Genomic DNA, 72,089 nt, shown 5'->3' on the forward strand with positions numbered 1-72,089 from the left:
CCAACATATTCAAAGCCAGAGATAATGGAAATTGATGCAGAAACATCTTGGATGGATCCTATTATACAGTATCTTAAAGATGGTATTCTTTCTGAGGATAGAAAAGGCCAAAACTGTGAAAAGAAGAGCTGCTAAGTTTATTCTAAAGAATGAACTGTTATATAAAAGAATAGTTTATGGGCCACTTTTGAAATGTTTGGGACCATCTGATGCACATTATGCTTTGGCAGAGGTCCATGAAGGAATCTGTGGAAGTCATCTAGGCGGTAAGGCTTTGGCTTATAAAATTCTAAGACAAGGATTTTATTGGCCATGCATGCAGTCTGAAGCAATTGAGTATGTAAGGAGATGTCATCAATGTCAAATTCATGCACCAATTCAGAACCAGCCGGCAGAACAACTGACATCAATACTCAATCCCCTTCTATTTGCTATGTGGGGAATGGATTTACTAGGTCCATTTCCTATTACAACCGGAGGGAAAAAAATTCATGGTAGCTGCAATTGATTATTTCACGAAATGGGTGGAAGCAGAAGCCTTAGCCACGACCACCACAAATCAAGTTGAGAAGTTCTTCAGAATCCATGTCATATTCAGATATGGTCTACCGAAGATTTTATTGACAGATCATGGAACTCAATTTGACAATGAAAGATTCAAAGAATTCTGCGCAGATTATCACATTGAATGCAAGCACTCATCTGTGGCATATCCTCAATGCAATGGTCAAATCGAGGTAACCAACAGAACACTTCTACAAGGAATAAAGAGGAGACTGGAAGAGGCAAATAGCCTATGGATCGATGAATTACCTCATGTACTGTGGGCGTATAGGACTACAGTCAGGACACCAACGAGAGAAACACCTTTTAGACTAGCATATGGGTCTGAGGCATTGGCTCCAGTGGAGGTTATGGTGGGATCAGACAGATCAGAAAGATTTGATCCAATGACTAATGAAGAAGGGTTGAGGGCAAATCTTGAATTTTTGGATGAAGTCAGAGAAAAAGCTTTATACTGCAATATAGAATATCAAAGGAGAACAGTGGCGTACTACAACGCTCGGGTCAGACCTAAATCTTTTAGAGTGGGAGATTTAGTCTTGAGAAAGAAATCAGCATCAGATCCAAGGAACTATGGAAAACTTTCTGCAAACTAGGAAGGATTGTATGTGGTGATGAAAACCTTTGAGCAGAAATACATATTGGCTAAAGGATGCTTATGGGAGCTGTTTGAAACGACCGTGGAATGTAATTCATCTCAAGAAATATTATCCATAGAAAGGAAACAGGATTCTGGTATTCTTGAAGAAATCATCTTATTAATCGTCGTCATCTAAGGATTCTTCTTCATTTAATTCAAAGGATATTTTTGGCAAACCAGTCTCCTGATCATGCCTTTCAATGCTGATCCAGGGTCATTCCTTCCGAGGGTGATCCCGACTTTCCGAAGTCAGGCTCAAGTAGCCAGCCTTTTGAGGTCTGATCATGCCTTTCAATGCTGATCCAGGGTCATTCCTTCCGAGGGTGATCCTGACTTTCCGAAGTCAGACTCAAGTAGCCAGCCTTCCAAGGCCTGATTATGCTAGCTGATCATGGAGCATTCCTTCCGAGGATGATCCCGACTTTTCGTAAGTCAGGCTCAAGTAGCCAGCCTTCCGAGGCCTGGTCATGCTTTCTGAAGCTGATCACGAATCATTCCTTCCGACGGTGGTCCCGACTTTTCGTAAGTCAGGCTCAAGTAGCCAGCCTTCCGAGGCCTGGTCATGCTTTCCGAAGCTGATCACGGATCATTCCTTCAGAGGGTGGTCCCGACTTTACGTAAGTCAAGCTCAGGTAGCCAGGTCATGCTAGCTAATCATGGATCATTCCTTCCGAGGATGGTCCTGACTTTCCAAAGTCAGGCTCAAGTAGCCATCTCTCTAAGGCAGCCTTTTGATCGAAAACAAAGGAGCTAATCAATAAAACAACTCACAAAGCAGATTATGTGGAGGATTTTGATCAAAAGTTTAAAGACTTTCTACAAGCCATTATCTAAGAATATCTGATCGATTATAAAAGCTTCATCAGTTGTATTCTCTTCAGGAATATTTTGTCAGAAGCTAATGAAGATGCAGGTTTGGTCAGAGGCGTATATCTATCAGATATGTAATAGCCTGAAGATGATAGCCAATATTATAAAGAATCTCTTCAAAAAATGCTATTCTGTCAAAGCCAAAAGGAGCAAAAGAAGAAAGAAGAAAATTCTATTGATGAAAAAGATGGACAAAATGTGAGTCATCATCATTATCATCTAGATCACTGGCAGAATGGTTATGGCCAGAGCTGGAAGACTCATTATCATCATTATCAGTATCATCTTCTGACGAACTATCAGAGTTCGGGTATTTCAAATTCCTGAGATCAAAAAATGTTCTAGATGGGAGAAATTCTGGAGGCAGCAATTTAAAATCTATGTTGGGTGAATCTTAAGGATTTCCGAGAAGATTTGGTCAGAACAATCCTTCACCATGCTTTTGCAAAATCCGAGGAAAGTTGGGTTATCTCCAACTTCCTTCATAGATGAGGTAACTGAATTGAGGACAATCTGATTTTCATTATGTATTCTTCTCTTTTCTGCCTCGAATTGTCTTCTTTCTGTCTCCATATCTTCATGCATTAAGGCTTTATATCTGAGAGTCTCATCTAAAAGAGCATGTAGACTCTCTTTTTCCTTTGAAATCAAGCCTAAGGAAACCTTAAGATTATCTGTTTCTACTGCAGCCTCGCAGAGTCTCAATCCCAAACTGTCATTCTGACTTTCTAAAGTAGACTCCAAATTTGACATGATATTCCTGAGCCAACTCCAAATTTGAATTCAGCTTTTCAATCTTTATGAACTTTTCCAAAAGTTAATTCTTCTCTTTCTCAATATCTTTTGACCAGACAAAAGCTCTGGTTAACTTTTCCTTGAAATCCTCTCTCTCAGCAGTGGCAAGCCTGGCCCTTTCAAGGGCATTATCCTTTAACATCTCGAGCTGGAGAAGCTCATCCTTATGATTCAAAACAGCCTCCCTTAACATAGAAACCTCTTCCTGCAAATTAGCACAATGATCAGAGCAGAGTTGATAATCAGTTTGCAAATCATCTAGATCATTCATCAAATCTATTTCTTTGAATTCAGCGGCTGTTAATTTTCTCTCTGAAGAGTTCAAATTCCTTCGAAGTTCTTGTACCTCATTAACCAGCTCAAAATTCCTCTTAATCAAGTGGTCATTTTCCTGAGATAAAGTTTTTTCCCTCTCCAATACTTCAGAAAATGCATTAAAAGCAGCTCCAAAACACCTGTGGATTAATCAATAAAAACCAAACATAATAAATATATATAAGTCAATAATAAATTAGTTTTAATAAAAAAGAGAATAAAGGTTTGTTTCTTACCCCCATCCGTGAGAGTAAAGCTCAGAGTAGGAGATTCGAGCTGTTTCTCTCTTGTCGTGAGGAATCCTGCCTTTGGTTCCCCATTCTCTGGCAACCTCCCAATTGTGGCTGGCAGTATGATTTTCTTTCAAAAGCCATTTGGGATTGAAAGGGTTTCCTGAGTCGACAACACTCAAGGTATCATCAGGTTGACCAGGAATTGGCTGGAGATCAGCAACTTCAATCACATTCTGAAGATCTACATTTATGGCAGCATCATTTGAATCGGCTTGCACAACAATATTTTCAACCATAATATTTTCCTGATCTCCAAGACCAATCTGGGGATCAACTGCCATAGGGGCCTCAAGAGGAGCAGCATTATTTTCTGGAGGGGTAACTTCGGGGATTTCTTCAAAGGGAGGAGTATTCTGGTTACTTTCTTCAGAATGAGGAGGATTCTGGTTATTTTCTTCAATAACAGGGGTATATTGATGTCTGGAATGACATCATCCAACACAGGGTTTGATAAAGGCAAAACAAAAGTAGAAGGCTCATTCACATTTTCTTCGGCAATAGTTTCCAGGGGAGGATTGGACACATCAACATTCACATCACATAACTGATCAGCAATTTCCTCAATAATATTACCTGCAGCATGAATTAGTATATCTTCAGCGATTTTCTTCAGATGATCAAGAGGATAGTCCAAAATTTCCTTACCTTGACCTTCATCCTCAACCATCTTTTCTGGGAAGATTGAAGCGTCATGGGACAACTTAGCTGATATGTCTGCAGCAGTGTGTGTTCTCTGTTTTCTTCAACATGAGTTTCAATAACAGCAGGGATTTATTCGGGAGGATTGTTTTCCTCATTGGGGGCTTCAACAGGAACATAATTGGATTCTTTTCTCTTCTTTTTCTTGGAGCCAGATAACCCTTGGCTAGAAGCTGGACCTGTACACCGAAGTCTACATCCTGGGGTATTGGAAGTTCTGAAGGTTCTCATCTTGGGACCAGGTGTTTTGCTGGCAACAGTCTTCACAATCTGAACATTAGGGTTTTCTTTGACAGAATCTTCTGGCGTCTGGTCAACTATCTCCTGACCAGGAGAAGTTTCCTTCTCAGTAGACTTTCTTTTTTAGGAACGAAGGGCAGTGTGCTTTCTTTTCTTTGAGGGCTTGACAACCTTCGAATCAGATTTTTCTTCTTCTAAGACAACTCTTCGGAGATCGGCGACACTAGGAATGGGATGAGCAACCGTTTCTGTAGATGCATAAAATGAAGACAAAATTTAAAGGAAAAATAGTGGTAAAGAGAGGAAAGGTATATCATTATTATTAACCTTACCTGGGAAGAGACCGTGTTTGATTAGGCATGCATCTGTTTTTAAGTAGGCCGCGTCGATCGGAGTTCTAGTAGGAATCAAACCCCAAGTTTCCCGGTCATATTCATTGAGTTCTGGATGCACTTTTAAAGGGGACAGGGAGTTCAAAGAGTGTAAACACCATCGGGAGCGGAAATTTGGATTTGGAATGGAGCAGGAAAAAAAAAACTTTTCTCGCCACTGTTTGTTATCATGGGGAATAGAAGAGTCAATGAAAATCTGGGATTCTTTACCCAGTTCGTTTGAAATGCAAGGTTCTTCGGCAAAGTGAAGGTATCCGCGTTCGAGGGATACTTTCAGAGTGTAATAGTTCCTGAAAAGATAGACAAAGGGGGTGTGTTTCATTCTGAGAATGAAGGCGAAAAAGCAGTAAATCATTCTCCAACTGTTTGGAGTGAGTTGAGAGGGACAGACATGATAGTAATCTAACAAAGACTGAACTATTGGGATCAAAGGAATTCTGAAACCTGAATCGAGATGGTCAAGGTAGATGGTGATGACTCCTGGATCAACTGAATAAGGATGGTCAGAAGGTTCGGGAACCCATATTCTGGCATCAAAAGGGAAATGGTAACTTTCCAAATAAGAAGCCAGATGAGACTTCTTTATCTTGGTGGGATACCACTCAGGGCCTGCATATTTTGGGTCCATCTTTTCCTTGGACATGTCTACAGGAGTATAAACAGCGATGGCTTCGTTGTGAGCATACGGAATGGGTTTCCAGTCTGAGGGATTCGATGAGAAGATGAGGCACCAGACATATCTTTCAGTCGTTCGATGCTTAAAGGAATAATGAACTGAGTGGAGGTATTGGGTGCTGAAGGGTTGGAAGCAGGATCCATGGCGGAAGCAAGAAAGGAAGAAGAAGAAAACTTGAAGAATGAGATTTGAAGAAAACTGATAGGAAGAAATGGCAGATAAGTGTATTTGATATTCTCGAAAGAGGAGGACAGAGTATGGAGGAGAGCAGGTGACAGATGACAGATAAGTATATAAAGAATGAAGAGGGGCGAAAGGAGATTTCTTGAAAAATGGGGGGAATTACACGATGTTTCAAGATTAATGGTCATTACTTTTCATAACCGACACGTGGATTCAATCGGTGAATTTAGGGAAATTGCGGTTGAGAATACGAGGATGATATATGAAAAGTAAGGGAGAACATGATGACTGTAAGTGGGGAAGAGACAAAATTCATGATCAAATGGCGATAACGTTAAGGAAGATGAAAAGTTATACCTAAAAATTTGTGAAAAGTCTGACAAAAAAGAAATTTCAGCTGGTTTGCAGGATGATTTGGGGGCTGAGTACAGAGATGTAATACTCACGCAAGATGGTTCGACGATTACAGAAGTTATGATTTTACACGTGGGAGAACTATAAGTCAATTTTCAAGTTAATGATAAAATGATGGCTTGGCGTCATAGTTTTTTGGGGAAACAAAAAGTACCTTGGGAAAAGACATAAGAGCTGAACAGGGTATGATGGATGATTTTGATGAAAAGGTTCAAACTTGCTGGTCAGAGTCTCATGTAAGTTCAACCTGATCAGCAGGCTTAGGGGCTTGTGTTGTGGCTAAAATATCCACTTCCGGTTTATACCGGTCTAATCAGGCTTAACCAGATTCGATTAGTGAGACGAAAGAATTTATGGGTTCGTCCGAGAGAATAAAGAAAGGATGATCTACACCATCCAATCAGGAGTGATGATCCGATGGACATGATTGAAAGTATTATAAGCGGGAAAGCTTATATAAAGGGAAAGGAGGATTCGTAAGAGGTAAGTCTCTGAAATCAACCAAAACACTGATTCACTCTGATTTGACTCCATTAGAACACCTTGGAAGTTCTTTGGAGCTTGGAAGCATTATCTGCACCATACTGACTAGGCTGTCGGAGACGCAACGCCGATCAAGACGATCGGCTCCGTTTCTCACTGGTGTTCTATTTTTCAGGAGTGGAAGGTTGATTGATGGAAGAGCAAACCAGATCGATATAGATCTGAGGAGTTCGGTGCGAAAGTGACGGTTCAAGACGATTGGTGATTTTAGCACCAACACCGTTGAAGGCATGGAGGAAGATGCCAATAAGGCACTAGATGGGATTTCGGAGGCACGGATGACAGCTAAAGGAACTACATCTTCCTTAGCAGACCGAACGGTCTCCATCATGGAAGAAGTTGCCAACGAGGCACTAGCTGGAGTTTCAGAAGCCCGAACGATAACAGAAGGAATCACATCTTCCTTGGTGGACCGAACGGTCTCCATCATGGAAGAAGATGCCAACGAGACATCAACAAAGGCTGTGGGAATCTGAACTTCAGGAGAATCACCAACAGCAGCCTCTTTGCGTTGAATAACCTTTTTCACCACTAGAGTAGTCTTCTTAGTAGATTTTGCTCTAACAACATCCAAGTTAACTCTTGGAGGCACTGCAAGGAAAGACAAACGTCGTCAGTTCAAGAGGTCAGCCAACAAAAAAAAAAAGAGAAACCCTAGATGTCTGAAGTTCAGATATCAGAAAAGGAGTTTCCAGCAAAGAGCTTCCAGAATGAATAACCCCCAAGTATACTACTTGGAAGTTATTCAGGTCGAAGAAGGCCAACGAACCAGACAGAAAAAGAATGAGAAAACTTTCTTGTTCAAGTTCTTTCAGGGTATCGTCCAGAGGATAGGAATGCAAAGGCAACAAAGGACGAAGACAAGCTTCGTTAATGAACGAAGGCAAAGAGAAAGTAATCAGATAAACAACTGCTCCTGCAAAGGATGAAAGCAAGTTTGAAGCACACCTGAGGGGTTTAAATAGCCAAGGGGGTGAGGCGACGGTTCAAGGCTCGTACGACTCAAGGGTCAAGAACGAGGGACGGTTCAAATTTCGAAAAACAAATCTAAGATCAATGGTCAGGAGATAAGGACGTTTCAAATTCAAAATTTAAGAGTTAAGTTCGTCCCAAGTCTCCACGTGGAGCAATATGCACCTGATACGAGAATGCGCAGCAAAAAACCAACCGTCGCACCAGTATTAAATGAAAAGAATATTTTTCAATTTCTTGGGAAGGACAACTTATACACAAATACAAGGAAACATTTGAGTTTCGTCATAAAGTGGGTGCAATTTGGAGAAAAACGCTTCAAGTAAGTCACAGGGGATTCGGATTGAACCGAATCAACCCAGAGGCATGGGTGTATCCTAAGGTTCCCGAACGTCAACCCCTCTGAGGTTCCCAAATGTCAACTTCAACCAAGGAATAAGGTTACTTCAGGAAAAAGTTTAGTTCCCGAACGTGATTCTGAAAGAAGAAAAAGATTCTCTAAGTATGAAGCAAGTTCTAACAGTTCGTCACAACAAATATTGCGAGAGTTCGAGAAAAAGAAAGTGAAAATTCATTTCATCGCCAAGGGCCATAGGGGGCCAACCCTTACCAAAAAAAAAATTAAAAAAAAAAAAAGAAGAGAAACAATTCTTTATTTTTCTTTGACGGATTTTGCAGAAGGATCCGCAACTGGAGCAGGCTGCTGAGGTTCCTTGAGAAGAGGTGGCGAATCATTGAGAAACTCCTCAATGTTCGGATCGGCAGAAACAGGATCCTCTTCTCCTTGAGTCCAATCGAGGAAAGGCAGCTCGAGCTTTTCAAAGACTTATTCTTTGAAAAGGAGTCATATCAAAAGTAGGGTTTGCCTCAAGGATAGCCTTCTAGACATCATTTTGTCCCACTTGGTAGGCTTGAAGGTTGTATGGAGTCATTAGTTCGCTAAAGGGGATGATGTTCAGGTACTTCCAAATGCAGTCTCTTTGAAGACCTTGGGAAAGTTGTTCGGGTTTGCAGGGAACGATCACCTTCTTAAGACAATCATTGTCAAGGCCCAAAATTTCAACCCATTCCATACATTCGGAGGCGTACATTGTCTGTTTCTTCACTTCACGCTCCAGAGCTCCTATGCGACTAATGGACAAGTCAAGATCCTTCTTCAAGGTGTTGACTTTGTCATTTTCCTCCTTCAGCACTACAGCTTCCTTCTTCAACAGATCCACTTTGGAATTCGCCTTCGCCAATTGCTCTTCGCAATTTTGAAGTAGGGAGCCACCACGACCAATCCAATTCAAAGCTTCGATATGCTGGTAGAAGCTCACCATAGCTGTCTTGAGGAAACAGGCAATTATCAAGAAATCCTAGAAAGGATTACAAAGCAAGCGACAAAAGATCAAGGAAATACAATACCTTGTTGAGAAACGAACGAGCGTATCGTCACTCAAAGATTCAAGAGCTTGACGATCGGCTGGCATCAAGCTAAGAGAGCTCCACTCAGCAGCTTTTTCATGATCTTGCGTGACCCGATCCGACACGCTCAGCGTCCACTGTGGAACGAAAATCTCCTCAGAATCTTGACTCTTTTGAGATTTCTTCGGGACAAAGGCTTCAGTTGGGTCATGCTTCCTCTTGGTTCGGGCTGGAAAGGGGACTTCTGCCTCATCTACAATTGGCTTCTTCCCTCTCCTAGAAGCTTCAACCACTGGTTTCAAATTCCTTATACCCTTGTAAGAAGGGTCTGGAGGAGGCATAGCATCTATCTCATCTGCCATCAGTGCCCGAGGAGATCGTTGTTTTGCAGCTACAACGGCCTTGGCCACCTTGACCCGAAGGTTCTCTGGGTTAACTCGGGGAGGCACTGGAAAGAAGGAAAAAGTCAAAAAATAAAATAAGGTTGCAATACATTTCAAAAGACAAATGCAACAGTTTGGAAGCTCACAACGAGCCAGCCCCCAATATTGAAGAATCGGGGTGTACTCCATCTCAAGACCATGTATCTCTTGGTACCATGGAATTGACTTGATCTTCTTGGCAGCTGCTTTTTCGGCCTTAGATAGGAGAATGACCTGGTTACCCTCGGAATATGAAGTAAGCAGCTTCCAGGTGATCGAGAAGTTAAGATCTGAGTGAGGTGCTTGGCAGAAAACATACCGTATGCGCCACCCCTTTTGATTGGAAGGACAGGTTCCTGTAGCAAGGATACTGCCCGACCACCCAAGCTCAACTTTGTTACACTTGGAAAGAAAAACCCAACCCGAAGGGTGGGAAAGAGACAAAGCATGAAAATGTACAAAAAGAGGAAGAGAAGGTTCAATGCCAAGTTCAAAACACAAACCCAAAAAGCCAACGATGAGATGCCAGCTATTGGGGAGAAGCATTCAGGGACAAATGTCCCAATGGTTCAAGACAGTAGAAAATAAAGAATGGAAGAATGGAAAATGGACTCCACTCTCCAGAGTATCTATATACAAAGAGAACTCTTCAGGCAGGTTTGAGTTGGCCCTTTCATCAGGATTGGGGGCTCTAAGAAGGTAGGAAGGAGGAAAGTCAAAAGATTCAATCGCTGAAGGGAGTTCAACTTCAGTGAATGAGGAAGGAACAAAGCTGGGTTCATCCTTGGGTCTGCTGGGTTGCTTAAATTGCCGAGAGGTCTCGGCAGTCGCCTTAAGAGTTCTGGAATACCCAGACTCAGGAGGCGAGGAAGAAACTTCAATACTTTTCCCTGTAACTCACTTCTTCGAACTCGCCCCAAATGGCAGCCAAAGTTTGCTTGTCACTATCTAATTTATCGACGGGGACAGAGGCAGAAGCCTCACAACCTGAATCGCCCTTACTGGCGCTATGTTCAAAAGGACCTTCATCAAAAGTCTTACCACTTTTCATTACTAGAAAAGTCTAGTTTTGGTTTTCAATGGAAGCGGAGGCGAAAACAAAAAGAAAGAGCAAGACAAATAAAGGATACAAAAGAGTCAGTGAACTTACTGATTCACCAAAGCAGAGAGCGTGAAAGCGAGAAGACTGTTAGGGTGCGAGGACGATGATGAAGTTTCAAACTCTAGACAAAAAGAATGAAACAAATGGAGACAATGAGCAACTTTTATGCACGCAGATATTCGAGGACGTGTATGATCAGGATAACGTCAGGATCGACGATCATGATCGGGAGACATTTCAAAAAAGTTTGAACAAATCGTATAAGAACAGACGTTTTGTAAACCGTCATTTCGATTTCGTGTGCAATGATGATTTCGGCTGCAGAGGACACGTGGCATCACCCCCATGAAAAATGAAGGCATTCGCGAAACTTGAGGGAAAAAGTGATGCAGCAGCATTAAATGCGATTCGACGTTTAATAAGTGAAGGATCATTCAAAACTATCATTTGATTAACGGGACCAGTTCAAACCAAGCCCTCAGAATCGCCCGAACGCTTGGTCTGGGGGCTCGTGGATACGGGAAAAATAATTATCGAACCGGGTCCGCCCTTGGTTCGACCCTCAACTTCAGTCGGGAAGAAATGGACCGATCATGGACCGACTCGCATCCGAGCGGGCCGGGTTTAAAGATAGCTTGCTGAGGAAGAAACCTGACTCAGTCAACAGGCATGCCTGATTCCTTAATAATCGAAGTGGACGAATCGTCAAGGGGACGGTTAACGGCACTTACGGGAGAAAACGATCGTGCTTACTCAGATAACTGCCATGCTATAATCGTGCAGTTATTCATTATCCCACCAACGAACGGATCTATTATCAACGGATCTAATCGTTAAGATTGGACGGCCACCCGAAGAAGGTTCAAGTGAATCCAACGAAGTATATTCGAAGGTAAACACTATATAAGACATGACCTACTTACAAGAGAGGTATCTGAATCGTGTTCCTTATAATCGTATTCATACTTTTGCTCTGTACTCAAGCAGAGCCTTTTATAATCAGTTCATCAACTGACTTAGCCTTCGAAGGTGGACTCCCGACCCCCGCGGTCGGGTCACATCTGACGATTGTTTTTGTAGGTCATTCAGCTGTGATCTAAGGGCTGAGCGAATTTTGGACGCATCACCATCCAACAATTTAATTTTGGGTTTTTCAATTAAATTATTGGATGTTTTAAAGAATGGCTCGACTACTTATTAGTGAATAAGTCACATTTCCATTTTAGAGTTTTAAATCCTTGTAGTTCTTCATTGAAAGTTATCGTATCCCCTTTGATTTATTTAATGTCTTAATTTTTACTTTAGATCAATATCAATAGAGGATATCTTTATTAATGTCGAAAAATAAGGGAATGTTGTCGTTTAGGCTTTATTTGTTCATGTGATAATTTATAAAATTTGCAGTTGTTTATTTACTTAATTCGTGTTTGAAACTGTTAGTTACACATTTTGAATGTAAATGCATCGTTTTACCATTCTATATCATTGGGAGTTGATCATATCGCATTTTAGGACTCCTTTTCTTGAGGTCTACCAATTTATTTTTTTTGTTTGATCTATCTATATAATTTTAATAGTTTCATTCTTATCAGTTTAGCATGATCTTTCATCTTCGCGTAATTTTCTAGTATGTTAATGTTTGGTTGGAAATTTATAGCATTTTACTAATTATTTGAAATATTGTGAAAAGCTTATGATCATGGGTTTATTCAGGTGAGTGCTCAGTAACACATATCTTTCATTCCCCATCCATTCACCACCACCTGGGCCTCACTCTCATCTCTGGCCACGCTCTCGATTTGAGAATTATGAGGTGTAGGACTATTTGGTGATGAAGGTTTCTCTAATGGGGTCATCAAAGGTGAATGTTGCTCGAGAATAATGGGGTCATCAAAGGTGAATGTCGCTAGAGAAGCAGTTTTGCCTAGAGCAAGGCATTAGCAAAGAAGTTCTTGTAAATTTCACTATAGAGGTTTACTTCTTCTCTTTAAATCTTCACTAATTCATTGTTTCTTATATATTGTCATCTTCCAGATTCTGAATGCTTACTTAAGTTTTCATTGTTTGGATTATTTTGCTTTCAATGGAACAGCTATGTTAAGGCTTCAAATTTGATACTAAGAAAGATGTGTCTCAACTAAGTTAGTATTGAGCAAAGTAAAAATGTGACCTTCTATATACAAACCCAAGTACCAATGTAAAGATGATAACACACAACTAAAAGTTGATTTTCAAGACATTTCTCTTCTTTCCCTATGTGTTTGGTCACGTGCATTTGCACGTGCAATTCTTACTAATATATGTATATATATATGCACACACCAAGCAGTGGCTCCTTTGTACTCAATGACTTCATCAGCAAAATGGCACAAAATTTTGCCATTAAAGATCTTACTCCTGTTTTTTTGGGGTCAATGTTATACAAATACAAAAATGGATTCTCTTAACTCAAAGCCAATATCTCATTGATTTACTTGCTCAGACCAACATGACCACTTGCAACTCTCTCACAATCTCACCACCCCATGGCAACCTCATCTAATTATAGTCGGTTCATTAGGAGTCCAATATCAGATCTTACTCTCTATTGTAGTATTGTGGTGCACTACAATACGCTACACTTACACGGTTTGACATCCAATTTGTAGTTGACAAAGGTGTGCCAATTCATGTACAACACTACCAATGGCAAGGTGTGCCAATTCAAGCCAGCGAGCGATTAAGCGCATTTCACATTATCTATAGGGTACTCGCAATCATGGTCTCCTAATAGAATGAACCTCAGAGTGCAACCCTCTGCCTTCTCCAATGTTGATTAGGCTGGCTGCCTTGATGATCAAAAGTCAATAGATGGTTTTACAATATTTCTTGGCTCAAAATAATATCTAGGAGCTCATGGAACAAGTGACAGTGGCTTGTTCGAGTACTAAGCCGAATGTTGAGCTCTTGTAAATGCTGCTACTGAGTAGGGGTGTAAATGGATAACCGAAATCTGCTTCTGAATTCGCATCCGCATCTGTTTAGGGGTATCCGAATCCGTTCGATTATTAATAGGATGCGGATATGGTATACCCCTTTTTTATCGATTATTATCCGTTCGATAAAATTATCCGATTAAGTTACTTATTTAAATTTATTATTCTTATTTTTATAAATTTTAACTATGATGTGACTATTTTTTTAGATTTTCTACTAAAATAGCTACCAAAGGTGCTAAATTCTCAAATTTCAAACCTATTCCTCACAAATTAAAAGGTAATGATGTAATTAGGTAGTCGAAAACTTGTATTCAATCTATATTCGTGCCCATTTAGAAGAATCTACTTAAGAAAATAATTATTCGGTTATCATCCGAATCCGACAGAATCCGTCCGAGAACCGATAGGATATTGTTCGAATCCGTTCGAATATAATAGGATGCGGATATGGCTATACCACTATCCAATTTGAATCCGATCCGTTTACACCCCTACCATCTAGTTTACATTGCTACAATTTGTACTCAAGGAGCTATGTGTTTTTCTTCCAGTAGCTCCCATTTTATTGTGTGATGACATTACTAAAACTTATCTCATAGCTAATTTGGTATTCCATAGACACCAAATATTTGAAATAGACTTCTATCAAAAGAAGAAAATAATGAAAATAGACTTTGTCCAAGATAAAGTTGCAAAGAGCAATTTGGATGTACGATTCAAGTCTACTAAGGATCAAGTTGCACAGATTTTACAAAAACATTACCTAATGCTCGGTTTGCTGCAACAGTGTCTGACCTCATGGTCATCGAAGTTCACGTAAGTTCACATGAGTTTGAGGGGACACACAAGAGCAGTTCATGTGTGAGAAAAGGAGAAGTTTTCTCCAATACGATATTCTCTATCATAAAATTTAGTACCAACCTTCCATTTTGAGTAATAGCCATAACTGGTAGTCTGGTACAATATATTTTTCTAATAGTTAGCATCAACTTTCTATCTTGAAGACAGCCGATTTGGTAGGACAACTAAAAATGTGCCCATAGTTTAAAAACTCAATCCAATCAAATCTAAATCTGTATGTATGACATCTTTATTAAAGGACGGTAATCAAATCGGTAAAAAAATCTCCATCACATTATGCTATAAGGTTTCCTCTTTGTCTGGTCTTCCTTCTACTTCTCTCCGTTCAATCGTCTACTATTTCTAACTTGTGAAGTCAAAACATTTTTACGGTTGGATCATTTATGACGACGTGTCGCGCATCTGGAAAAAATCCACCCGGTTTATAGTGGAGTACCACCGTCCGAGCCGAATCGGACGCTTTACATCCCTAGAGAAGCGTGAGTTGAGTGTTGAATTTGAACAGCCAGGGTTGGCGCTGGGCGGCGGCAACGGGGTGAATTTACTCAATCTTGCGCAGACTTCTTCCTAACCTCTCACCGATTCTCGCTCTGCATTCCCTTTCAGTCTGGCTATAAAGGCAATGCTTTTCAGCATTCTCTGAACTGAGGTTGTTAAGATCCAAGGTTGGTAGGTCTCTGTAACTTTGCTTCTTTGTCTTTATCTATCTCTGTCGTGATCAGCCAATACTTTGATGGGTGAGTTTGTGGTAATTGCATTGTGTTTGTCAGTTATCTGGGTACAAAATTGATTAACAAAAACGAAATTGTGACACAGTTCAGAAGCTTGCTCGTAACAACAGCTATATCAGATTCTGAGCTGCAATTGCGACCCCATAGGCAAGCCAAAAGATCTGGCCTTGTAACGAGACACTCCTTTATTTCTAACGAATCCTTTTTTTGAAATGGAAACTTTTTCTATTTCACCCAGTTGTGTTCCATCAGTTCATCGTCTAGCTCCACCTGTTTCTATTGTTAACCGAGCCGTTTGCTTCCGAAGTTCAACAGGATTGCTTAACTTCACTGGATCCCGCTTGCGCCTCTGTACATTGAGGTGCTCAGTTCTATCTACTCGATCATTAGGTTATTCTCTCTCTCTTCCCCATTTTTTCAAACAGGGCCTCTTTTTTTTTCCCGCTTTCTGGATCAAGTATTGGAGAACTCCAAAATTTTTAACATGATTTTCTCGTTTCTGTTCACAGTTGATGAAGGCGCAGTGAGGTTTGCAGAAGCTTCTAAAGATGGAAATTTAGTTCCCCTTTGCAGTGTCATATTCTCTGACCATATTACTCCGGTGATTGCTTACCGATGTTTGATTAAAGACGATGATCGAGATGCCGCAAGCTTTTTGTTCGAGTCCGTTGAGCAGGGTGGATCATCAAATGTTGTAAGGCGCATTCCTTTTCATAAAATTCCTCTTCTTTCTCTTCATTTTAATTTATTCAGTTGCCAATGTATGTTTTTAGGGACGTTATAGTGTGGTTGGAGCTCAACCAAAAATGGAAATAGTGGCGAAGGAGAATATTGTTACAATCTTGGATAATGAAAAAGGAAGTAAGACGGAAGAGTTTGTAGATGATCCAATGGTGATTCCCCGGAGAATCATGGAAAGTTGGAAACCACAGCTGATTGAAGAACTTCCAGATGCATTTTGCGGTATGTATGGTGAATGATCAAATGAATCCACAACATAGCTCTATTACTAGATAATTCTATTGCTTTAACAGTTCACACGCCAATTTGGATTCAGAAAGCCAACTTCTTTTCCAATCTACTATTAGGTATGCATGATTAAATCAATATATACTGGAAATAATTCTTCAAGAGTATGGTGCTGCACTGTTCTGAGGTGGACCATGTTTATTTAGGTACATCAATTCGATCAAACATCAATATAACTTGATCAAACATAAAGTCTTTCCATAGGGAAGAATGACTTACTAAAGCAAACATCGATTTCAATTCATGATTGAGGTGATCAATCCTCTTAGATAAGTCCTGTTATATAAACAATCTAAAGACAAAGATATTAAAAACATTGACTAACAACGAGTTAACACCTACCAACAAGAGTATTAACTCAAGTCTAACATTGACTCAACAACTACCCAACTCTTGACAAGGGAAGCTCCTTTGGGGCAATGGAGTTTCTTATTTTTCACACTACAGCCTCTTCTGTTGACTTTAAGGCATTTCTCAAGTTACCATTTGTTGTAAACCTGATTTTAGGGTTAAGGTTTTCTTAATGAATTCCCTAAAATTTAAGGTTTGCCCAGAATCTTCCAGCAACTAAATCAATAACAATATGAGATACCTAAGGGCTGCTCTGAAATGGATGGGAGTTGGATGGAAACACTACGGAATAATAATGGGTTCTTATGAGATGATGGGAAAACCTAATAATTAACAAATATAAATGGTTGGGATTATTTGGGAGAATGGAAAAATTAGGGTTTCAAAACAGAGCTGGGTTTGAGAAGGGATCTTTTGATGGATAGGAGTTGGATCTGTTCTATTTTGTCATTGATCTTCCTTTTTTTTTTCTTCTTTTTTTTTCTCTTCTGTTTTCTGGTTCTGCTGCAAGGAAGGAGAGGCAGAGTGAGATGGCTGAGAGGTGTGGAGGGGTTAAGGGGGGATTCATGGGGTTGGGGATTGTGGCTGCAAGGTCACGGTCTCAAGAAAGAGGGGCTGGGTGTCTTGCACAAACAGAGGGGCTTGCGATGGGAGGGGAAGGGGAGTGAGGGGCTGGGGTGAAGGGGAAGGGATAGGGGAAACGGGTGCGATGGGTGTAGGAAGGGAAGAAAGGGGATGGAGGTCTGTTGTACTTACTTGTGGGCTACTGTAGTTCTTGAAGGAGAGTGCTTAAATGCTTGTAGATACTGAAGATTGGAAGATGAATGCTAGATTGGAAGAATGGTGCTGATCTTTGAAGAAGAACTTAATTAAAATCCACCATGGCCCCATCAAACAAGAATCACGGTCCTCAACTCAATAGCTCTTATTCAAATAATCATAATATAGAAATACAAAGAAAGAATAGGCTATTTATAGCCGACTAAATGACACCACTGTGGGATTCCTTTGTAGATTAGGATCCCACCACATTAATCACAAACATCCAAATAAATGATAAAAGATCTAATGGGATCTCCTTGAAAATAGATTCCCCCTAAGACTTAAGCACTAGAAGAACTCTTCTTGTAAATAAACACTGTTGGGAATCTTATCTTTAAAGAAGAGTCCCAAGACTCAAGAACTCTTATTTAACTTAAATTGGACTTCCTAATTGATTGAAACTCTTCAAAAAATTCAAAATAAAATTCTGAAAAATAAACCAACAACTAAGTTAGGGCTAAAGTAGCCAATTACCCTCCTAGAGGGTTCAGCCACCCTAGGTGCACCCTTGGGAGTGGCCTTGGGGCCTTTGCCAAGGGGAGAATTTTGATTCACATTAGTTATCCCCCCTTGAAGACATTCATCCTCGATGAATGGTTGATCTTTGCTGGAACTCTGGGTGATGTTGTGACTATCTTCTCACTGGGCCATTTTGGACTTCCACTGGACTGGTTGGATTTGAGCAGGGTTCTTTTGGTTCGTGCGCATGGCCTACCTCTTCTTGGAATCTTCAGCAATGTTCAGGGGTAGGAGTATGATTTTGTGACCTTTATGCTCGAAGATGCATTTGTTTTCTTGGCAAGGGATAGTTACATATTTATCATAGATCTGTGACCTTGCTAGGATGATGCCAATCATCTTTATTGGGACTACAACACACCAAATATCATTTGAATAGGAGTGTAGAGCAACTGGGAGTAGGCATTGAGTGGATACATCTAAACTTGCATCGTTGAGCAAGGAGATCTGGTATGGATGGGGATGCTTTTCTAGCTTGAGTACTGCCCTGTGTATGAAAATCTTTGAAATTGCATTCACATTGCTACCACTGTCGATGATGGTTTGTCCAATGAGTCCTCCTATTTGAAGTCTTGTATGGAAGTTAGATTTCCGCCTCCAGTCTTCCTCTTCAATAGTAACATCTAGGATTTTAGAGATCAGATTAAGTTGGGCCTTTGGATCTATCTGGTCTTTACTGTACTCCTCAAACTCTAGTGGTGGGCATTTGTTTCTCTCTTCAGAATCTGGGTTTGACTAGGATACCTCTAAGGCTGTGAGTCCTGTCTTTTTGGGACACACTTTGGCTAAGTGACTCTTTCATGATAGTAGAAACACTCACTAGGGTTATTGCTGAAGATGGGCCCATGATTCTTTTCTTTATAGGATTCGTTACTTAGGTGCTGTAGCTGTAGTGCGAGTGTAGGGTTTGGTGTTGGGTCGGTCTCTCCTGTAATCTTGATTGCCCTGCTTCTTCTGTGCTTAAAGGACTTTACACGTAGGGCCTTGTCGAATAGGTTCCTCAGATCTACCATGTCTATGACTCCCAAGGTTAACTATATGTTTAGTTTCAGACCAGGCTTGAATTGGGTCATACTCTGGAGTTTGCTTTCTCTGGTGCTTGTTTTGGATGCCAGGGTGTCAAATTGTTGGATGTTGTTTGCTACAATCATTGTACCTTGCTTCAATGTGTGGAACTGTTCTTGTAGCCTGGCTTTGTAATGCTTTGGAAGGTACCTCTTAGTAAGGTCTCTGCGCATCTGGTTCATGTGGTGGGTTCTCTACCTTCATGTTACAATTCCATAGTGCTCCACCAATCTCTGGCGGCTCCAACCAGTATAGTTTTAGCTAGCCACATTTTCTTGTCCTCAAAAAGATCATACTAGTCGAAGTAATCATCTAGGGCTGCCCTTCATTCATAGAAAACTTGCGGATCAAGGGATCCATTGAATTCCTTCAGTTCTAGCTTTACCTTGTGGTGGTCTACAACTCTCTTTGTTCTTGGCCCGCACTGAAATAGGACCTTAGGTACTCTCCAAGCGATGGTTTTGCTGCTTGTGGCCTCCTTTTCTCCCTCATCTCTGTATCATAACACTCATATATTGGATTTTTGTACGAATTCCTTTGTATGGCCGTTTCTATCTTTGGAATACTTGTGGTGATAGGGCTTTAGATCATCCTCTCTATTTCTCCTTGCTCCAATGGCTCCTTCTCCGTGAGGGACATAGACTTGTGAATTTAGTCTAGGTGCTTGGTGGTGTCTACATGGGATGTCCAGTCCTGGCCTGGCCTGCTCTAGATTAATCACTCTTGTAGTCATATTTGTTAACTGTGTGAGCATCTCGTTGGGTTTTCAGAATCTGTTCCAACCAAGGTTTAAAGTATTCCATGATACCCCACGATACCATACGATACGTGTCCATATTTGACACAACCGATACGATACATCTCGATACGTCTCTCCATTGAATTACACTAAAATACATTAGTCAGAGCGATACAATACTCGATACAGGACGATACGTCTTTTAAAATCACCTTACCGATACAGTACTCGATACCGATACTTTAAACCTTGGTTCCAATTGCTTGGTTATTCCTAGCTCGTCCATACTCCATAGTAACTCTAGGATTGGCTGGCAACCACATCTCTGATACCAAATGATGTAAACCCGATTTTAGGGTTAGGATTTTCTTGTTGAATTCCCTAAAATTTAGGATTTGCCTAGAATCTTCCAGCAATTAAATCAATAACAATATGGGATACCTAAGGGCTGCCATGAAATAGATTGGAGTTGGATGGAAACACTAGGGAATAATAGATGGGTTCTTAGGAGATGATGGAAAAGCCTAATAATCAACAAATCTAAATGGGTTGGGATTAATTGGGTGGAGGGGAAAATTATTCAAAACAGAATCGGGTTTGAGAAGGGATCTTATTAAGGATAGGGGTTTTATTTCTTCCTTGATCTTCCCTTCCCCCCCCCCCCCTTCCTTGAATTTGGATCATCACCCCTGACGGGGAGCACAGAGTGCTCCCCGCCAGCTTTTCCACCACAAATTTGGTGGGACCCACTTGTAAAAAATAAAAAAGTAAAAAAAAAAAAAAAAATCCTCCCATCACCCCACCCCTGGGCCCCCCTGTTTTTATGGTGGTAAAGCCGTCGGGGAGCACTTTGTGCTACCCCGACGGGGAGCTGATCCGGACTCCCCTTCCTTCTTTCTTCTTTCTTTCTTTTTCTGTTTTTTCCTGTTCTCTGTTTTCTGGTTCTGCTGCCAGGAAGGAGAGGCAGAGAGAGAGGGCCAAGAGGAGTGGAGGGGGTAAGGGGGGTTTCGTGGGGAGGGGAGGGCCTGGGGAGTCATGGGGGTTGGGGATTGTTGCTGCCAAGTTTCAGCTGCAAGGGGGAGGGGCTGGGGTGTCATGGGGGTTGGGGATTGTTGCTGCCACGTTGCGGCTGCAAGGGGGAGGGGCTTGCGATGGCAGGGGAAGGGAAGGGAGGGGCTGGGGGAGGCTGTGAGTGGAGGGGCAGGGATAAGGGAGCCTTGCAATAGGGGAGAAGGGGGAAGGGGCTGGGAAAGGGGTGTGATGGGTGTAGGAGGGGAAGGAAGGGGATGGAGGTCTGCTGTACTTACTTGTGGGCTGCTGTAGTTCTTGAAGAAGAGTGCTTGAATGCTTGTAGGTGCTGAAGATTGGAAGATGAATGCTAGATGGGAAGAATGGTACCAATCTTTGAAGAAGAACTTAATTAAACTTCGCCGTGGCCCCATCAAACAGGAACCATGGTCCTCAAGTCAATAACTCTTATTCAAATAATCTGACTATGGAAATATAAAAAAAGAATAGGCTATTTATAGCATACTAAAAGTCCTCGACCCTAATTGGGATTCCTTTATAGATTAGGAACCCACCACATTAATCTCAACCATCCAAATATTGATAATGAAAGATCTAACGGGATCTCCCTGAAAATAGATTTCCCATAAGACTTAAACATTAGAGGAACTCTTCTTGTAAATGAAGACTTTTGGGAATCTTATCATTAAAGAAGAGTCTCAAGACTCAAGAACTCTTATTTAACTTAAACTGGACTTCCTAATTGACTGAAACTATTCAAAAAATTCAAAATAAAAATCTGAAATATAAATCAGCAACTAAATTAGGGGTAAAGTGACCAAATTACCCTCTAGAGAGTTCAGCCAGCCCTAGGTACACCTTTGGGAGTGGTTGTGGGCCCCACTCAGGGTTTTGACTAAATTGAGAATTTTGAACACATCGCCATTCGTATTAGACTAAACATGGCCTTATGTCTAGCCCATGGAGACCATAATATGTGGGTTGACTCTAACCCACTTGAGTAATCCTGGCCCATGAAAGCCATGGACTGCTATTGGTTATATCCCTAGGCCATTGATTGACCTAACCCTTGGGCTTTCTTTCAAGAAGTTGTCTTCAGCCCTGCATCAGTAAGAGGGTTGAGTACTCACTCCTAATGACAGAAACAGAGAAGAAGCCAGGTGAGAATCATTTTCTGGTATTTGGTCGATACAGACTTTGTAATTACTATGATAGTTTTCTTCCAATCCACAATTTTAAGTCTTTTATATGTTCTATGCTCATTTGTGCGTGTAAAGGCTACTTTGATTCTTTTCTGGTTCAGCCCTGGCCCCTGGTCAGTAAAAAGGTCATGGTAGTTCATGTAAGTTATAATTTTTGCCCTTTTGACCAGGTGGTTGGGTGGGTTATTTCTCATATGATACGGTGCGGTTTGGGGAGAAGAAAAAGCTTCCATTTTCAAGTGCACCTAAAGATGATAGAAACCTTCCAGATGTTCATCTGGGTCTCTATGATGATGTTATAGTGTTTGATCATGTTGAGAAGGTAACTCTGGTTTTCCCTATAGTAAGAGTGTTACATTCTTCTGTTGCGTTGTTTATCTTTATTTTAATTAAAGATAAAACAAGCTCTTATTTCTAAAAATTGCTTTGCCACTGAAAAGCTAGAACACTTCATCTGGACTAAACGTGTAGTGTTTGTTGCACATGCATGTCAGACTTTTGACATCATTACTAAGACAGTTTACTGTCCATACGTGTAAACCAGCTGTTATAATTTCTCCTCATTGACTCCCCCTATTTTTCAAATTTTCCATACAAGTTCTCTATCAGAATTAATGGCATTTATATAGCTAAGGTGAGCTTTAAGATACAAATAATGCTGAGTTGTGTAAAATAGTAAGTGCACTTGCAATTGTAGAAGCTCGGGAGTCTTTAATCAAGCTTCCCCTTCAACTAGGTTGAAGATCCTCCTGTATCAAGGTTGTAACAAACCCTGGATCTATAACCAGTACCTGTAAGCATAGAGAGAAATAGAATTAAAAGAAGGAAAGGGGGAGGCTTCAACATAGACAGAGCTGGATAGCCGACTTTCCCCATCACAATTCTTATTTATGAAAGGGCAGTTGCAATAATTAGAAAGAAGATTCTCTAAACAACCAACTCTTATTTAGAAACTCAATAAAACAAACTAAAGAAAACAGGAAACAGGGACACTTGGAGATTAATCATAACTACTCACTATAGAGAAACTTCCCTTTTCAGCGAACACAAAGGAAATTTCATTCAGTTGGTAGTAATTACTCAAGTACATGAACCATCAGAGATTTAGTAGACAATATCTTCATGTTGAATCCAAACAGTAAAGAGCAACTGGCAGTAGTAAACAGGAACTGTGTTACAACCAGCAACATTATCAAAAGCACTTATCAAAGATGGCCACTTGGCCAGTAGTAGATAGTCATGTGCATCATATGATGGCTACGTCGCAAGAGGCAGCAGTATGTAATCTTCATAAAGAAATTATTAGTTTAGTTCCAATGTCCATGCATGAGCAGGTAGTAGTATTATTCTGCTTAACCAAAGCCAAGGATAGAGCCTTAAACTAAGGTCTTTAATGATAAAGAGGTAGTATAGGTTACTGTAGATCAAATAGGCAGTATAGTTTCTTGTAAACCAAATAAACAGTGTATGTTACTGGGGACCAACAACATCAGGTTGTTGACCAAAGAAATATGAATTGTTGTTGAAATTATCTTTTATAAAATAATGAAACTGTCGTGAGGACACAAACAAATAATAGTCTTCAACCAGTCTTGAGTTTATGACTTGAGCAGATGAGAGAATAATAATTTATAGGTTTTCCCCTCACATGTAGCATTACACATGACAAATACAACAATAATTCTGCTTTATCCCAACTAAAAAGGGTTGCCTATGTGGATCTTTGTTGTCCACCCAGCTTTATTTGGGTCGTACTGGATGCAAGGCCTCGGCCATGTATGTCTTTTCTCACCACTTCTCCTAGGGTTATTTTAGGTCTGCCTCTAGCTCTTTTGGTTCCTTCAATTAGGATTAAATAACTCCTTCATGCTGGAGCATTTAAAGCCTTTGTTAAACATGGTTGTGCCATCTCGATCGACTTCCTCATAGGTTATTGTGTATTAGAGCACTCCCAGACCAGCTCTAATTTGACCATTTCTTAGTCTTGGCACCTATCCTTCTCAGCTCCCCCTTTTGTGATCAAATCTTAACAAGTTTTTTTTCCTTTCAATTTTGAGGCTTAAAGAGGCTGCTGCCATTAGAGTGCACCTTCTCTACAGATTCTTCTAGAAAACACAAGTGAGTTGTTTTTTCTGGATTTTCTACCCATCCCAATCCAACCATTGGTTCAGCTCCATCTTTGGACCACATCACCACCACCAATAACCTAGTAATTGATCCAAAATTCACCTACATCTGATTTCTCATATACTAAATTCAGCCTCCTCGAGATTTCGAATTCACCAGGAACTCCAAATTTCTAACCTAAATTTGTCCAATCTAATTGGCATAACTCCAAAATTTGGACCATGTGCATCCCACACCGAAACCTAGACTAGGTTCAACCGTTCAATTTACATCCCCATCCTGTCATGCACCATTCACAACCTTGATTTTGTCTAATCCTGTCAATAATTAGCCCAATTTGAGATGATTCTTTTAAGATCCTATCAATTGGATAATGTAGCCTTTTAATGGGTGTCTGAACAATGCCAAAATTTACTGAAATCTCAGGAAAACAGAATCAGCTATTGTTATCTTTAGTTGGGATTAGGCATGATTTAGGGTTGCATAGGGTTTATTTAGGGTTATGGCTTAAGGGGAAGGAACTGAGGTTATTATTGAAGTTTTAACGAAAGTTTGGACTTCAACAGAAAATTCTAAGATTTAGTGTTTTGTTGAGTGAAAATAGGCATGGTGGCTCATGGGTTTTTAGTGATTGGATGAGGATAGGATTGGGGAGAAGGAGATGAAATTCTAATGAGGGGATGATAAGTTATAGGGATTTTCAAGCTATGGGATGATGGTGGGTGAAACCTTAGAATATGGGACCTGTGGTGAGTGTGGTCTATTGGTGTCAAAATAGGCCAAAACTGGGATGGAATGCAGGTAATGACATAGGGATATCGGATATGATCCTCCAAATTTGGTAGATTTGGATGGCAAATCGGAAGATATGAGGTTTTACTTGTTTTAATGATGTTACAAAGTCCAAAAATTCAAGAAGTGGCTGGTTTTAAGGGTTAAAGTTTGGGCTGAATCATTCACCCAAAAGAAAAAGTCTGAACTAATCTAATGGTTAGATTGGTGTAGATTGACTTTGAAATTTGGGTTAATTCAAAAGTTCAGAAATTTAAAACTAAAACAAGGTGAAAATGGAGGGGGATGGGAGTACTGGCTTCAAGTTACCTTGTCAGAGGGGCCTTGTATAAGTTGATGAAAGGGTTGGAGATGACAAAGTGCATGCTGAGCCATTTAGGATCAAGGTTTTAACCTTAAACCATTAGTGGAGTCTTCCCACCTTGGGGGTCCTTACCAAGGCTAAGTGCTCATCTCTATCGTTATTAGTAAAAGCTTAAAGAGTCAAGGGGAAGTTGCTAAAAAGTGTAATTGTTTAACAGTATTTTTCCTGTCCGCGTGTGGGTTTTAAATTAAATGTTTACGATGAGTAATCCTAAGAATCTTAGGAATAGAAACCTAACATTGTGTGCGAACTAAAAGGCTAATCCTACAAGGGTACTACAACCCTAACTGCTCTATTATTATGATTCTTACCACCCCTTCTTATTATCTGAGAATTAAATTAAGAACAAGAAAATGCAACCTCTTTTAATTGTAGAGGTGTTTTATTACAATTGAAAGACTCAAAATAAGATGTGTTTAATTGCCCAAGTTTTGGAAGCTCATTGCTGAAGTAACTGACTGAATATAGAATAAAGCTGCTAAGCAGCAAGCCAAACCATGGTTGTCAAGGTGTCACCTTGGCGTCTAGGCCTGTGGTTGACCAGGACGCCTTGGATGCCTAGCTTGTTTAGTTGGTTTTGCTTTAGATTTAGCCTTCTCCAATGCCTTGGCTCACCTTGCGCCTTGAGCCAAACTGCTGGACAGCAGGTCTAGGAGCTTTTGTCAGGCTTCTGGTTGCTGGTCTCTCAATCATAGGGACTGAATCTGCAACATCGACCATTAATCTTACTAAGGCTGCATCACATCATATGTTAGTTGAAAAACCAAGCCAGAATTGATTCAAGAGAACATGCAAAGAGGTAAGGGCTGAAAAGATAGAAGAATAATTGTACAACCATCCCTTATAAGGGATTATATTATTAGTACTTTGCAGGATGATGCCCAAACTAGGCTATTTGTGTGCTGCTTCTACAATGTCAGACTCCTCCTTTAGCATTATAGGTCTTTACATTTGCCCCTTCCATTGCTTCTTTTTGGGTCATTCAGTCTTGTGCTATCAGTTAGATGATTGGTACGGTTTTAGTGTTTGATATCTATTGTATTTGCTCTAGTTGGGATACTGTTAGGGTAATTGATGGTTTCATTTCTTTAACCTCTAGTAAGGCTAGTGTTTAGGTTACTTTTCTATTTCTCTTCACTCTGTCCTTTGTCTTCCTGGCCTTGCCACTAATCTATTATCTCAAAGCCAACAAACTGAATCCTTGATTTTTTGTGTCACCTTCTACCTTTCTTATTGTCTTTTTCAAGATTTAGCTACAAAATTATATGCAAATGGGCATAAGGAGAAAAGACAACCTTTTTTAGCCCCACTTGTTTTGCCTATTTACAAGATCCGTCTACTTCTTTTTCTTCCTCTCATATATTCCCGTGTGAACCACGTATTTTTTTGATATAGCATTGTCGTTCATCTTATTGTATCAAAGATATGTATCGACGTGTGCAAAAGTGCATGGAAATAGTCAAAGTAAAAGAACGGTCAAACTTAAACAAATGACAATAGATACAACCAAAAAATAGTCTCTCTAACATGCATTAACACCTAAATAAAGAATACCATATATTTAAGACAACTGCGTTAAATGGAAGTCGTTATTAGTAACCAAAGATGAGGTTTCTTAAATGTATTACTGCGTCTAATACCATGAAGAATGTTGGGAAGGTTCAAAGCATATGTGGACTTTTGAATCCCCCCCCCCCCCAAAAAAAAAAAAAAAAAAAAGAAGAAAAAAAGAAAAAGAAAAATATGAAAGCAGCGCATATGTGGACTCTTCTTTATGCTTTTACGTTTCTTTTTGCTTGTTGTGAGGTTTCTTAATAGATTTATGAAAGAAGCACCCTTTAACAGGTTTCTATTTGAGAACACCTTTAACTTGTAATGTATCTACTTCTCATTATTCTTGTAATTATTAGCAAACTAGATAAGCTTCTCTGGTTGCATGTTTAGTTGATTGTTTCCACTTTCAGTTTCTGTTCAATATGAATGGACAATGCTTTGATTGGAAACCTAGAAATATATCATACTAGCCACTAATTAAATGGTTTACGTGTTTAGTAAGTTTTATACATCATAGTATATTGTGATGTTTAGTGCTTCATAACCTACCATGTGGTGGAAAAGGGTGGATCCATTTGGTAAGATGTTGATTCATATTGAGTCAACTTGGTCTATTAATTGCTCCAATTTAAGTGAGAGTACTTGAGTCTTTTTTATTTAATTTATGTAATTAGAATAAGAGTTCCACGCATGGTAGGAATTAGGATTTGAGTTTGTTGGGTCATAATAGTAGGAGTTAGAGAAAATCTATGAATCTCCTTGCTTTCACGTATAATGTTCTTTATGGTCTTGCAGTAAACCAAACTTCTTCTGGTAAATTTTCCTAGACAGTATGTTCATACCTGTTTCATAAACAATCGTTTTGAAAAATGAAGTTTAGAAGAAGAACAGGGAGAAACATCAGGTGGTCTCATAGAAATCTAACTAAATTTACTGGGTGTTGACTTTGCCCTCAGAAAGCACATGTAATCCACTGGGTGCAGTTGGATCAGTACTCTTCAGTTGCTGAAGCCTACTCCGATGGAATGGATCGTTTGAAGTCTTTAGTTGCTAGAGTGCAAGATATTGACTTGTGAGTAACTATTTATTGCATTACATCCCTTATGCAATTTTAGTACACTTCAATTGAATCCATGAAAGTTCACTCACGGTAATTTTATTTTTTGGTTGTCAACTATTAGGCCGAAGATATTATCAGGTTCTATAAATTTATCCACCCGCCTTTTTGGTTCATCGTTGAAAATGTCAAGCATGACAAAAGAAGCATACATGCAAGCTGTATTGCAAGCTAAAGAGCATATCTTTTCTGGGGATATTTTCCAAATAGTACTAAGTCAACGTTTTGAGCGACGAACATTTGCTGATCCTTTTGAAATATACAGAGCGTTAAGAGTTGTTAATCCAAGTCCTTACATGGGTTATCTACAGGTATGCCCACTTTTTTCCAGAAGCTTTTTGTTATTTGACTCCAGTTCCTTACATTACTTATCTACAGGTATGTCCAGTTTTTTTCATAAACGTTTTGTTATTTCATTCCAATGGATACTTTTATGAGTAGTTCATTCATGTTGGATTTGGTTTTGATATTCTTTTTTTGTCTCATTTAGGCCAGAGGATGCATTATGGTTGCTTCAAGCCCAGAAATTCTAACTCGTGTAAAGAAGGTAAATTGATTTGGTGACTAATCTTTTCTTTTCTCATATTGCAGATGATAAGTGATTTCAAGAATATAAACGGAGTACTCTTCACCTTAGGATTTTACTTATCATGCAATATGAGAGGTGCTTGAACAGGGTGATGGCTATGCTGTTCATGTGGATTTTCTTTTTCTTTTATGGCATCTTGTTTTGATTTAGTTCCGTATGAAGGGAATCAATCCTCTATAAGTTGAACTGCATATTGCTAACTGTGAAATATTGAATGTAGATAAGAGAAAGAGAGGGAAGGAGCCACTTTTTAGTATTGGAGCTTCATAGCTGTTAGATATCCCTTTCTGTTTTAGCTGAGGTTTCTATTTTAGTTACTTTCTATTTTTGTTATTTTCTATTTTTCTTTGACGAGTAATCTCCCTAGGATAGTGTCCTTTATAGTAGATTTGGGAGATTCTATGCAATATGCACAAATGCAATATGCACTTTCCTAAACTGAGTTACAGAGGAAAAATATATATTGCATAGAATCTCCCAAATCTACTAAAAAGGACACTATCATAGGGAGATTACACATCAACCAACCAATAAGAGAAATAGAAAGTATCCAAAAGTAGAAAGTAACTAAAATAAAAACCTAAGCTAAAATAGAAAGAGATATCCTAACAACGGTCAAGTTGTGAGGACTTCATCCATCAATCTTTAGTATTTATAGATATGGTAAAACAAGTAGATCTGAACAAGGAAACAAAAGCAGACTTAGATTGGGATTTAGGATTACAAATCCTACTCAAATAGACGTGGAGGTTTTCCATGAAGTTTCCAACAAAAGTGTTGAATGTGCCTAGGACGTCCACAATCATGGCAGGTTTTGATCTACAAAAGGGTTCTCTTTTGCTAAACAAAGAACTCTGTAGAAGGTGTTGGAACATGGTCACTACCAAGAATCTTTGCCCAAATAGAGTCAAACTCTTTTCCAAGACCTCCTAAAATACTGATCACAACTAATTGTTCTCATTGTTGTTGCATCGTCTGTACATCAGAGTAAATGTGTAGAATAGCATTTTATTCCTTATGCATTCTTTTATAATCAGCAAAGTACTGAGTAAGAGCCCTACCCTTTCTATCAACTCGATAAAGCTCCCCTGATAACACATAAATTCTGGAGAGTTTATTCTGGCCAGATTACATAACATTTAGGTACTCCCATAAAATTTCGGTCTGTAGATCCAGAATATGGTGCACCATAGAATTAAACATTTACCCAAGTATATGTGCATCAATAACCACCTAATTTTCATCTTTCTTTAGGACTTGATTTAGTCAAGTGGGCTAGCTCCGTTGGTGTCCAGTGAGAATTACCTTTACTGTAGCCCTCCACTGATAAAAGTTTGAGGCGTCTTCCAACTTCTTTTCGGACAATTGATGGGAGGATGAGAAGATGATTCTTGTCATGGTGCTCTTGTTAGGTGCAGTTTCAGTTTCTCCCATAACTTAACAAGGTAGATCAATCCAAAATAAGACTTCAAACAGACAGACCGTCTAACAAACAGTAGCTGCTGTCCTCAATTAGAAACTATCCAATAAATACACGAAAATATCTCCCAAGACCCTAATAAGGACTGAACCACCCGAAAAGACAGGAAAATATCTCCCTCACCCAAATACAATACAAATGCAACAAATTCTTCCTTAAACCAGTAGTCTCCAGCAAAGTATCTCCCTTTTTTTTAATTTTTTTATTTTTAGCTCAAAATCAGAAACATTCCCAAAACAGAAAATTATCTATTCTAACCTAATAGACAAACCAGCTTCCAAAGAAACCTCAATAACAGTTAATTTTCCTCAAGAAAACTTTCAGCAATAGAGATAATCTTCTCAGACAAAAGTATAATACCAATATACACCAAGGAAGAATCACAGGAATAGAAAATAGGCTTCTGTATGCAGTCAATCCAAAACAAACAGAGCACAACTTTTGGTCTGAAACCTGCACTAATGGCAAGGAAAAATTCCAACAAAGAGAAGGGGTATCGCAGACCCCAAAACTTAAGCTGATTCTTCTTGTCAGACCAAAAATTCCAAAAAAAGAAAAAGAAAAAGAATGTACTAACCTTTTAATAACTCAAGCCAGAAATTGTGGACTGAATCCTTCAACCGAAGATGAGAAGTTTATAAACTTCTTCCCACATCATAATATATCCCCCAAAAAATGGAACGTAAGGTGCTGCTCCCCCTTAATTGCAAGCTGAGAAGAACTTCAAACCAGTTGGATGGATTCCAAATGTTGAAGACTAAATTCGAGATGAAATAGATTGAATTTGCAGGGATGTAGATGATTTTCAGCTCTGATATCATGTGAATTGAATGTAGATGTGCAAGAGAGAGAGAGGGAGCCACGATTTAGCTTTGGAGCTTCACAGTTAAGTCGTGAAGACTCCCGTCGTCAATCTTTATTATTTATAGATGAAAAATAATTAGATCTGAAAAGGAAACAAAACCAGACTTAGAATAGGACATGCTACAAATCCTATTCAAACTATGACTCTAAAACAGTTCCATTCTGATCAGGAGCTAATTCACGATGGACTATTTCTGGACACTTTTACCCTTCTAACACTAATCATTTTCTTTTACTGGTTGAGGATATTATTATGTAAAATTTGTTTCCCCTTTCAAAGGTTATTTTCTCATTGCGGGAATATAAATTTTTTTGGTGCCAATCTCTTCCTCAATATAAGTTTGTTCTCATTAACAGGGAAGTATTATTAACCGGCCACTTGCTGGGACTTCTAGAAGAGGTAGGACAGAAAAGGAGGATAAGATATTTGAAAAGGAACTGCTGAATGATGAAAAGCAATGTGCAGAACATATTATGCTAGTTGATCTGGGACGGAATGATGTCGGAAAGGTTTGTCCTTACTTTTTGTTGGTGTGAAACAATTGTATAGGCTAAGCGTTTTGTTCCGCTTGACTATATAATTTGCAACATTCGTGTGTGCTTGTCTATTCATCTTGACATTTGTAACTCTCTTAATAACATCTACTTTTTCAAAATTGAGGTACTAGTCTTTGAGAGAATTTATCCCAAGTTTGTCTTCATGTCAATGTTTTTCTCCCCTCTGCATGTTTAAATTACCAAAACAGTAGAGTTGTTACAGAGAATGGGCAATCGAGGAATTAGAGGGGCATGCTGTATGTGACTGTATCCAATATAGATATAACTATTTTGTATAGGGAAAATTACTTGTTTACCCCGTGAATTCCACAATTACTTAAGCACCTCGTGAATCTGATCTATAATAATCCAACCTGATGCCATTATTTAAGCACTGCTAAGAGCTGATATCATAGGTTATATAATTTCTATATACCAGAACTTCCCTTAAAGGGTAGTGAATTGACATGGTTACCCTTACTAACTAAAAACCCCTTTCTCTTGCCTTCCTCTTTCATTTGTGGAATTTGCAGATGCAGTAGAGCTGTAAAGCCACTAGTGATCTTTCTTCTAAATGGACTTGCTTAGATTGATAGGATGGAGTTTTTAGAATACCTACAACAATGCAGTGAGAAGTCTAGTAGGCTCTAGAAAAATGAAGGGAGGTGGAACCCTAGGACCATATGAGATCCCAATTGAAGTTTGGAAGAAGACAACAAAGTTGTTTAACAAGATTTGGAGTACTTAGAAAATGCCAGATGAGTAGAGATTCTAGAGAAGTACCATAGTGCTGACTTTTAAGAATAAAGGTGATATCTAAAATTGTAATAATTATAGAATATCCGTCTAGGTAACCTGTTGGTGAAGAAATTTGCTACTTGATCGTTAGACTTCATAAGCGATATACAAATTATGTCACTTTGCAACTTCTCTTTTGTAAAATGCTTGTCAATCTTCTCATGCTTTGTCTTGTCATGTTGCATTGATTATGTTGTAATGCTTATAGCTACTTGTTGTCACAATGGGAAGGGGCATTGCACACCCAGATCTTTTGGTAGACCACCTCATAACTATAGTAACTCACAAACCCCTTGTGCCGTAACTTGAAATCCTACTTCAACACTACATCTTGCAATGACATTTTGCTTTTTTCCTTTGCCAAGTAACCAGACTAGATTCTTACCAGCAAATAGTATCCTGAGGTGGAGTTCCGATCATGTGATCTTGCCAGGTTTGCATTAGTCTAAGATTCAATATGGAGATGATCATGTGGGGACAAGAGAACACCTTTGCTTGGAGTTGATTTTAGATAATGAAGAATACGGAAGATGGTAGACATATGTGTGAACTATCTCACAATCTTAACTATTATGAGATAGATTAGTTTTCCATCAGTAACTGATGATGACCTTTATCAACATTTTTCCCTTCTTCATCCTTGAGTTGGAGTAATTTCTAGAGGAGTATCCCTTAAGGACAACGTAGTAAGCCTCTTTCAAATAACAAGTCTATAAGAATGTCATTTTAGTTGAATGAGAAACTTCAATCTCTAGAAAGCGCCTCGGTTTTCCTAGATCCTTTATTTCAAACTCATCACTCAGGAATTTTTTCAATTTCAATACTTCTGGACCAACATTGCTTGTCACAACTATCTCATCGACGTAGACAATTAGAATGGTAATTTGGGGACCTGTCCTAATAAAGAGGGTTTGTTCAACATTACCATGCAAACCCTATTGACACCATTACCTTAGAAAATCTACCGAACCACGTCTGAGATGACTGCTTTATCCCATATAGTGCACCTTGTATTTGCATACTTTACCTTGGGTCTTGTCATCAGAGAAACTAGAGCAAATTTCTAGGCAGACTTATTCTTTTAGTTCTCCATGTAGAAAGACATTCTTCACATTTTAACTATTGAAGATCCCATCCAAAAGTAACCACACATGCTTTGATGGTGTTCAGCTTTACAATATGTGCAAACGTGTCTTGATAGTCAATCCCGAATGTGTACTTGAATGGAAACCATTTTGGCTTTGTAGTGATTTATAGATTCATCACTATTTTTCTTCACAAAGAACACCCACTTGTACCCAATAGGTCTCTCACACGGAGGAGGAACAACAAGCTCCTATGTCCCATTTTCTTCAAGAGCTTTAATTTCTTCTAGCATCGCTGGCAGGGGCGGAGCCAGGATTTAACATGGGGGAGGGGGGCGAATAATGAGTTTGGATCACCTCTCCGTCGGACGAGCACTAATGTCTTTTCACCATACATATTATGTGGGCCAATGCGGGACCCATTGTTCCACCTCTAAATTATTTTATTATATTCGGACGTGGGGTCCACATTAAAAATTTAGGTAAATTAATAGGACTAAAATATAGATAACACAATTATAAGTAAATTATACAAAATATATTGAAATAAAGCATAGGGGCTAAAATTGTGGGAGAAAAACTTTAAAAAATCATGAAAGAAAAAGGTGGGAAAGAAATTGTGGGAGATATTGTAGGAAAAAAAAAGATAGATTTGAAGTCTTATTAACTAAATATGGGGAAAACAGTCAATTTCCATAAATTAAGTAAGAAAAAAAAAAATCAATGATTATGATTAGACCTAATAATATTAATGGCTGAAATCCTAAACATCCAACTTATAAAACTTAAACTTTAAATTGCTATTAGTAGGAATTGAAAGTTTAGGGATTAAAAAATAAAATTAAATAATTACGATTAGATCTAATAAAATTGATGGCTGAAATTCTAAACGAGATTTAAATTTCTACTAATAGGAATTGCAATTTTAGGGATTAAAAAAAAAAATCAAATATTATGATTAGATCTGATAAAATGAATGGCTGAATTCTAACGAGATTTAAAGTGCTATTAGTAGAATCGAAATTTTTGGAGAAAGAATAGCGAAATAAAAAAAAAAAAAAATCAATTATGCTTTCTGAAAAGAATACTAGAAAAATTCAGAGAGCGAGAGAGAGAGAGAGAGAGAGAGAGAGAGAGAGAGAGAGAGAGAGAGAGAGAGAGAGAGAGAGAGAGAGAGAGAATACTTGATAATTGTGGAGAAGATTTAGGAAAACTCCAATGCCTACTAACTACTCCAATGTTTTGTGAGATGTAAGAGAAAAAAAAGAGAGAAAATAAGGAGTATTCAAATTTTTAAAAAAGATTTGGGGGGGGGGGGGCATGCCCTAATGTGGCTCCACTACTGATCACTGGCTTCCACTTAGGATCTGCATAAGCCACCCACACTTCTGTGGGGGCAGGTGTAGAACAAAGGGAAGACACAAAACAACGATAGAAAGGTGAAAGAGATTCAAGGGAGACAAAATGAGATATGGGATAAGTGCATCTCCTAACATACTTTCGAAGGGATATATGTTGTTCAAGAGAATAATCCTTGCCTGGAGATGAAGCATGTGAATATCCAGGCTTTGGTTTTTTAGAGGATTCTTATAATTGTAAAGATGCTTTGGTAGTGGTCTCTTCTTGAACTATGACTTCAAAATGTTGCTACCAAGAGTTTGCTGCTCCTTTGTTCTCAAAGTATTTCTACCAGGAGTCGGCGGTTCCCCCTCACTTTGTACATCTGGTTGATCTATTCTAGGTTACTCTGTCAGTAGCTGCTTTATAGGTGATTCCTCTGGCCTTATTCCGTCTCATTTTCAATTGTTGGATGAACACCCAAGTCAGTGAAGTCAGGGTTTGATGCATCTTTACCAGAAATATTCTCCCCCTAAAGAGGTGTTGAGATATGATAGGATGAGGCTCTGTGAAAGACGATATCCATGGAAACAAAGAACTTATAGGATGGTGGATGGTAGCAGCGGTAACCCGTCTGAGGAGGATATTCCACAAAGATACATTGACTACTTTGTGGATCAAGCTTGCTAATATAATGATGATTGCAACAACAACAAACACAGGAGATTACTAGGGGGAAACCAAAAAAGGGTTCTGTCCAAGAAGTACAACTCCAAGTGCTTTAAAGTCGAGTATGCAAGGAGGCAGTGAGGACATTTTTCCAGTATTGGGATGGAACATTGTGAGCAAACATCAGGCACAGGAACCTCTAGTAAGTGTTGGTTGCTTCTTTTAAGCTTCACCATTCTGAGCAGGAGTATCAACACAGCTTGTTTAATGGAGTATAAATGATCTACCAAGTATGCCTAAAAAGTGTGCATGCTCCACATATTGTGGAGTGCTTTGTTCTTACTGTCCAACTGGGTTTGTACCATCTTGTGAAACAGTTGAAAACATTAAAGACATCATTCTTGTAACGCATTAGGTATACCCAAGTCACACAAGTAGGACAGTAAATAAAGGTTATAACCTAGCGATGACTAAAAATAGAATTACAACGAGTGAGACCCCATACATCTGAATAAACTGAATCAAGAGAGCAGTCACTTCTTTTACTAGAAGAAGAATAACTAGATTGTGTTTGGTTAGCAAAAGGACGTGTAAAAAAGCCTTGTCTTTATTACAATGCTCAAATAAATTTGGGAAAAGGGAAATTAAGGTTTTAACAGGAGGGAAGTCAAGTCTTTAATAAAGTACCTGGGGTGACTGAGTGGATCTGTGGTGTTGGTGAAGAAGTTGTGACAGTGGGACAAGCCATATGGTTGAGCAAATAGAGACCACTTTGCACCTTACCAATTACCATGTCTAATCGTCCTCTCAATCACTAGATCCTGTACGACACAATGAGAAGGAAAAGAAAAAGGTAACTTTGCAGTTTAAATCCCTAGTAAGGCTACTAATAGATAAAAGGTTAGTAGAAAAGGAGGGAATGTGCAAGACAGCTGCTAAGGTTAGGGTTGAAGCATAGTTGTCACGGCGACGAGGCGATGCAAGGCAGTTTAGGCAAATTGAGGTGATGAGTCGACGAGGTGCCCTCCGAGGCGCTTTTGAGGCGGTTGAGGTGTTTTAAGTGAAAATTTTAGTGTACATCTCATTCACTCTAAATCTATCATATCTTATATAATAAAAAAACTAATATCAGACTACCTCAAGTCATCCAACATACTGCAAACCACACATAATAGGTCCTAAATAAAAAGTCGCGAGAAGAAAGGAAGAGAAGAAGTTGTTTGTTGCTGGCCACTGCTTGCCGGAGTGTCGTCGCGGGAATGGAAGAGAAGAAGAGAGGAAGAGATTAGGGATTAGAGTGAGAGTGAGAGTGTGAGACTTGAGTCAAGAACTTATTCTCTTTTGATTTTGTTTGTTTTTATTTTTATTTTAACATTTGATCACATGTAACGTCATTATACATATGCATATAGGTTCAAACAATAGATACTTTACAATCGGAATCTAATAAGTATTTCAATATATGCCTTCGATTAGGCATCTTTCTCGTTATTTAAAAAAGGAAAAAAAAAGCGGACGCCTTATTGCCTAAAAATAAGGCTACGCCAATTTGAGGCGTTCCGAAGGAGCCTAGATGCCGAGGCGACGCTTAGGCGACGCCTTGACAACTATGTTGAAGAACTGTGAATCGACCCTTTTCCATAATAGAATAGAGGGATTCATTTGCCATACAGGCTGTCTCTTTCCTGTAAAGAGTGGTTTACTGGTGGAATTGAGGGGAAGACCCAGTCATGATCTGCAGTCCTAGAGTTGATAATCCAGGAGCCAGATACAGTCGTAGCACAAAAAAGTAGGATAAAAATACCTGAGTGGGCCTTATGATTACTGGAAGTAGCAGAGGCTGTTGTAGATGTAGTAGTGGAAGCTTGTAGCTGCTGATCGAGAGCTTGCAAGTAGTTTTAGGGTTTTAAACCAGTGGTATATGGGGAAAAAATTAGGATAAATTAAAACCAGTCTCCAGGGTAATGAGTATGCCAGAAAGGGAAAAAAATTACAACCTTGTAAAAAGAATCTGAACTGTTTACTAATGGCAGTTCAGATTACGGCCTTATAAACGAATGCTAAAAGAAAGGAAAAAAAATTACAATCATAGGTTCTGAACAGTTACTGGTTATAAACCTAAAAAATATTGTAAAAGGTTAAAAAGCTGCTAAGTATAGCAGGACAAAATCCTGGTCTGCTGCAAGGTTAGGTTTCCAAAAAAGAAGTAATTTTCCCAAAAAAAAATTCAGGTAAAGGGAGAACAGGTTCATGGCAGATCATTAAGGTTTTTTTTTTTTGTTTAACGTCATAAGAAAGAGAGGGAAGAGGGCAACAGTTTGGTCCATTGAGTTCCCTTACTGCTGACCTCAAAGTTTAGGTAAGATAGAGGCTGCGGTTAGGGTTTCAGCAAAAAATAAAAACAGCAACTTACCTGGAAGGTCTGGAGATGGAAGATCTGAAAGTTGAGGGGAATGTTGTCTCTTTTTTCTTTTCTTTTGTTTTTTTTTTTGTTTTATGTGTGTGTGTGTGAAGAATTACAGATAGAAGTTGATGTTTGAAGAAGCCAAGCTGCAAAAAATTAAGAACCATCTCTTGCGATTGGTTTTATAAAAGATGGAAAAACAGATAGGGCTCAAAGTAGAGCCTATAGCTCTTATACAATGTTACGAGACTAAGAGAATATTATTCAGAGAATTCTACTTTTATTCATGGCCCTCAATGGGAACTTATAGTTATACATTGCGAGTCAATCTTGCTCTGAGTAAGAAAAGAAATACAAGAATAAAAATCAGAAAACTAGTCTAAGACTAAACAGAGAAATAAAGTAATTTGAAAACAAATAAAAGAACTCAAACAAGAACTATGTGAGGGGCTTTGTCCCTCTTACAACCATGAAGAATATCGTGGTCTATTTTGTAAAATGAGTTGAAAAGAATAATTGAAAATTAAGATAATTAGGTAGTACTTATTGCAGTATGTCATTAAAATGATTTGGAAAGTTTGATGGATAATGGCTGTTATAATTTACCAGCGTAAATGGGTGAGATTGATTTCAGGAACTCATAAGAACTTTCTGAATCAATTAGCCCAAATGGTTAACACTTAACTCCATGAATTTTGCTTCCATAGCAGTTTCTGTTTCTGGGGCCTCATATTTATTTCCATCTTTCTGAAATGACTCAGTACTTAGCTGTAACATGATTGATTTCATCTTTGGTTTTCAGATTGAATGCATCTCATAAAAATTTGGTTAAAATGATTTGTGACTAAAGATATTCTTCACCAATCACTACAGGTCTCCAAAGCTGGTTCTGTTAAGGTACAGAAGCTTATGAATGTTGAGCGGTACTCTCACGTAATGCACATTAGCTCCACGGTGAGGAACTGTGTCTTCTGTTTCTGTTTTAGTTATTCATGAGATGAATTACCGACATGAAAGTCAAGGTGCTGCAGCAGCTACGTGAAGACCTTGATTAGTACTCTTTGGCAGGTTTTAGCTTGATGGTGTTAGTTGAGGATATAAGATCTGAGTATTATGTCATGAGAATCAGTTGTTTCTCTTTCTAGGTTTACGCAAGTGCGTCTATTTGAAGTTTTTATTGCTTTAACTCCGCTCTATTTGAGATTTATTTGCAGTCAAGATTCGGTTTACTTCATATCCATTCAAAGCTTTTAATGGATAGTTCTTGGCTTCTCAGGTTACAGGTGAATTACTTGATGGTCTCACTTGCTGGGATGCACTGCGTGCGACTTTGCCTGTTGGAACAGTCAGTGGAGCACCAAAGGTAATAACACCTTCACTTGTTTGATTGGGTGAATGATAATTGACTGATGATGAAGAGTGAGCATAGTTTGAAACTCTCAAAAAAGGGCTTTGGAGTTGCAAAATTGCACGGCACCATTTAGGAAATTATCTTCTGAACTAGTGTCCTGGTGTTGATAATGCCTTGTTTTCTCTTACACACTCTTCTTTCCCCGGGGGGTGGGGGGATGATTTCCTTTGAAAGTGGTGCATGGATTATGTATCCCATATTTTCTCAGTAGGCAACAGCGGGAATCGTCTACTGACTCCAAATGTGCCATGCAAGTATGGATATGCTTGTTTTACTCATCTCCTCTTTGGTTAATCCACTGTTGAGTGAAACACATGATTGCATGGAACTGGTTCTTTCATGATCAATATGTTTTCTTGTGTTCAATGATGGCAATTTGTTGTCTTTTTTTGGTCAATGTCAGTTTTTATGCAAGCAAGTTTGCTGGAATTCCCTTTTATTCATAATGATTTACTGAAGTCTTCAATCTTTCTTTTGGGGTAACCACTATTATTTTCAATTAAAGAGTGCACCAAAGATGGCGTTGGGATAATATTTTTCATTTTGTACATTATAACATAAGGTGAAGGCCATGGAGTTGATAGATCAGCTGGAAGTCACTAGGCGTGGGCCATATAGTGGTGGTTTTGGAGGCATTTCTTTTACTGGAGATATGGACATTGCGCTTACTCTTAGAACGATGGTTTTCCGGACTGCGACCCATCATGACACAATGTACTCATACAAGGACACAAGCCAACGCCGGGAATGGGTGGCCCACCTTCAAGCCGGGGCTGGGATTGTAGCGGACAGTGTACCCGAGGATGAACAGAGAGAATGTGAAAACAAAGCAGCTGGTCTTGCCCGTGCCATCGATCTGGCAGAGTCGTCATTTGTAGGGAGAAGGAAAAAGATATAGAAACATATTTATCTTTTTTTCATATGCTTTTGGTTTTGGTTTTTTGGTGAAATCTTTTGTTCATATACTATGATAATTATGTTTGCACCTTTCAGTAGCAAATGTGAACTGAATTTGCATATGCCTAGCTGTTAAGATGATTCTATGGCTTCTGCTTTCTATTTTCTGAAGGGAGTAGTTGCATAACAGAGAATAAAGAAATTAGAAGCCAAATTCTGAATTAAAACTTTGAAGGACTGATAAACTTTGATGGACGACCAACTCCAAAGGGTGCCAATTTGGTACCGAAACCGCACCGTTTAAATTGTACCTTACCAAATCGTTTTAAAATTTGGTATGGTTTGTACCGAAACCGAATTTGGGCATTTGGTATAGTATGGTTTTGATATAAGGTGCCATACTGTCTGTATTTACCGTATACCATACCAAAATCCTGAATACCAAAACAGTATTTCGTACCGTATTTAGGTTATTTGTGTAATAACTTATAACCCTAAACGTTAGCTTGAGTCTTTAGAGTTCTACCTTCTTCGAGATTTTGGCTTCGATTGATCAAGTCACTAACTTTGCGTTCGCGTGAACTGTGCAAAGTTAAGCAACTGATCACTGAGCCTTCTTCGTCTCCTACTCTTCTCTTTGTTTTAGTTGAACCAGGTGCATACTTGCAAAAGTGCTAAAGTATCTTCTCTTCTTTTTGTCTTCTTTGTTAATTTTTTATTAATTTTTTTCCTTTCTAGATGCTAGTCTGTTACTAAGTTCGATTCAAAGCTGAGATGGATTAAGTGAAAAAATTTCATATCTTTAGCATTATTTCCCCTTCTTTGGGTATCTTCCGAGTGTTCTCTCCCTAGTCTTCTAAACCTTACAAGTTACAAAAACGAAACCAAGCATTGAAGCAAAGCTCTTTGGAGTTGGAGTTGGAGTTGGAACCATAGCTTTCTCCCATTCTCCTGTTGGGGATTGAAACTGAAGCTCCAAGCAGAATTCACAAGCCACACAACTCAGGAAATCCAGAGATTGCAGACAAATTCCATGGTAATCACCTAGGTGTCACTTTACCAACCCCTGAAAACAAATCACTGACTAGAAGAAAATGAGATATGCTAAGGTGTCAGTGTCACTGTCACATTCCCTTCAAAATTACTCTTGTTTGTCTTCAATTTTTAATGCTATAATTATTTCTTCAATTACTTCGATCATTGTCCTCACTTTCCTTGTGTACTAATTTTCGGGTTTCGATTAGAGAGAGGGGAACCGTGTGGACTGGAAAGAGTCCAGATGCTTCTTGAGTTCTTTTTCCACTATGTTTGGGTTAATTTTTTTTTTCATGGATTGGTAAATATCCCTACCGGACCATCAACTTTTAAGTTTTTCAAAATGATGAATTTTTCTGAATCATTCTGTGGTTGCATTGATTTTGGTCATTCTTGTTTCGAATGTCCAGAAAAAGGTTTAGTTTCAACTTAACAATATCAATATTAGGTAACTGAAACAGGTTACATGTATGCTTTTGCGTCATTCCTGAGCATCTCTTTTTAGTTATGATTCGTAGTTTTCTTCTTTTGATATTGGTTTCCTTTATTCACCTATTGGAAGTTGGGATTAGTTGATAAAAGGAAAAAAAAAAAAAAAAATTGTTTGCTCCTTTTCAATGGAGATCTGTTGTACGCATCCAGATTATTTATAATCTCTCTTCCCTGCATCCACTAGAGATTCCCTTGTGTTGTTTTGGGATATGATTCTCAGAATGGCTTTTAAGTGAACAAATTGCTCGTGCTGGGCTGTGGCCATGATTAAAGCACAATACCAAGGGGTTCGGTGCTGGGAAGCATACTGCCTGCAGAAGTGGATAACTCAGGGTCAAGGCAGGAGGCCCTGAAATTGTCAATGATTTAGAAGTGGCAAGGGGTAAAAAATTAATCCTCTAGGGGTTGGATTTCTCATATAAAGTGTGTGAAGATGTATGCTTTTCAAGCCCATATTCCTAAAAAAATATGGATCAACTTGTAAGGGAATGTCTTTCAATTTTTCGAACATTTGCAAAAGAGAATGTGTGTGTGTTTTCATATGTTTGTTTTTTCATCATTTCATGTCATGGTGATCAGATAATTTATGACATGAGCTTATGCCTTGTTTCTAATTTTTGTAGGAGTATAAGGTGAATTGCTTTGTTTATCTTGCTCTTGTTTCTATTTTCTGTAAGAGTGTAAGATGTGAATTGCCTTGTTTATCGTTTTGGAAGTTACTATTATCTCTATTATTCCAACAAAATGAAAAAGGGGTGTATTTGAGACTGAAAGACTGTTGAACCATCAAATAGCCAACAAGTAGACATCCAAACTTCATAACCAAATCAACCATCCAAAAGGGGCAAAGTTAAAATATCACTATGTTGGACAAGTAATTGGTTCAAAATGGTTGATTCTATTCCTAAGAAATATCAAGATGGAAGGCTAAGAGCAGAATACACAAATGTGGGAAGATATTTTTGGTTGACCCTCAAAAAAATGGGGCTGCTGGTTTCAATAATCACATGAAAAGGTGTCCTAAGGCAAATAACAAAGACATAAATTAAATAATATTGCAACAAAGTGATAGGAACTTGGGGATGAGAAGCTTGAGAATTGACCTGAATGTAGTGCGTGACATGGTCTTGGAGTTGATTTTTAAGAACGAACTCCCTCCAAGATTTGTAAGAGTATCCAGAGTTTAAGAAACTGATGTTGTATCTTTATTCTGAGTATTCTCCTATTAGTAGGTGATATGGAGAAAATATAATCGAACCCGGTTCAACCTTGGTTCGATCCTCGACCCTAGTTGGGACGAAAGGAATCGACTTGCTTCCGAGCGGGCCGTGTCCAAAAGGTAGCTTGCTGAGGAAGTAAATTAACTCAGTCACAAGTACGCCCTAATCCGCTACGTTCGGAATGGACTAATCATCAAAGAGACGGGTAGCAGCTTTTGCGGCTGGTGCTTATCGCTATTATATGGATAACTATCATATAACGATCGTATTATCAGAGGAGTCATCTACTAGTCCAACCTAGTACGGATCTATCACTAAATGGATCTATCTGTTAAGATATGACGGATAACCGAAGAAGGCTCAGATACATCCAACGGAGGAGATTGAAAGGTATTCACTATATAAGACATCACCTGCCCACAAGGTAGAAGGACACATACAATCTGAATCATATTCTCGTTATTCATTCTTTAGCTGTAACAACCCCCGTATTTCTAACCCGAGATCCGTATTTCAGGTACGAGAACCCGAAGGTCTAGTCGGGTAAATTTGTGGAGTGTCCGGATAGAAGTCCGTGATCCATACCCTGAACCCATGGATCTGGATTCTCTGTCTGAAGAGCCTGCCTTGCTTGGTAGTTGGACTTGTGGAAGTCAAGTGATGTCTGGAGATGTCCGGATTGAAGGTAAGATCTCCCCCATCTCTTCTTTAGGGCTAGGTTGTACTTGGACATCAACCCCCTAGCAAAAGCACCCTTGTATGGCAAAATACAGGGGGGCGGTTGCTAGTGGCAGTCGATTAAACCAAGCGCCCACCTGGTCTGTTTTTGGGGTTTTGCCCTATTTGCCCCCTGACTTCTATAAAAGATAACCCTCGCCTAATTCACTAATATTTTATTCGTGGTTCCCGTTTTTGGAGGTTAGACGGCTGTGGAGAAGTGCCGAAAGTAGATCTGAAGTGCTGGTTGTGATCTGGAGATCAATCCTTCCCTTGTTTCGGTATTCTGAAGTGAGGTAATGGATTCACCCTTCATCCTTTATCTCCCTTGTCTTTCCTTTTCGTGTAAACCCATCCCCTCATCATGGTGGTTACCCTTTTGATCAATTGTAACTCTTTCCAATCTTCTTGATGTGAATCATCCGAAAACGAAACCCTGCTTTCGTGAAAAGGATAGATCCAGTTAAGGGGAGAGTTCTGGGTAATCCAATTATGGTGTTTGTTAGGTTTCTTGTCACCCAGCGGTTATGGGAGTGTTAGATTCGAGATTTAGGCTATGATCACTTGAAATTCGGATTGAAAACGGATGATCAGAAGCTTGAGTTTCTGATTGAAACTCTCTGTTTTTGGGGCGGTCACTAGTGGCAGTCACTCAACCTAAGCGACCGGCATGAGGACTGGCTGGTAAACAGTGACCAATTGACTTTTGGTTTTGATCCGATTTGATTCAATTGACTTTTATATTGCTATAACCCTGTATATAGGTGTTCTCTGTTTGAAGAGAAAGTCTTATAATTATTTACGGATTTCTTTTTACGGACGATTTACTTATATGCAGGTAAGGACATTCAATCCTATCTTTATGAATAGACTTAAACATGCTAGTCCAGTGTCTGTTAGTATTAGCCTTTCATTTTATATGCTGTTGTAATCATGTTCTACATGCTGATCTTGTTATATTGCTGCTGTTTATCTTGTTTACATATATACTTTGTTGATTATGAATGTTATATACTGATGATGGTTAGTATGTGGTTTTGATGGATGAGGTATTCCTTTGGGATATCTTAGCTTGGGATATCAGAAGGCTGTGGAATGGGACACATGCCTGTTGATGTCTCCAGCACTGTCATAACTATTGGATGACATTCTTAGGTAGAGTCTAGAGATTGCATGGCTAGGTACCCCACATGCTACTACCCTTTCGGTAGGGGGATTGAAACCGGATGACCAGTGATGACAGTGATGTGACGTTGGTCCACTGTTAGTCATATAAATGGTAGGGTTGCATATGTTAGGGTTGGGCTCATGGACGTCCAAGGAACGGACTGGGTGTCATGAGGGTTATGGAATGGAGTCCAACAGCGGTAGCCAGTCTGTGAGGATTCTCATTCCTAGGTTGCAAAGGATACTGAACTGAGTTGGTTGGTGCCATAGGGGATGTATCTGGACTTCATGTAGACATGTTACTTGTATGACCTTGCATTGGATTACAAACCCCGACATGCGCCAGTACTCATTACCAATGGTCATGGTGAGAGAGTGTTGAATTAACCCCAGCCATGGTTTGAGAGCCAGGTGTGGACCTTCCATTTTACCCAGGATCCCTACAGAGGTAACCACTCCTTGCCGGATTAGAGTGACTAGACTTACCCAGAGGAGGGCTGGTGTATATCTTAAAGCATGTCAGCTGTTAGAGACTTGCATAGTTAGAATTATAGTATCATTCATACTTTGCACTCATTCATATCATTTATGCATTTTTGATTTGTTGGATAATTGATGGGAATTGTAATTGTTCTTATTGAGTTCTCTAGAACTCACTCCTTTATTTGTATATGTTTTATTAGCCTGCACAGATGGAGGAAATGTGTCGGAAAAAGGATTGGTTTCTTATGAAGGAACCTTCCCGTATGAAGAGGATGTGGCACTGGCAATGGGAAATGGAGATAGCCTATGCGGGAGCTCCTGCGAGTGCATGGAATGCACTTATCGCACCCATTGATGGACAGAGAAGACAAGTTGCCAGGCAGTTTGCTCAACGAATGGAGAAGAACTGGAGGACCCCTTTTCTAGAGATTCATGAAAAACATTATTTAGCCTTAGAGAAGGAAACTAGAAAGAAAATAATATAACTCTTTTTGATTGCTTCCGCTGAACTCATATTCATTTTTGATTTATTATTCTTTCATTGATTATTTTTATTGGAGTATTTGGACTCCTGTAATCCTTTAATTCATTTATTGAACTATTCTTGCTCTTGATTGTCTTTATTTGTATTTATTATTGTTGATAGACTAAAACTGTGGATCCTGTGACGGATCACTCCCACGGGTTGTCGAGCGGGTAACCGAGACCGGTGGGTGGGGTGTAACATTAGCTCGTACTCAAACCGGACCCGTTTGTGATTAAGTTCATCAACTGACTTAGCCTTCAGAGGTGGACTCCCGATCCCAGCGGTCAAGCCACATCTGACGTTCGTTTTTGCAAGTCATCCACAGGAGATCAAGGGCTGAGCAAATTTTGGACGCATCATTTGGCGCCGTCTGTGGGAAGCGCTTCAGAAAGCCAGGGTTACTAGATCATCGGCAGCGGCTGCTGCGGCCTAGCGAGATGCTGGTGTTCAAATTCCCAGAGAAAATAATCCAGATATCCCTGAGGGAAGTCGACCCCTTGAAGTGCGGGAAGATGGTGGTCAGGGAGGTAATAATCCTACAGATCCACTCCAGTATCAATTGGATCAACTAAAACTCTAGTTATTGGAGGTGAGTCAGACGCTCCGTACGTTGACCAGGCAGGTGGTGGCCCCACAAGCACCTGATCAATGGGATGCTGGAAGGCACACATTACTAAGGGAGCAAAGACTGATCGATGACGAGAATGTCTGTCAGAATTTCCGAGAAGGCGACCAGAGGCAAGAAAGAGAACCTAGGAGAAATGGAGAGCTCCCTAGGAGAGATGAGCGGTTTGAAGGACTGCAAGGAAGCACAACCGATTCAAATACGAGGTTGGGTGCAGGAGTACAAACTCACTCACCAACTATCAGGCGTGTGGTTCTGGAGAATGATCATGTCGTTGGAGATCGATCAGCGCATATAGGTCAAGAATTGGCCAATATTAATCAAAAACTCGGACAATTGGCGAGAGGGAGAATAACTGACGATATCTATTCGGTTATTCGAAAAACTCCGTTTGCTGAGGCCATAGTTGGATATTAGTTTCCTCATAATTTCCGTTTGCCAACCTTTTCCACGTTCGATGGGTCGGGAGATCTCACCGCTCATATCAGTTACTATCAGCAAACTATGGCTGTTGCGGATAATTCTGATGAAATCCTTTGCAGAGTTTTTGGTTCGTCCTTGACCGGCGCAACACAAAAATGGTTTTCGAATCTCCCGTCGGGAAGGATCGTAGATTTTGAAGAGTTGGCGCGCAAATTCATAGGACGATTCCAAAGCAGAATCTAGATAAAAAAGACCGAGGAAACCTTGTTCACTATCAGACAAGGGAAAAGTGAATCGAATCGGGAATACCTGAAAAGATTTAACAGGGTCACAATGGAGATAGAGAATCTAGATGAATAGGTTGCTAAAACTGCTTTGTTCACTGGACTAACTAATCGACGAATCTTGGAGTTACTACTTCAGGACATGCCTACCACTTATGCTGAACTGGTACAAAGGTGTTAGAAGCAGGTAGAGGTGACGGAGATCCTGGATGCACGCCAGGGGGACAATAAAGCCTCTACAAAAGAACAGAAGGCCCCTGAGAATAAGCAGAGGCCGAAGCAGAATGTTCGTGATTGAGTTGGAAAGCCTCACCAGGCATGGCGGCAGAGATCTCCTAGTAAAAGTGAGTATACTCCATTAAATACTCCTCGGGCTGATATTTTAAATATTATCAAGAGACAAAATATTTTGAAATGGCCTCCAAAGATTCCCACGAAGCCTGGGAAGCAAGATAGAGAAAGGTATTGCCATTTCCATAAGGATTATGGTCACTATACCAATGATTGTAGACATTTAAAGGCGGATATTGAAAGATTGATATCTCAAGGACACTTGTCCAATTTCGTCAGAGGAAGACAAACGGAACCGCGAGACGTAGGCAACAAAAGGGAACGTTCGGTTAGTCCAGAACAACCGATGGAGGCTCCTAAATCTAAGAAAGGTAAGGAAGTGATTGATGCCACTCGATCACCCATACTAAAAATATTTGGAGGTCTCGAACCTGAGTCACTCCGGAAGTTGAAAGCCAAATCCAAGTTTGTTGGAACCGGAGAAACACGGAAGCGGAAAAGGCCGAATGGTGAGTGTTCGATCACCTTCGGCGAGGAAGATGAAAGAGGCATCTGTTTACGTCATGATGATGCCATAGTCATCAAGGTAGAGATCGCACGCCGAGAAGTGCATAGGGTGTTAGTTGACGCCGGGTCTGCTGTAGACCTTTTATCTTATGCAGCCTATCAAAAGCTTAAAGTGGATGAAGACTTGATGGAGCCATCATCCACACATCTATATGGCTTTGCGGGATCGTTCGCAATAGCAGAAGGATTGGTACAGCTAGACTTGTTGATTGGAAGCTTCCTTAAAGAGGCTACTGTTTGGGTAAACTTTTTGGTGGTTCGAGAACATCCGGCCTATAACGTCATTCTCGGAAGGCCATCCTTATTGAAGTTAGGTGCTATAGTTTCAACAAAGCACCTGAAAATAAAATTCCCGACAGAAATGGGAATTGGTCAGGTTTCTGCTGTCCAGAGAATCTCTCGACAGTGTTATGTGGCATATTTGAAGGATAAGGTGTCACATCCACCCAGCCGGTACCCTAATTGGCATACCTGAGTTTGTGATCCACAGCCCCAAAGATCAAGTATCGAGCTAATCAACCTCCCTCATAGACAATAACATAATCATGAACATAAATAATCAATGTGCAAAGTATAAATGAGAGATCCAAATAAGGAAGGAATAAAATCAAATATCATCAGAGTACGAAAGACAATCAAAATGTCAAAATCATAAAGTAAAGTGAGGCGGAAATCTCACTCTACCAACAGCAGAAAGTAGTTCAGAAAGAAAAGGAAAGAGATCAAAATTAATCCCAATAACAAGTACAATGAGTGACTAAATCGTTCTCTATCTTATAGAGGACATCTCTATAAGTATAAATCTAAAAAACGGCGCAAGGGCGCTTCCACTCTATTGTCGGACTAAGCATCGTACGCAGCATAACCACCCGCGGAATCTTCAATGTAATTGTCGTAATCGCAATCACCTTCCTGAAGATATGTCTCTTCTCCCTGCGCTTCTTCGTACGAGCAGTCATGATACTCAGAACCTATAGAGAAATCTAACAATACATAGCACAAAAGGAATGAGTTTCAAAAGAAACCCAGTAAGACAGTAAATCCATAATAACATAAATAGCAGTATTTCAAACAAAGTAAGATGCAATGTGTTTTATGAAACATATGATGCAATATGATTCTAACTCTATGTATGCTGGTCTCTGTTGGCAGACATGCTTTAAGTCATAGCACCGTACTTCTTTAGGAAGGTCTTAGTCACTCATCATTAGTTGGTAATGGGTCCGGCATCCCTCGGGACATTCCATGGCTGGGGTTTAGGTCACCGCTCTCTCATATCACCATTGGTCTAAGTATTGGCGCATGTCAGTGTCAAAGCCTAGCCAAATGCAAGTCTTCTACTTAGTTACATCAACTCAGATCCAGATACGTCCATTCCTTGCCCCTGGTGATCCTTTCCAGTATCCTTCACACTAGAGTCCTCATAGTCCCTGACTACGGACTCATCAACCCTATTGGTTATCCACATATGGTAAACGGGAAGCTCTCATGTCCTCTCATGGGTTGGTTACCGGTCTTAAGCGTCCATGAGCCCAAGTCTAACCATATGCAACCCTACCAATGAATGGCCCCCACAATGTGATTCCTGTCCTCTCAAGGGTTGGTTACCGGTCTTGAACGCCCATGAATCTCCATTGCTACCACGGGTTGTTCGGTCTCAATAACCCTCCGATTAGGGTCTGATATAACAGGACATCCTAGCCAAACACTACTAGACAGCCTTAGATATGTCAACCAACAGTTTAGGAAGGTGTCCAAAGGGCATCTTTAGAAACATCCCATAATATTCCCGTAGGTGTCCAAGGACAGAAGTGTCAAAAGGACACCTCCCCTTTCCAAACCATACCTAATCATTCACAACCATAAATCAATCATATCACAAATATAGTAACTCCCCATATGGAAAGAAATCAATAACATAATCCAACATGTTTATAATTGGCAAGTAAATCATATATGAACTAATTAGCACAAACAAGTAATGCTACTGTAATCAAAGTAGTTGCATCAGTATTAAGCCAATATAAGAATCTATTTATTGAAATAATCAAAGAGATTCAAATATGGAAACTAAATCATGCAATCTATGTAATTAAGGAAATAACTATCCTCACCTTATATAACTCGCAAAGTGTGAAACCCAGCCCTAACCTTGACCCAGAAACCCTGTTGTTTGTAGGTCCAACAACCCGAAGTAAAGCAAGAAGTCAGCTTTGGGCCATTTCAGTAGAAGACTTGGTGGCTGGCTTAGAATCCATGAGTGTTGATGTCAGTGTTCCATTTATGGAAACTGCACCCTGATGAAGATGGAATTAGTTGATAGACTTGGAGTACTCTCTGGCTTGGTTTGAAGGCATTTCTACCTACTAGGTAAGTCACTTGGTGTGTGTGCAAAACCCCTTTATGTTTGGATTTGATCTGAGCCTTCATTTCCTTGTTTTGGACTTGCTGTCCTGATTAGTCGACTGGACCAGTCGACCAATCCAATCGACCAATGGGATCTGATTTTGCTAATTAGGTCTTTGCTTGCTCTATTTAAGTCCAATCTAGAGTCTACTTCGTATTTTCTGCCTCCAAACTCTTTGGAACGTACCAGAGCCCTCTGCAAGTCATCTCCCTTGCGTCCTTGGTGATTATCTTGATGGATCTTCGTCAAAACTCGTGCTTTTACACAAAAGTATGTGATCATCCTCTTCTATGTTTCATCTTGGATTCTTCGTTACTTTTCTTTCCTTTTCTGATTGAGGACAGTAGTAGTCGTGTTGTATCTCTGTTGCGACTATCACTATACTCTTTCCCTCTCTTTTCCTAAGGATCTAAAACTTGGTGGATGATCTTCATCAAGATCATCACTCGCTTTTGAAGGAAAGCTTGTATTCATTCTCTTTCCTTATTTAGATCCATGCTCTTCAGTCTTAGATCTATTTTTCTTGAAGATCTATGCATGCTTTTCATGATTTCTTTATCACAATCAATTATCCATCATCCTATTGTTCTTGTCCATGATTTTTACTATGAATTCTTCAAGAACAATGATTGATCTAATTATGGTAACTTTTGTTTCCTAATTTATAACTTGAAGACTTGATGAGTGTTTTGAAGCCCTCTATATACTAGTATACTGCCATTGTAGTTTACCCCTTGTTTAGTACCCTTTTGAACCACCAAATTCGGTTTCATATTCTTAAATCTCTGATTTTTGAAGGCCACTGTCTCTGTTGGTCGACTCATTGGTCAACTGAGGCGGTAGACCAAGTCAATCGACCAATGAGTACAACAATCTCATATTTGGTCTGTTTTGGATGTTTTGATATCTTTCCTTCTAGGTATCTTTCCTAATATGTTGTATATACTTGTTTAGGACTTTCTTCCCAAGTTTAGTCAAGGTCTTACTTGATTCCCTAAGATTCCTTTGCGAGTTATATAAGGTAAAGACGGTTATTTCCTTAACTACATAGATTGCATTTTCTAGTTTCTATATTTGAATCTTGTTAGTTTATTTCCTTAATTAGATGCTTACACTGATATACTACTGATGCATTACCTTGATTACAACAGCATTACTTGTTTATATTAAATTGATTCATGTATGATTTACTTACCAATTATACGCAAGTTGTATGTTATTATTGATTTCTTTCCATATAAGAAGTTACCATATATGTGATGTTATGGATTTATGCTTGTGTATGATTAAGTATGGTTTGGAAAGGGGAGGTGCCCTTTTGACACTTCTATCCTTGGACAACTACGGGAATATTATGGGATGTTTCCGGAGATGCCCTTTGGACACCTTCCTAAACTGTTGGATGACATATTTAGGGCTGTCTAGTAGTGTTTGGCTAGGATGTCCTGTTATGTCAGACCCTAATCAGAGGGGTATTGAGACCAAATGACCCATGGTAGCAATGGGGATTCGTGGGCGCTCAAGATCGGTAACCAACCCGTGAGGGGACGTGAGAGCTTCCCGTTTACCATATGTGGATGACCTATAGGGTTGATTGAGTCCGTAGTCAGGGATTACGAGGACTCTAGTGTGAAAAATGCCGGAAAGGATCTCTAGGGGTGAGGAATGGACGTATCTGGATCTGACTTGATGTAACTAAGTAGGAGACTTGCATTTGGCTAGGCTTTGACCCTGACATGCGCCAGTACTTAGACCAATGGTGATGTGAGAGAGTGGTGAATTAACCCCCAGCCATGGAATGTCCCAAGGGATGCCGGACCCACTACCAAAAGGTGTTGTGTGATGAGACCTTCCTAAAGAAGTACGGTGCTATGACTTAAAGCATGTCTACCAATAGAGACCAACATACATAGAGTTAGAATCATATTGCATCATGTGTTTCATATCATATAGCATTTTACTTTGCTTTGAAATCCTGCTATTTATGTTGTTATGGATTAATTGCCTTACTGAGTTTCTTTGAAACTCATGCCTTTTGTACAATGTATTGTTAGATTTCTCTACAGATTCTGAGTATCATGACTGCTCGTATGAAGAACCGCAAGGAGAAGAGGCATATCTCCAGGAAGGTGATTGTTGTTACGACAATTACGCTGAAGATTTCGCGGGCGGTTATGCTACCTATGATGCTTAGTCCGACCATAGAGTTGAAGTGTCCTTGTGCCATTTTTGAGATTTATACTTATAGAGATGTTGTCTATAAGATTGAGAACAATTTAGTTACTTATTGTACCTGCTATTGGGATTAGTTTTCATTCCTTTTCCTTTTCTTTTAGTACTACTTTTCCGCTGGTTGTAGAGTGGGATTCCGCCTCACTTTACTGATTGATTCAGACATTTTGATTGGCTTTCGTACTCTGATTATATATGATTCATTCTTTCCTTATTTGGATCTTTTGTTTATATTTTGCACATTGATTATTGATGTTCATGATTATGTTATTGTCTATGTGGGAGGTTGATTACCTCGATACTTGATCTTCGGGACTGTGGATCACACACTCGGGTATGCTAGGTTGGGTACCGGCTGGGTGGATGTGACACAAAGGATCCTGGGGATCAAGGAAGATCTTGTCTAAACTTGGAAAGAAAGTCCTAAACAAGTATATATATATATATATATATATATATATATATATATATATATATATATATATATATATATATATATATATATATATATATATATATATATATATATCATATTAGGAAAGAAACCTAGAAGGAAAGAGATTGAATCATCCAAAACAGACCAAATATGAGGCTACTGTCCTCATTGGTCGATTGATTGGTCTACTGACTCAGTCGACCAAGCAGTCGACCAACAGAGTCAGTGACTGATAAAATCAGAGATTTCTAATTAAAAATCCTAATTTGGTGATTCAAAAGGACTTCAAACAAGAGGGAACATGCAAGGATAGTATGTTTGTCTATAGAGGATTTCAAAACCCTAATAATATCAAGTCTTCATGTCACAAAATAGGAAACAAATACTTACCACAATTAGATCAATCATGGTTCTTGAAGAAATCATAGCAAAATCATGGACGAGAAACTATAGGATGATGGATTACTAATCTGATAAAGGATTCATGAAAAGCATGCATATATCTTCTAGAAAAACAGATCTAAGACTGAAGAACATTGAATCTAAAAAGGAAAGAAGATGAATACATGGTTTTCCTTCAAAAGCAAGTGATGATCTTGATGAAGATCATCCATCAAGCTTCAAATCCTTAGGAAAAGAGAGAAGATGAGTAGAGTGATGGTTGCAACAGAGATGCAACATCAATTCTACTGTCCTCAAACAGAAAAGGAAAGAAAAACAATGAAGAATCAAAGATGAAGAAGAAAGGAGGATGATCACATACCTTTTTGTGTAAATGCAAGAGATTTGACGAAGATCCGTCAAGAAAATCACCAAGGATGCAGAAGAGATGACTTGAAAAGGGCTCTAGTTCGTTCCAAAGAGTTTGGAGGCAGAAAATACGAAGTAGACTCGAGATTGGACTTAAATAGAGCAAGCAAAGACCTAATCAGCAAAACAGATCTCATTGGTCGATTGATTGGTCGACTGGCCCAGTCGACCAATGAGTCGACCAATCAGGACAGCAAGTCCAAAACAGGGAAATGAAGGCTCAGATCAAATCCAAACATGAAGGGGTTTTGCACACACACCAAGTGGCTCACCTAGTATGTAGAAATGCCTTCGAACCAGGTCAGAGAGTACTCCAAGTCCATCAACTAAATCCATCTTCATCAGGGAGTAGTTTCCATAAATGGAACACTGTCATCAACACTCATGGATTCTAAGCCAAACACCAAGTCTTCCACTGAGGTGGCCCAAAGTTGACTTCTTGCCTTACTTTGGGTTGTCGGACCTACAAACAACACGGTTTCCGGGTCAAGGTTAGGGCTGGGTTTCACATAAGGAGGGCCCGAGGAAGGCAACTGCATTACCAATAGAAGTACAAGACGATTGGGTCGAGTCAGAGATGTAAAGGCCCGAGCCAGTCGAGAAGTTGGAACAAATCCAGCTGTATCCCGATAATAAAAAAAGAATTACTTATATCGGGTCTGAGCAGCTGGAAGAATTCAAGAGGGAGCTGAAAGTCTTTTCTTTAGCAAAACAACGATGTGTTCGCGTGGTCTGCAGAGGATATGCCAGGAATTGATCGGAAGGTTGCAGAACATAAACTTTGGATAGATCCGAAGGTGAATGTCACGTCCTCCCAGCCGGTACCCTATCTGGCATACCCAAGAGTGTGATCCACAGCCCGAAGATCAGGTATCGAGTGATCAACCTCCCACATAAACAATAACATAATCATGAACAATCATAATAAAAGTGCGGAAGATAAACCATAGATCCAATAAGGAAAGAATGAATTATAAATAAATCAGAATAATAGATATAATCAGAGTGTCAAACAGATAAGTAAAGTGAGGCAAAAATCCCACTCTACAACCAGCGGAAAAGTAGCTCGAACAGAGAATAAACTAGACAAAATCTAATACCAGTAGCAAGTACAATGGGTAACTAAATTGTTCTCCACTTTATAGACAACATCCTTATAAGTGTAAATCTCATAAATGGCACAAGGACGCTTCCACTCAATGGTCGGGCTAAGCATCGTACGGAGCATAACCACTCGCGGGATCTTCAGTGTAATTGTGGTAACCGCAATCACCTTCCTGGAGATATGCCTCTTCGCCTTGCGCTTCTTCATAGGGACCGTCATAGTACTCAGTACCTGCAGGATAGTCTAACAAACATTGTACAATAAAGGAATGAGTTTCAAAGAAACTCAGTAAGGCAGTTAAAATCCATAATAACATAAATGGCAGAATTTCAGAACAAACATAAATGCAATATGACATGAGACAAGCAATGAGATTGAAATTTTCGCACGAGATCAAATGCTACATGCTCAAGATGACATTGTAGATAGGTCCATACAATTTGATTTAACCAATTTCAACTTTTCAAAAATCCAATTTTGACCTAAATTGCAAAATCCCCAAATTTCCTTCTTGCTGAATTTTTCGCTTTAATCCAAGTTTTCGATCGATTTTCATCAAACAAACTTCATAGACATGAAATTCCAAGTATTGCGCACATGCTAGTATGTTCAAATCAAATTTCCCCCAAATTTGAAATTTTCCGAAAAATTACGAAAATACCCTTTTGGCTCAAATCTTAAAATAGCACTAATTGGAATTGTCTCTTGTCTCTTTCACAGATACACTATGCAAAGGGGAGGGCGAGGACGAGGTAGAGGTCGTGGTCGCATCGTAGGTGCTCTTAAGGGCGGAGAGGTCGGGTTCCTTTCGAGCCTAGACGGGAGGTTAGGAGACCGGACATGTTTGACACACCTCGGGCCGAGTTCATGTACGAGGCCTACTTCGATTCTTGCAATATCGAGATGGGACGTCTACTTCACTTACGCCAGCTCGTGAGCCTTTAGGATTCGGCGGAGGTTCGACACATTGCGGTGGACTCATCTCTTCACCGAGGATCTACCGGTATACCCGGAACTAGTGAGGTTGTTCTTCAGCAACCTTACTTACACGAGAGGAGGCTCGAGGCCAAGGACATCCACTTAGACTTGTCCTCGGGAGCGGGGTCTTCCGGACTCAGATTCGCTTCTCTACCCGGACACTTGGCTGAGATCTTGCAGGTTCCTTACTATCCACAGCGGTGTGTGGATACCTGCAGGAGCGGATCTGGACAGCCATCCGATGCCGTACGAGCTTCGTGAGATATGCTCTACGCTATGGGATAGCCGTCAATGCTTCACACCGTGGACCAGCGGACGGATGACGGGTTCTCGCACGGATTATCGGTCGCATAGTCGGCCGAAACATCATGCCGAAAGCCGGACATCACCATCGGGTCACGGTGATGGAGGCCTTAGTCATCTACCGCATCTACATGGGCTTCGAGATCGATCTCTCCTACATCATTCAGCGGGTCATGCTGGACTTAGTTCTGCGGCCTAGCATGCGGAACCTTTGCTATGGGAGGCTACCGACCTTGATCTTCGAGGCATTTCGGGGTGAGTTTCGAGGATACACCGGTGGACACTAGATCACGGGGATACCCTATTGGGACTCGGACCATTCGTCGAGATGAGACTACGGCGATCGAGAGATCTCTCCTGTCCGGAGGGTGAGGATGATGATGAATCGAGAGGATGAGGATCAGGGATCGAGAGGATGGAGGAGAGGATATCGGTCCCGATAGTGATGATCAGGCCGGAGATGATGCAGATATGCGCGAGGCTGAGCCCGTGCATCACGAGTTTCCTTCATCACACTTCGAGGTAGGTGGCCCTTCACATGCGGTTCCGGAGACTTCGGATCTTGGAGCACAGATGAGATCGATGACTTCCATGCTAGAGAGAATGGAGGTCGGACAGGAGCAGATGTACGAGAGGATGGAGTCACGACAGGATATAGGATAGAGCATCGGGTGACTCAGCTAGCGAGAGGAGTTCGAGCATACGAGAGATCGGAGCGGATCACCTAGATAGACTGTACCTTAGGATTTCCATTTATGCATTTCGGATGTAATCGTTGTAAAAACCTTTGAAATTAATGAAGTTCATTTTGTTTCTCTTTAATTATTGTATGTTATGCACCTTTCTTTTCCTTGCATTAGTGACATTTGTTCAAGTATAATTATGGTATGTTATTCGGAAATGTTCTGTTATGCCTCAAAGGTCAAGTTTCTAATTCAGTGTTCTATTATTCACTTCTAAGAGTAGAGGAGTCATTTCAGATCAATGACTCAGGGAATGTTCGATTGTTGTCTTTTGTGGTTAGGATCTCCTCGAACCTTGGGCTCGATACCAATCTGTCACGCCCTCCCGGCCGGTACCCTATCCGGCATACCCGAGAGTGTGATCCACAGCCCGAAGATCGGTATCGAGTGATCAACCTCCCACATAAACAATAACATAATCATGAACAATCATAACAAGAGTGCGGAAGATAAATCATAGATCTAATAAAGAAAGAATGAATCATAAATGAATCGAATAATAGATATAATCGAGTATCAAACGAGATAAGTAAAGTGAGGCAAAAATCCCACTTTACATCCAGCGGAAAAAGTAGCTCTAAAGAATAAACTAGACAAAACCTAATCCCAAAGCAAGTACAGTACATTGGGTAACTAAATTGTTCTCCACTTTATAGACAACATCCTTGTAAGTGTAAATCTCATAAATGGCACAAGGACGCTTCCACTCAATGGTCGGACTAAGCATCGTACGGAGCATAACCACTCGCGGGATCTTCGAGTAATTGTGGTAACCGCAATCACCTTCCCCGGAGATATGCCTCTTCGCCTTGCGCTTCTTCATAGGGACCGTCATAGTACTCGGTACACTGCAGGATAGTCTAACAACATTGTACAATAAAGGAATGAGTTTCAGAGAAACTCGGTAAGGCGATTAAAAATCCATAATAACATAAATGGCGGGATTCCCGAACAAACATAAATGCAATATGATATGAGACAAGCAATGAATGAATGAATCTAACTCTATGTATGCTGGTCTCTATTGGCGGACATGCTTTAAGTCATAGCACCGTACTTCTTTAGGAAAGTCCACTCACATCCTCAACCATTTAAGATATCTTGGATTCTCTCACGGATCATTTCACCGGTCTTGAGCAGCCGATTGGTAATGGGTCCTTCATCCCTCGGGACAAACCTTGGCAGGGGGTTAAGTCAACACACTCTCTCACAACCATTTGGTATAAGTACTTGGCGCATGTCGTGGGTAAAACCTAGCCAAATGCAAGTCTTCTACTTAGTTACATCAAGTCGATCCAGATACGTCCATTCCTCATCCCCCGACGATCCTTTCCGGTATCCTTCACACTAGAGTCCTCATAGTCCCTGACTACGGACTCATCAACCCTATTGATCATCCACATATGGTAAACGGGAAGCTCTCACGTCCTCTCACGGGTTGGTTACCGGTCTTAAGCGCCCGTGAGCCCAAGTCTAACCATATGCAACCCTATCAATAAATGGCCCCCACAATGTGATTCCTGTCCTCTCACGGGTTGGTTACCGGTCTTGAGCGCCCATGAATCCCCATTGCTACCACGGGTCGTTCGGTCTCAATACCCCTCCGATTAGGGTCTAACATAACAGGACATCCTAGCCAAACACTACTAGACAATCCTAGATATGTCATCCAACAGTTTAGGAAGGTGTCCAGAGGGCATCTCCGGAAACATCCCATAATATTCCCGTAGTAGTCCAAGAACAGAAGTGTCAAAAGGACACCTCTCCTTTCCAAACCATACTTAAGCATACACATGCATCAATTCATATCATCACATATATGGTAACTTCATATATGGAAAGAAATCAATAATTACAATCACTTTTATAACATTGGTAAGTAAATCATACATGAATCAATTTAATATGAATAAGTAATGCTACTGTAATCGAAGTTATGCAACAGTAGTATATCATTGTAAGAATCTAATTTAGGAATCATATCTATGATATTCAAATATAGAAACTAGATTCATGCTATCTATGTAATTAAGGAAATAACCATCCTTACCTTTTATAACTCGCAAAGGAATCCTAAGAAATCAAGTAAGATCTCGGCAAACTTGAGAAGAAGGTCCTAAACAAGTATATACAACATATTAGGAAAGATCCCTAACAGAAAAGATACCAAAACATCCAACATAGACCAATTCTGGAGTTGCTGTACTCATTGGTCGAGTGGATTGGTCGACTGGTCCAGTTCGACCAATGCAGACAGTAGCCTAAAAAAACAGAGTTTTAAGATATGAAATCCGAATTTGGTGGTTCAAAAGGGTACTAATCAAGGGGTAGACTACATCAGTAGTATTCTAACATATAGGGGACCTCAAAACACTAATCCAATCAAGATATCAAGATCCAAATTAGGAAACAAAAAGTTACCATAATTAGATCAACCATGGATCTTGATGAATTTGAAATAGAAAACAAAGACAAGAACAATAGGAGGATAGATCTTTGCTTCAGGTAATGGTATCATGAAAACATACATAGATCTTCATGGAATAAGGCTTAGAAGCATAAATCTAAATAAGGAAATAAAACCTACCATATATGTAACTACCATGCATCATGAAGAACAAATAGTAAGGTAGAAGAGAACAACTAGAAATTGATAGATTATGGATCATAGAAAGAAAACACAGTAACCAACTTCTAACATGATCAACATAGAAGATCCAAAGAGATCAGAATTCAAATCAGATGTTTAACAAGATTAGATCATGGTTTGATCATGATTCCTTCAAAAGCTTGCAATGATCATGGTTAAGATCATTGTTCTAGCCTCAAATCCTTAGGATGATCATGAGAACATGTTCAGAGATGTTTGCAACAGAGAATGCAGCATCTCTTCTACTGTCTCAACTCAAAAAGGAAAGAAAAACAAAGATGGAGGAGAAGAAGAGAGAGTAGACATACCTTTTGATGCAAAAAGAAGAGTTTCGACGAAGATCCGTCAAGAAAACACCAAGGATGCAAGAGAGATGACTTGCAGAGGTCTTTGGTTCGTTCCAGAGAGTTTGGAGGCAGCAAATACGAAGTGGACTCGAGATTGGACTTAAATAGAGCAAGAACAACCTAATTGCCAAAGACAGCACTCATTGGTCGAGTGGATTGGTCGATGGTCCAACGGTCGACCAATCAATCGACCAATGCTTGACAACGAAGACCAAAACAGGGAATTGAAGGTCCAGATCAAATCCAATCCTAAAGGGGTTTTGCACACAAGTCAAGTGACTTACCTAATAGGTAGAAATGCCTTCAAACCAAGATAGAGAGCACTCCAAGTCCATCAACTAATCAGATCTTCATCAGGATTCAGTTTCCAAAAATAGAACCTCATCATCAACTTTCATGGATTCAAAGCCAGACACCAAGTCCTCTACTGGGATGGCCCAAAGCTGACTTCTTACTTTACTTCGGGTCATCGGACCTACAAATAACAAGGTTTCCGGGTCAAGGTTAGGGCTGGGTTTTACACCATCAACTAATCCAATCTTCATCAAGATTCAGTTTCCATAAATAGAACTTCATCATCAACTTTCATGGATTCAAAGCCAGACACCAAGTCCTCTACTGGGATGGTCCAAAGCTGACTTCTTACTTTACTTCGGGTCATCGGACCTACAAATAACAAGGTTCCCGGGTCAAGGTTAGGGCTGGGTTTTACAGTGAAACCGGTAATTCAAAAGAGGAGATATTTCTCCATAGAAAAGCATGAAGCCGTTTGAAGTGAGGTTGAGAAATTGAAGAACTCTGATTTCATTGAACCTATTGAATGCCCAGTCTGGTTGGCTAACGTGGTGATGGTCAAGAAGGCAAATGGAAAGTGGAGAATGTCTACAGATTACACAGATCTCAACAAGGCTTGCCCAAAAGATTGTTATTTGTTGCCCATGATAGATCTGTTGATAGATGCCACGGCGGGTTATGAAACATTGAGTTTCATGGATGCGTACTCATGATACAACCAGATCCTCATGTACAAGGAGGTTGAAAAGTTTATTGCTTTCATGACCGATCGCGAAAGCTTCTACTACAAAGTCATGTCGTTCGGCCTGAAAAATGTAGGGGCCACTTATCAGAGGGCTGTCAACAAAATTTTTAAAGACTTGATCGGGAAGAACGTGGAAGCATATGTTGATGACATGCTAGTAAAGAGCACTGCGAGGACAAAACATATTGAGGATTTAGCGGAAGTATTTTCAGTACTGCGATAGTACCAAATGAAGTTGAATCCGGAAAAGTGTGCCTTCGGACTTTCGTCGGGCAAGTTCCTGGGCTTTACGGTATCACAAAGAGGTATTGAGGCTAATCCGGCCAAAATACAGGCTTTGATCGATATGGAAGCGCCCAAGACTTTTCGAGATGTGCAATGCTTAACGGGAAAAGTAGCCGAGTTGAACCGGTTCATCTCACAGTCGGGAGAAAAGTGCCACCTTTTTTCAAAGCACTCAAAGATTTGAGGGGCAGTAAGGAGGCAAAATGGACTGAAGAATGTCAAAAGGCGTTCGAAGACCTAAAGGAAACACTGGGAAGACCACCGCTACTGTCCCGACCAGAAAAGGGAGAAATTTTGCAACTATATTTAGCAACATCTCCCTCGGCAGTAAGCACAATACTTGTTCGGGAAAAAGACAAAAAGCAGTGGCCAATCTATTACGTCAGCCATGTATTACTCGATGCAGAAACACAGTACTATCAGATCGAAAAGCAGGCCTTGGCTCTTATGATAGCAGCCAGAAAACTACGGCCATACTTTCCGGCTCATCCAATCGAGGTATTTACTACTTTTCCCCTTTGTAAAGTTCTTCGTAAACCTGATTTGTCTGGAAGAAGGGTAGCATGGTCGGTCAAGCTAAGCAAATTCCAAGTAAGCTTTATGTCTCAAACGATAATTAAAGCCCAGGCCTTGGCCGACTTCGTAGTAGAAACTATTGCACCAGTGCAGGAGATTGTCGAGCCCACTATTCCAACCATGTAGGAGGTGTACGTGGATGGCTCGAGTAATAAGCAAGGAGCAGGGGCTGGAATTCTTTTGAAAAGTCCAGCAGGTTTTATTATTCGGTATGCATTAAGATTCGCATTCGAAGCAAGTAACAATGAAGCAGAGTACGAAGCTCTAATAGCTGGACTTCGCTTGTCGAAAGCATTAGCGATAGCGGAGGTAATTATTTTTAGTGACTCACAGCTTATTGTTAATCAAGTACAAGGGGAGTATGGTGTTAAAGAACCCCGGTTGCAAAAATATCAAGAGATTGTGCAAACATTGCAGAAAGAATTCAGGAATTTGAAAGTATGTCACATCCCAAGAAAAGAAAATACGATGGCAGATGAGCTATCAAGGCTAGCTAATGCCAAGGAAAAGAATTTAGACCCCTCGGTCTATATAGAGGAAATAACATTCCCAAGTTACTAGAAGAAGTCCGTATCCTATATCGAAGCTAAACGATGCTGGATGGATCCGATCGTAGAATATCTGAGAGATGATAAGCTGCCAGAAGATCCGAAAGAGGCGAGATTAATCAAGGTACGAGCAGCACGATTCATAATGCAGAATGGAAGGCTATACAGAAGATCCTATACTGGACCCCTCTTAAGGTGCTTGGGTCCCCAAGGATCGGAATTAGCTCTAGCCGAGGTTCATGAAGGAATTTGTGGGGCTCACATGGGCGGTCGGGCCCTAGCCCACAAAATCTTAAAGCTCGGCTTGTATTGGCCGAAACTCCGGCAAGCTGCTATGGAATCTGTTCATCGGTGCAGCAATAGTCAAATCCATGCTACGGTATCTAAAAGACCAGCTGAAACCTTGACTTCAACTCCAGATCCCATCCCTTTTGCGATGTGGGGAATCGATATCATGGGAAAATTCACCAAGGCATCCGCTCTGTCACATCCACCCAATCGGTACCCTACCTGGCATACCCGAGTGTGTGATCCACAGCCCCGAAGATCAAGTATCGAGGTAATAAACCTCCCACATAGATAATAACATAATCATAAACATAAATAATCAATGTACAAAGTATAATCCAAAAGATCCAAATAAGGAAGGAATAAATTATATATCATCAGAGTACGAAAGACAATCAAAATGTCTAAATCAATAAGTAAAGTGAGGCGGAATCCCACTCTACAACCAGTGGAAAAGTAGTTCTAAAAAGAAAAGGAATGAAAACTAATCCCAATAGCAGGTACAATAAGTAACTAAATTATTCTCAATCTTATAGACAGTGTGACCTTGCGTCCATCCTCTCATACAACTGTGTCTGCCTCGACTCTAATCTCTCATACGCCTGCTCTTGCCTAACCTCCATCCTCTCTACCATGGAAGTCATGGAAAGCATCCGTGCATGCAAGTCCGATGTCTCTGGAACGGCATGTGATGGGCCTCCTACCTCGAAGTGTGGTGCAGGAATCTCCTGATCATCTTGACCAGCATCATGCATCCCTGTGTCCTCCTCACCATGATCATCAAAATCTGCATCCTCTTTATCCTCATCTACTGGTGCCGCCTCATCCTCGTCCTTAGACTCAGTCTCATCCACTGGACTCGGAGATCTCTCAACATGATCTAACTGCATCAGTGCAATAGACCTCGCACCGATGGAATATCCTATGCCTCGAGTAGCCCTCTCCCTATCATCTAACTCCACTCCAAAGTACCTGAAGATACGTGTTAGTAAGCGTCCAAAACACAGATCTCTCATACTCGGGCGCTCTACAATCTTGATCATGACATTCTGTACAATATATGCCAAATTGATCTCAAACCTCAAATAAATCCGACAGAAGAGCAAAGCATCCATCACAGTGACCACATGGTGATGTCCTGCTCTCGACATAATGTTCCTCCCTACTATCCGTCCGATGACTCTAGCCGATGGAATCATATCACCACTGATCCTAGGATGATAGCACCCTCGATCATCCCATAATGTAGAACAAACCTCACGCAACTCATATGGAAGTAAGTGTCTGCTAAACTCCTCACCTCCTGATATCCATACACATGCATGTGGGAAATGAGGTACCTCAAATATCTCTGTTATTGTACTCGTGGAAAATCTGATTTGAGTCCCTCTGACCTGACTCGCTACCACCAACTCTAACTGACCACCCTGACCCTCCTCGAATGACGTCAGATTGTTGTAAAACAGCCGAACTAACTCTGGATACGCCGGAAGATCCTCCGTGAATAGGTGTGTCCATCTCATCGTATCAAATCTCTGCTCGACACGAAAAGTCTCCAACTCTGGTATCTGCAATACTCGTCCGTACTCTATACGGCAATGCTCGAAGTATACCTCATAAAGAAACTCGGCCAATGGAGTAATGAACCGGTATCGATCTATCACCTCCGCTCGTGGCTGCAAAGGTACCTGACCACCACCTCTCCTGGCCCCAACTAATCTACCTCGACCACGACCACCTTGTCCTCATCCCTCCATGATATCTATACCACCTATAGAAAAAATATCAACAAGTCAATGCTAGAAAATTACCAAGAGATTAGACAAGAAGGGTATTTTCATAAATTTTGGAAATTTTTTATTTTTGGGGAAAATTCAATTTGAACATACTAGCATGTGCATATTACCTTGAATAACATGCTAAGAAATTGGAAGAAGTTGAAAGAGAAAGTGCGCGTGTCCAGAGGCCTTGGCAGCCAAGGAGCCCTGGTTATGTTGACCCCTCCGATCGTCGTTTTGTGAGACCTACTCCGTACCCCACTCCTACTTTTCAGCCAAGGAGTGTTGGACTGAGTTCAGGTGTTAGACTAGTGGCCCAGCATAGCCATCCTGGTGGAGTTAGACCTGCGGGAGCTGTTTATCCTTCTCGGCCTGGGATTACTAATCCTAGACATGCTTTTCAGAGACCTCCCACTTTAGCAACTCCAGTTGGACAGAAGGATTCTATTTATTTCTTTTGCAAGCAGACTGGACATTTTGCTACTTTTTGTCCAAAGAAGCCTGCCCAACCTTATGCTCCTGTCATGAATAGTGTCCCTATTCCTGCCCCTGGCCCCTCCCTTTGGCGAGTATTCAACATATCCCTTGTCATGAAGTCGTCACAGGTACATTGTTAGTTACTTCTTTTCCAGCATTTGTTTTGTTTGATACGGGTGCATCTCATTCATTCATCTCATCTACATTTGCTATGAAGACTAACCTAACACCCTGGGGTTTATCTAGTTGTTTGTCGATTAGTACCCTTGTTGGGTCTGTTGTAAAGCTAGATAGTGTGTTAAAAGAATGTCCTGTTTTGGTTTGTGGAAAGAATCTGAAGGCGAACTTGGTGTTGTTTGATATGAAAGATTTTGATGTAATCATGGGAATTGACTGGCTGAGATCTCACAATGCTGTGATCTTGTGTTCCTCAAAGAAAATTTAGTTTCAAGTTAGTGGGAATTCGGTTTTTGAGTTCCAAGGTGAAAAAGGAAGGATTAGTAAGAAGCCCTGACCGCATTAATGCAAGTTCGTGCATTAGTGGAAGATGATTCACCTGGAAGCAAGGTCAAGGAAGGAAAGAAGCTTGTGATTTTTCTGATGTGTTCCCAGACGATTTGTCAGGATTGCCCCCTGATAGAGAAGTTGAGTTTTCCATAGACTTAACTCCTGGAGCTGCTCCGGTGTCTAAAGCTCCGTATAGAATGGCACCTACCGAGTTAGTAGAGTTGCAAACACAACTGAATGAGCTCTTAGAAAGAGGTTTTATACAGCCAAGTGTATCACCTTGGGGAGCTCTAGTCTTGTTTGTGAAGAAGAAAGACGGTAGCATGCGTCTATGCATCGATTACCGGGAGTTGAACAAGTTGACCGTCAAGAACAGAAATCCGCTGCCCCGTATTGATGATCTTTTCGATCAGTTGAAGGGTGTGGCTGTATTTTTGAAGATTGACTTGAGGTCTGGGTATCATCAGTTGAAAGTGAAGTCAAGTGATATCTTTAAGACAACATTCAGGACAAGGTATGGACATTATGAATTTAGAGTTATGCCTTTTGGTCAAACTAATGCTCTTGCCGTGTTCATGGATCTCATGAACTGAGTATTTTATGATGTGCTCGATAAGTTTGTAATCGTTTCCATTGATGACATCTTGATCTACTCGAAGAGTGAAGAAGGGCATGTGGAACACCTTAATTTCACATTGCAAAGGTTGAGAGAAAAGAAACTCTATGCTAAGTTTAGCAAGTGTGACTTTTGGCTCTCAAGGGTAGTATTTCTCGGCCATGTTGTTTCAGCCGAAGGTATTCGTGTTGATCATGAGAAGGTGCAAACAATTGCTGATTGGGAAAGACCGAAGATCGTGACTGAGATAAGAAGTTTCCTTGGATTGGTGGGATACTATAGAAGATTTATAGATAGCTTTTCTAGGTTGGCTGCTCCTATGACTAAGCTAACTAGAAAAGAAGAGAAGTTTGTGTGGTCGGAAGCTTGCGAGAAGAATTTCGAAGAGCTGAAAGTTAGATTGACAAGTGCTCCGGTTTTGACTATACCTGATAGTTCCAATGGTTTGACAGTCTACACTGATGCTTCCAAGATTGGTTTATGTTGCGTGTTGATGCAACATGGTAAGGTAGTGGCATATGCCTCTCGGCAATTGAAGAATTATGAGCGGAACTACCCCACTCATGATTTAGAGCTTGCCGCCGTTGTCTTTGCTTTGAAGATTTGGAGACATTACCTGTATGGTGAGAAGATCGCTATCTTCACAGATCATAAGAGTTTGAAGTACTTCTTCGCCCAGAAGGAGTTAAACATGAGACAAAGGAGATGGTTAGAATTGGTCTCTGATTATGATTGTGACATCCAATATCACCCAGGTAAGGCTAGTTGTTGCCGATGCTCTTAGTAGGAAAAGTCAGAAGAAAGTATTTGACTTGAATGCCATGAGTCAACCTTTGTTGTATGCAATTGCGGGTTTTGGTTTAGAAGTTGTTTCTGAAGGTTCAGATTTTGTTCTCTCCACTATGACAGCAAGATCTACCCTTAGAGATAGAATTGTTGCCTTGCAGAGTTCTGATCTAGAGTTGAAAGAGAAGATTGAGAAGATTGCTTTGAATCCCGTAATGGACCCAAATTTTAGTATGTCTGTGGATGGTACTTTATTGTTTAGAGGTAGACTTTGTGTGCCAGCAGTTGAAGAAATCAAGAAGGAAATATTGAAAGAAGCACACCAGTCAATCTTTATAGTGCACCTTGAAAGTACCAAGATGTACACGGACTTAAGGGAACATTTTTGGTGGAATGGTTTGAAAGTTGATGTTGAAGACTTTGTTGCCAAGTGTGAGACTTGTCAATGTGTGAAAGCCATTCGTCAAACTCCGTCTGGATTGCTTCAGCCCCTTCCTATTCCTAGTTGGAAGTGGGAAGATATCTCTATGGACTTTGTGACTAGCTTGCCTCGGACAAGTAAAGGAAATGACACTATGTGGGTGATTGTTGATAGGTTGACCAAATCAGCCCATTTTATCCCTATGAAGATCACTTACCCTTGGATAAGCTAGCTAGACTTTATGTAGACAATGTGGTTCGTCTGCACGGAGTGCCTATGAGTATTGTTTTTAATTGTGATCCTAGGTTCACCTCAAGGTTTTGGAATGGATTGTAGAAAGCCTTGTGTTGGTGAAGGGCATTAGTAGCTTCAATGAGTACCATTGTCAGACTTTTGGTTTGTAGCTTTATGGGAGATTCTTTTTGGGTCTGATGTTCATCACAACTTGATTACATCCTCAGGGAGCTTTTATAAGATCAATATAAGCTGTTCGCCCAAGTACCGAGAGATTGAGACCGAATGCTTGCATCCTTGGCAGATCTCCAACTTCGGTTAAAAAAAGAAGGATGTAGAATCGAGTAGAGCCTGGGGTCTCATTTTATAAATTAGCAAAATAACATAAAAAGAAAAACTTGTATTTATAGATTTTAGCCCTAAATGATCATTCACAATTGTTAGATTTATTCGAGCACATGTGTTGAGATCATAAAAATCGTTTGAACATAAGATATGGGTATTAGAATCATTTTAAAATTATTCGATTTTATTTTAATTTTATTTGAACCTTACTAGTAATCTTCTATGATCATTAATGGAATGGCCCTTGTGGTTTCTGAAACATTAGTGGGTTAAATAACACCATGAACAAGCCCCAACTTATGAAATTTCTTTTTCTCCTCTTTGCCCCTCACAACGTTTTAAAATTTCTTCTATTTCCTTCTCGAAATTTTGAAAATTTCCACTGACCCTCTTTCATGTGTGAAATATCAAGTAGCCCCCACTGGAGAAAATTTTTAACCCTAAAGATAACGGGTAGAAAACTCTGTGTGTTGTGTGAAAATATCGGTGCTTGGCTCTTTCGATGTTAAATCTTGACTCCACCCCTTGGCAGAAGATATACAAATTTTACCCACACGTCCAAAAACTTTGAATTTAACATCCCCTTCAGGCTTGTCTTGGTCTTTTTTTTTTTTTTTTAACCCAATGTTTCCTCCAAGAAATTTATTAACAAAATGTTTAGGTATCCGGATAGAAAAGGTTTTGGTTAACCCGTGGATTAGGTGGCCCCAAGTTTACTCCCATGCGGTTTTGGTAGTCCCCATGTTTGGGTTCGAATCCCCTATGCTCCTCTATTTCTCACATTTGACAGTTATGTGCTCTTTGACTTGAACATGGGACCTCTACCAGCTTCTGTCCAGTAGTGGGAAGGGATCACGAAGAGCTCCTGCTAGACTAGCTGGGCCTTGGGCCACAACCTAATCTAGCTGTGAGCCCATGGAAAACACTGGCTGGCCAAACCTGTGACTTTTAAAAAGTCAAATCATGTGAATTTGCCTTTCCAAAGCTGATTATCAAATGCAATGAGACTGAGTGAAACTCAATGATCAAATTTTAAATGGTTTTGAATTAGTCATGTCGTCTCTTAGTGTGATGATTATAAATTGTTAGACAAGTTTTTTTTTTAGTATGAAAATTTTCCTTCAGTTTCCTTCAATTTTCGTTGCAACAAAATAAACCCACCATCAAAGTTTGAACACTCACAAAGGGAATAAAAAATGTCATTATATTAACCTTTGACTCAAGTCAATATCAGTAGCAGTAGATGTTTATACAAAGGTTTCATACGCTTTTCTCCTTTCATAGTTGCGGCTTTGTTGGGGCCAGTTGAACTAGCACACCCAAATCTGCGTACCCAAGGAATCGCTCTTTGAAAGGATACACAAGCAATCAAAGACATTTGTGCAGGAGGACCAATTGAATTAGACTTTAAAGCACGAGGTTGGACTTTGAACACCAGAAGCAACACCTTTCGCATTCTTACAAATAGAAGTCACATCACCTGCCGTAGATTTCAAACTAATACCAGCGAGCTCTACTCCTTCACAAGGTACAGCTTCACTACATGAGATGCTGACTGCTTCCTTTGTGGGGGTCGTACCCTTGATGTTTCTGAACTTAATGTCTGTCAGCTTCACACGTGAAGGCTGTTGCATTGGGTAATGTCAACACATACCATTAGTAATCATGGAGACAATGTAATTACATAATCAATCTTCAACTAAAAACATGAGGTAGAGTGATCAAGATCCCTTCTTACAAACTGATTGACCAATCTCTCTCCCACCAAACACAAAAAGGGATGGTTGTGTAAGAATACTTACACCAACCTAGCAAATGAGAGCTCACCCACGACCAGACTTGATAGTCTTATTTGGTGGGGAGCGTCAATGTATTGATTTGATGAAATGAGGGCGGTTATGATAAGGTGCAATTGTGTTAAGACTTAGGAGAGAGATTGTCAAAGAGTCTATATTAGTTTAGATTGGGTAGTACTATCCCACAGGTGTGAAGTGTTTCTTTTTTGGGGGGCTTTTATTGAACTTACCTTAGAGTCGCATTGTGCCTTGTCACAATATTGTTGGGTGACGATGATGGGGTTTTTTACATCTGTCATGGTAATATCCTCGAATATAACATTAGAAACTGTGTTAGCTTCTGATGCTGGCCATGTTTTGATCCGAACACCATTATCAGTACCAGTCAAGGTACAACCGGTCACCTTCAAACCATTCACTGTCTTTTCACCTGGATACCTCCCGAGGCTTCCCAAGCTACAAAAGAAAGCAAAAAAGAACATGGTTAATGTCAACTGAAACAAGTCTCATCCTCCGTTTTTTCTTCTTTTTTTTGTTCGGGTGGGGTGGGGGGAGTGTGGGGAGGAGGGGTGTGTTGGGGTGTGAGTGTGCCTAAACTTGAGCACAACCTTAGGATCCCCTATCTAAACCCAAGCCCATCACACTGCTGGTAGGGCCAACCTTACATTTAACCCTGCCCAGCCAAGTGCAGTAGGTTTTCCCAACAAAATTTTGGCCCTAACTCACCTTGGTTATCATGTGCCCATTAAGTCATGGAAAATACATAGCCCATAGGACCCTACTTGGGCTAAGCCCAAGCTTTAATGCACATAATTATCATGGAAATAGAAAAGCTCGTCACGGCCCATTTTATATTAAAGCCTGTATTTTAGTATATATGAAACCCATCCCACACCTAACGTGAAGTATAGGCCTGGTCCAACCCTGTTTGCTCTCAAGCGGGCTTGGGGTAGTTTTTCCTTGACACCCCTATATTATTTTAGATCATCTGCACAAATCAGTATGGATTTCTATGTAAGTATTTAAGCATGATTATCTTGTAATATACCTGATGCCATGACCCGGTCCACATTTCACATTGGTGACGGCAATGTTGGAAGTTCCCGCTCCAATGGACACGCAATCATCGCCGGTTCCAATCTCACTATCAGTAACGGTGATGCCGGACGAATCACCAATGTGCACACCATCAGTATTTCGACTCGTACCGGGGGCTTGAATCTTGACATCACGGATGGTAAAGTCACTGCATTGACTGACAACCATGTGAAATGCCTTACTATTAATACTAGTTATGCCGCTTAATGATCCACCGGTAATCGATGACAATTGCAAGCTCTGCAACAAAAGCGAAAGACAAAGGGAAATAAATATCAAGTTTCCAATTGTTCTCATGTAAAATTCCAATAACTCACAGTTTGGGCCATTTTGCAATTTGAATTGGCACTGTGAACACAACTTGTGGCCCAAGACTTTTCTCCTTGACCATTCAGAGATCCACCGGCCCCACTGATATTCAACCCACTCAAACCTCTGAATGTAATCCATGCACCATCAGATCCTGAGGCTGGTGGAGCTATTAATTTACCACTTATCTCAACATGAGGAGATTTGCTGCAAGGACCGACAAATGCTACTGTACCAACCAAGAAGTCTCCTTTTGGGACCAAAAGGGTAGATTGCGCCGAAGATTTACAAGCAGCAGCCCATGCAGCAAGGAATGCCTTACTATTATCCGTTTTCCCGTCAGAGATTGCTCCATGCTTGGTGACATCAAACACTGTACCCCCTGGTCCCGATGCTGATGATGGTGACGTAGCCTGTGGTTCCGGTGCTGATGATGGTGACGTGCCCTTTGGTTTCGGTGCTGACGATGGTGACGTACCCTTTGGTTCCGGTGCTGCTGATTGTTTTTTATCATTTGATTTGAGAACCCGAAACTCAACGGTTCTGGCTTCACCCTCCCATAAAAGGAAGCATAATAAACAAATTAACATAAGATCCGTGCTTGAGCCCATTATTAATTTCCCCTGGCCAAATAAAAATAAATAAAAAAATGTGAGCAAAACTAATGAGCTGGGATCAAGTAGAACCTTGGACCTTCTTTGGGACAAGAGGCTCAAACGATCCCAACTCCAATGGATATCTGGTATACTTGATTCAAGTTGTAATGCTAGTGGGGTGATTTGAAATTTATACCATGAATTTTCATCCTAATTTTGGCAAAATTATTTCAACCCAATAATTGGAAGAGAGAATTACCTTCAACTTACTATTGTTGTAGATTATAATTTTGTGGTTGAAAATCGACATCCAAATATGGATTGGTTGCCCTTTTCGTTCGGAAGAAATAGAATAAAGTTAAGAAGAAATAGAATTAAGAAGGAAAACGTAATATATGGTTTTATTTGGTCTCTGTTTTGGTTTATTTTTGGTTGATTTGATTCCTATCTTTTGGAGATCTTTCCTAATAAGGTAATACATTGTCTAGGATCCCTTCCAAGTTTAGAAAAGATGTTCCTTGATTCTCGAGATTCTTTGCGAATTATTTAAGGTAAGGATAGTGATTTCTTTAATTACATATATTGCATGATTTAGTTTCCATATTTGAATCTCTCTGATTTATTTCCATAAATAGATTCTTATATTGATGTACTACTGATGCAACTACTC

General features: G+C 40.1%; 2 protein-coding genes across 3 annotated transcripts; one reads left to right on the forward strand and one right to left on the reverse strand.

The window, feature by feature from the left end:
- Window positions 1-14,699: 14,699 nt before the first annotated feature.
- On the forward strand, window positions 14,700-40,127 carry LOC149028736 (anthranilate synthase alpha subunit 1, chloroplastic-like). 2 transcript variants are annotated; one of them, XM_089138824.1, is made up of 12 exons: window positions 14,700-15,031; window positions 15,183-15,487; window positions 15,607-15,791; window positions 15,871-16,060; window positions 22,024-22,175; window positions 27,647-27,762; window positions 27,872-28,118; window positions 28,298-28,354; window positions 31,098-31,250; window positions 38,445-38,525; window positions 38,848-38,934; window positions 39,545-40,127. In XM_089138824.1, the coding sequence occupies exons 2-12, from the start codon at window positions 15,310-15,312 to the stop codon at window positions 39,878-39,880; spliced, it is 1,782 nt and encodes a 593-aa protein (XP_088994950.1). In that variant the 5' UTR covers window positions 14,700-15,031; window positions 15,183-15,309; the 3' UTR covers window positions 39,881-40,127. The 2 variants fall into 2 exon arrangements, with proteins under 2 accessions (XP_088994950.1, XP_088994954.1); XM_089138828.1 differs by lacking the exon at window positions 14,700-15,031 and adding an exon at window positions 15,034-15,103.
- Window positions 40,128-69,020: 28,893 nt separating this feature from the next.
- LOC149028737 (exopolygalacturonase-like) lies at window positions 69,021-71,434 on the reverse strand. The gene is made up of 4 exons (XM_089160228.1): window positions 70,832-71,434; window positions 70,465-70,754; window positions 69,647-69,872; window positions 69,021-69,245 (listed from the first exon to the last, which is right to left on the reverse strand). Exons 1-4 carry the CDS (start codon window positions 71,432-71,434, stop codon window positions 69,021-69,023), a joined length of 1,344 nt encoding a protein of 447 aa, XP_089016354.1.
- Between the last annotated feature and the right edge of the window lie 655 nt (window positions 71,435-72,089).

The sequence above is a fragment of the Hakea prostrata genome, chromosome 1, assembly GCF_041222555.1.
Source record: "Hakea prostrata isolate BN-2017 chromosome 1, UWA_Hpros_2, whole genome shotgun sequence".
Taxonomy (NCBI): Eukaryota; Viridiplantae; Streptophyta; class Magnoliopsida; order Proteales; family Proteaceae; genus Hakea; species Hakea prostrata.

Bases quoted from the DNA above. Each gene is read 5' to 3' on its own strand.
- LOC149028736 (XM_089138824.1), top strand. From the start codon at position 15,310: ATGGAAACTTTTTCTATTTCACCCAGTTGTGTTCCATCAGTTCATCGT. The intron at 28,119-28,297 runs GTATGCCCACTT...TGTCTCATTTAG, and splicing joins CTTACATGGGTTATCTACAG to GCCAGAGGATGCATTATGGT. The intron at 38,526-38,847 runs GTGAGGAACTGT...TTGGCTTCTCAG, and splicing joins TAATGCACATTAGCTCCACG to GTTACAGGTGAATTACTTGA.
- LOC149028737 (XM_089160228.1), bottom strand. From the start codon at position 71,434: ATGGGCTCAAGCACGGATCTTATGTTAATTTGTTTATTATGCTTCCTT. The intron at 70,755-70,831 runs GTGAGTTATTGG...CTTTTGTTGCAG, and splicing joins ATTGCAAAATGGCCCAAACT to AGCTTGCAATTGTCATCGAT. The intron at 69,246-69,646 runs GTAAGTTCAATA...CCAATGCAACAG, and splicing joins AGGCACAATGCGACTCTAAG to CCTTCACGTGTGAAGCTGAC.